This window comes from Antechinus flavipes, chromosome 2, assembly GCF_016432865.1.
Source record: "Antechinus flavipes isolate AdamAnt ecotype Samford, QLD, Australia chromosome 2, AdamAnt_v2, whole genome shotgun sequence".
In the NCBI taxonomy this organism is placed as follows: domain Eukaryota; kingdom Metazoa; phylum Chordata; class Mammalia; order Dasyuromorphia; family Dasyuridae; genus Antechinus; species Antechinus flavipes.
In genome coordinates this window covers 616,873,091-616,938,920 of record NC_067399.1, presented here as the reverse complement: position 1 = coordinate 616,938,920, position 65,830 = coordinate 616,873,091, and the positions used below count along the sequence as shown (strand labels likewise).

Genomic DNA, 65,830 nt, shown 5'->3' with positions numbered 1-65,830 from the left:
TAAAATTTTAAACAGATGTTATTAATGTGATATTTGTTGACATATTCTTTGGATGAGTCTGGGATTACCAGCAAAGGAGCTTCAATAAATCAATATTTATTTGTGCAAGAGCTTTTTAATTTAACTTAGTTAAAATTATCCATTTTGCATTTCATAATGTTCCCTAGTTTTTTAGTCATAAATTCTTTCCTTCTCCATAGATTTAACAGGCAGACTATCCCTTGTTCTACTAATTTGCTTATAGTATCACCCTTTATGTCTAAATCATGAATACATCTCAACCTTATCTTAGTATAGGGTGTTAGATGTTGGTCAATGCCTAGTTTCTGCCATACTATTTTCCAATGTTCCCAGCAGTTTTTGTCAGTGAGTTCTTATCCTAGAAACTAGAGTCTTTGAATTTATCAAACACTAGATTACTGTAGTTAACATTGTGTCTTGTTTATCTAACCTATTCCACTGATCCATTATTCTATTTCTTATCCTGTACCAAATAGTTTGATGATTGCCACTTTGTAATATAGTTTTAAGTCTGGTACACCTAGGTCACCTTCCTTTGAATTTTTCTTTCATTATTTCCCTTAATTCAATCCATCTTTATTAAGGGCCTACTATGTGTTCCAGGCACAGTGCTAAATACCTGATAATAATACACTTGATAATAGGATGCAGTTGCCAGTCAGTCATAGACTAGCACTATTTCAGAAGGATTAGGACTTAGGGAAATGAAGTAAAGAATTTTCAATGGTAAATGAATTATCTTTATAGGCTCAATCTGGAGCTAAACAATGCATTTAATCCACTCTTCATTTTACAGATGAAAAAAAAATGAGGTTCAGAGAAGTTAAGTAATTTCTCTAAGATCACATAGGCAGAGTTGTGATTTAAATTCAAATATGGCAAGCACTTTTCTCACTACCCTACATTGCAAGAGAAAATAACCCCTGTGTATGTAGTAAAAGAAGCAGAGCCTGAGTGCCAATCCCAAGAGAAATGTTTAAATATGAAAAACCCAGAGGTCTGTGAGTTGGCCTGGAGAACAGTAATGTGAGTGAGAGGGACAGGAAGAATGGGAGTAAATGAGAGTCAGTTTAGTCTGTGGAAGGGAGTGTCAGGAGCCCCAGCAATATGTGTGACTATGGAGGATGAGCAGTAAGACTGTGAATGGGAAAGGGTTTGTTATAGACCAATGTTGTTTGTTCTTTTTCTAAGAGGACCAATAACATCATGGTGTTGAGATAAAATATTGGATGATATCTTGACTCATGCATGAATTGGATTTAAGTGCGATTGAGCTCATTCTCTTCAGGAGTCATTCAAGTCAAGTGGCAAGACAAAAGTCAGGAAGATATCAATAGTCTGGGATGTATGACCCTGGTGTCTGACCAAGCACTCAATAGCACTTGTTCAGCTGCTCTCATAGCCATTGGAAGAAATTGTTCTCATTCATCCATTCTTCAGGGGAAGTCTTCATGTGCTTGGAGGAGTCATCTTCCTAACTCATCAATGGAAGTGAATTAAGATAGAAGATTTGATTCCAATGATCTTGTGATGAAGAGAGCATCTGCACCCAAAGAGAGGACTGTGAGGCCTGATTGTGGATCACAATATAGCATTTTCACTCTTTTTGTTGTTGTTTGCTTGCATTTTATTTTCTTTATCATTTTTTCCTATTTGATTTGAGTTTTCTTCTTTTTTTTTAATTTTTCATGATTTATTAATGTCTTTAGAAAATCAGGAAAATCATTCACTTTCTGTGTGATTAAATATATGTTGCTTCTAATTAATTCATATGAAAGAAAATATGTCCCATAGAAATATATCTTGTGCCCTCAAGTGCCAAATACAATAATCCCCTTGACTTTATTGTTTAAAAAGATTTTAAAACATTTTTATTATAACTTTTTATTGACAGAACCCATGCCTGGGTAATTTTTTTTACAACATTATCCCTTGCACTCACTTCTGTTCCAACTTTTCCCCTCCCTCCCTTCAGCCCCTCCCCCAGATGGCAAGCAGTCCTATACATGTTGAATATAACCTAGATACAATATATGTGTGCAGAACCGAACAGTTCTCTTGTTGCACAGGAAGAATTGGATTCAGAAGGTAAAAAATAACCTGGGAAGAAAAAACAAAAATGCAAACAGTTTAGGCTCATTTCCCAGTGTTCTTTCTTTGGATGTAGCTGCTTCTGTTCATCCTTGATCAATTGAAACTGAATTAGCTCTCTTTATCAAAGAAATCCACTTCCATCAGAATACATCGTCATACAGTATCGTTGTTAAGGTATATAATGATCTCCTGGTTCTGCTCATTTCACTTAGCATCAGTTCATGTAAGTCTCTCCAAGTCTCTCTGTATTCATCCTGCTGGTTATTTCTTACAGAACAATAATATTCCATAACATTCATATACCGCAGTTTACCCAACCGTTCTCCAGTTGATGGGCATCCATTCATTTTCCAGTTTCTAGCCACTACAAACAGGGCTGCCACAAACATTTTGGCACATACAGGTCCCTTTCCCTTCTTTAGTGATTTGATTTTTCTTGTGCAGCAAGATAATTGTATAAATATGTATGTACATATTGGATTTAAAATATATTTCTACCATGTTTGACATATATTGGACTACTTGCCATCTAGGAGAGGGAGTGGAGGAGGGGGCGGAAATTGGAACACAGGGTTTTGCAAGGGTTAATGTCAAAGAATTATCCATGCATATGTTTTGAAAAATAAAAAGCTTTAATTTAAAAAAAAAGGAAATAAGAAGATAAACGAATTGAATGAGTCGGAGAAGACACAGAATGAGCTCAAGGCAGGGGATATTAGAAGGCTAGATAGAAAAACTCATTCAAGTCTAAATTTGAAGTTTTAGTTTTGAGTTTCTTGTATTGTCCTCATGGGAACAAAATGGGACAAGGGGAGGTAGCTCACATAGTGTATTCAAGAGTAACATAAGAAGACCAGAAAGAGGTTCTAACAATCACATATAGCCATTATATTTAATACTTGTGTAACTTAAGGCAAGGTGAGTTACTTAACTAATTTTGCCTCAGTTTTCTCATCTATTAAATTGGAGTATTGGATTAGAAAATTCCTCCAAGCTCCAGACCTATTTGAATCCTATAAAGATTAATTAATTTACCATTGAAAGTGTTAATTTCAGTTCCCATCAGTACTCTCACTGCTCTCCACCTTTTTGAATAACAGCAAGAAGTTTCCCAATCCAATCAGCTTGACCAGCTGCTAGGTTTATTAAAATAGGGATTTCTTTCATGAATTGGCTAGATTTACTGCCTGCTGAGATCTCTTCCTTCGTCCCAGGGCAGATCCTTCCTGGATAAGATTATTTAATAAGTTTAATTACTTATATTAGTTACTTAGTAAGTGATGATTTCTTGCTATTTCCCCCTATGATAGTTTTAAAATCCTGTTTCTATCTTGAATTTAAGAACCACTTTCATAATGTTAGTTAATCTGGATACATACTTTTTTCTTCTTCTTCTGCAGTGTTTCTGTGTGCTGTAGTTTCCTTTCTGAAATCACCAGGATCAGACACTGACACGGAGCATCACAGGCTGGTTTCCGCCTCGGGCTCGCTCTTTGTTCTTTCCCAATCACAACAGCTGCACAGAAGGACAGCTGGAAGCTGGAACTGTGTACGAGCTACCTCGGTGACTACTGCCCTCTCGTGGCCAACATGGAATTGAAATTGAAATTGAAATGGAATGTTTATTCCCCGAAGATGATATCTATTTAATTTTTGTCTTTGCAACCTCATCTTTTTGAACACTGATTTTAGGGTGCTTAAAATGTTTGTTTAATGGAACTCAAGTTTTAAATGATTATGAGTATCACTTTCGTTCATTACACTAACGCTGAATCTCATCAGCTCCGGCGGAGTATTTTTATAATTTCCTAATTTGTTTTCAGTTTCTCCCCTCTCTAATTTATCCTCCTACAGCTGGCTGCCAGAGGCATATTTCCAAAGCACAGTTCTAGCTATAGAAGCTTAATAAGCATTAGTGGCTTCCTACTGTCCCTAAAATCAAAGATGAATAGCTCTATTTGGCATTCAAAGACCTTCAAACCTGGCTCCAACTCACCTTTCCGGGATTACTGCCCAGCACACACTCTCTGGTCCATCCAAATTGGCCTTCTTGTCATTGCTCACACATTATCTTTTCTCCCTGCTTTTGCACAGATACATCTCATGCCTGAAAAAGTCCATCAGTCAATAAGCATTTATTAAGCTATTATGTGCTAGATATCCTTAAGCACTGGGGATTCGAGAAAGACAAAACATGATCCTGGTCTCTACCCCTGAGGAATTCACAATTTAATGAGGGAGAAAACACATAAATAAATACGGACAGAAGTTATGTACAGGATAAACATGAAATAATCAACAGAGGAAAGGCACCAGAATTAAGAAGGATTAGGAAGGACTTCCTGTAGAAAGAGATTTTTAGCTAGGACTTGACAAAAGGCAGAGAAACTAGGAGGTAGAGATGAGGAGAGAGAGAATCCCAGGAATGGGGAACAGACAGAGAAAGGCCTGATGTCAAGAGGAGGGACTTGATCATGGAACAGCAAAAAGATCAGTTGTCATAGGATAAAACGTGGGGAACATAAGGTGTAAGAAGACTGGAAAGATTGGGGAAAGCTTATGGTTTCCTGGAGAGTAATAAGGAAGTTTGAAAAGGAGAGGATCTTTTGGGGAACGATGAGTTCAGTTTTGGGCATATTGAATTTAAGCTATCTATAGGACATCCAGTTCAAGATATCTACTAGTTGATGATGTTGCCTTTCTTGACATTCCCGGTGCTTAGCACAGTGCCTCCCACCTAGTAAATGCTTTTAAGATAAGTGCTTGTTAACTTAACTTCCTCTGAATGAACTTCCTCTCTTCTGAACTTTAGGACCATCAATTTTACTTAGTCTTGTGTCATTGTTTTGATTCAATAGAAGTTCTAAGGCTACCAATATAATTATAGCTATCATGAGTCTTTTAAGTATATTCTTTTACTCACTGGAAAACATTTAAAAGTGAACCACATAAATTCTAGTTCCAAAGGGAAAAGTCTATTCTTGTTGCATTTCTCAAAGTAAAGTTTATTATTCAATTAAGAATGAAAGCTTTTTATATTTTTATCACTTCCCCCCACTTTGAGGTTAAGTTTGATCTTCATATCATCTAAATGGGAAGGTATATTTAGCCAAAAAGGATGTGTGACTTTAAGGATGTAGTCATATAAATTCATATATAACTTTTAATTTAATAAGAAAGTAGATGGCATATCTAAGAACAGGTATTCTTTTTGCTTAAGTTAAGAGGTAGAGAAAAGTAATGGCCACAAATTCAGGAGAGTAAAAATAAAGCAGTAGTATCCTTCATACCCACATCCCATTATAGTAGTCAGTGATTCCACATGATTGTAACAATAACATTCATTATAAAATATAGTTCTCCTGACATGGGCAGAGAAATTTGCCATGAAATGGGATGGAAAATGGAAAAACTCCCTTGACTCTGTTTGATTTAAGGTAAAAGTCACAAATAACTTTTAGTATAATCAATCGAGAAATAGAGATCCACATTATTCAAAGGGTCACAGCCATGATTGTGATCTGCCAAGTATGAAATATTTCTGTTCAGAAAGGAGATAGCACAGTAGGGAAACTGAACCCAAGAAAACACTGTCTTTATCTTTGTAACGCCTTCTCAACCTAGTCAAATCTATCTACCTGTGTTATTTCTAAATAAAACTCCCATTTGAGCCGTTCTAGGCATTTTCCTTTGAAAAATGAGTAGTTCACCATTTTAAGAGCAATTCATTTATACCTGGATTCAAACACAGAGCAAATAAAATCACAGAGCCTCACAGAGCAACTATTTGACTAAGCAGATTTGTAATGTTTTTACCTCTGTCCACAACTGCAGGAATGAAATGCCCCACTAATGGATACTTTAGCTTTCATTCAGCCCCTTCCTAAATGTGCCCATGATCACTACTTCTTTCTAACCAAATCTAGCCCATAGCTTATAACTGTTAAAATTGGTTTATCTCTAATGTTGTAGTGGCTGCATAAAACTGATAGGGGTATCTAAATAAAAGCTAATACTTAGATAGCACTTAATATATTCCCAGCACTAGGCTAAGCATTATTATCTTGTTTAATCCTCATGACAACCCTGCAAGGTGGTGCTAGTATATTCTACCTATTTTATAGATGAGGCAAACAAAAGTTAAGTGAGCTGGCTAGGGTCACAGCTAGTAAGTGTCTGAGATCAGATCTGAAATCTGGTCTTCCTGCCTCTATGCCCAGTTCTCTATCTACTGTGCCATCTAGCTGCCTGAACCTCACTAAGAAACGTGGCATCTATTGATATTCTCCTTTCTTCCGTGGGGGAGGACTGCCTATTCGAAAGTGTAGATTCTCCTAATTTTAATTTCACTAAAGTCACCTGTATTTGATCTGTGAAGATAATACCAAGTTGTTCCTTAAAAGTATCCACTGGCCAAAAGGAAGTGGTTAATGTTTTCTTTGACAGCCTTTCAAGAGGGTCAATCAGCACACATAATAGGAGGAGGAGCAAGGTGACACTTGAAAGGAAAAACACACAAGAATTGTGCTAGAATGGGGCCACCATGTATGATATTTGAGACTAGAATGCTATTAGCTCCCTCTTGTGTTTTGGGATTGTTATCCCTTTTCCTTGTGCCTCTTTATTCTTGTGTGCTCCCCACATCCATCTTCTGCCATGTTTTGTCAGGGAAATGGGTTCTAGAGAAGTTGGAGAAACAAGGTCATTTAGTGAAAGAGGTCAGGGAAGCAATCAGGACAGGGGATTCTTGGTACCTTGGAGTCCTAAGACTACCCAAGGATGATAGAGAGGTTTTTATTTAATTAATTCATTTTGGAGGGGAATGTTTTTGTTTTTGTTTTTATCTTTACCAAATACTGCCAAAAGAGAGAAGCAGTTAGGGCCAGGGACATTAGTAATGGACTAAAAAGCCTTCTAACCATATGTTCTACCCCAAAGAAGCAGTTAAGGGACCAACACGACTGAGGAATGGGCTGCTGAGAGGATGGGGAGACACTTCAGGCAAGATGGAAGGAGAGGACAGACATCTCCATCATACTTATCCCAGATGCTTCCCCTGCCTTCTCTATCCCAGTTTTTAATTTTGGAGTTTTTAATTCTCCCAATCTTCTAGAACTTCTTGGCTGAACAAAATCCAGGATGGGGAAGAAAATGCAATTGAAATATGGTGGGAGAGAAGCCAGTGAGCAGAGATGGACTGTCTCAGGAAGCAGCCTAGAGCATTTGAGGAGTCCTTGACCCATCTATTGAAATTCCTTAAAAGGAAGGCAGGGTTTGAGAGGCCTAAGATCCTCTTATAGATGACTTCAATATAGATTGGCTAGACTAGTATTTAAGAGAGATGGCAAGACTTCAAAAAAAGAAAGGTCATTGAGTCATGGTGGCAGGGAAAATGCCTATAGAAATTAGTAGAAATTAGGTCCAAGATGATGCTGATCCCCCCTTCCTCTTACCCAGCACCTGGATGTTGGAGTGGAGAGTAGAGAGAGAACTGAAGAGTTGGGTGTTGGAGAGGGAGGCCAGGGACGCAGTGTTCTGTAGGAGGACCCAGGCTTCCTAGACCACAGAAGTCAGAGGATCAGATCTATAGCTAGGGCTGGTAGAGACGTCAGATGCCAATTACCGCAACCAATTTAACTGTTTACAGAAAATAAAGGCCCAGAAAAGTTGCTCAAAACCATACAAATAGTAAAAGTCAGAGGTGGTATTATGCCTTCAGAGTCAGTGTTATTTCCACAGAACTTCTATGGAAGATGTTTAGGGTAAAGAGAAGACTATTTTGTTGTTGTTTTGATGAGGCAATTGGGATCAATTGGTTTGCCCAGAGTCACACAGCTAGTAAGTGTTAAATATCTGAGGCCAGAACTCAGATTGTCCTGACTTCATGGCTGGTGCTCTATCCACTGCACCATCTAGCTACCCCAATGAAGAAGAGATTCTAAAGAACAGAAAAGAGTAGCATGGTGGATAGAGCACTGAGTTTGGAAACCGGAGGACTTTATCTTCCTTTATGAGTTCAAATCCAACTTCAGACACTTAGTAGTTGTATGACCCTGGACAAATCATCAATAACCCTGTTTGTCTCAGTCTCCTCAAATGTAAAATGAGCAGGCAAAGGAAATGGTAAGCCTCTCCAAACCCCAAATGGGGTCACAATTCAATAACAGCAAACATATTTTTATTAAAGCTTTTAATTTTCAAAACATATGCAAGGATAATTGTCAATACTTACCTTTGCAAAACCTTGTATTCCAGATTTTTTCCCTCTTTTCCCACCTCTCCCTCCCCTAGATGGCAAGTAATCCAATATATGTTAAACACGTGCAGTTCTTCTCTACATATTGACACAATTATCATGCTACACAAGAAAAATCATATAAAAAAGGGAAGAAATTAAAAAAAAACAAGATGTAAACAAATAACAACAAAAAGAGTGAAAATACTATGTTGTGATCCACGCCAGTTCCCACAGTCCTCTCTCTGGGTGCATATGGCTCTTTTCACCACCAGATCATTGGAACTGCCCTCAATCATCTCATTGAAAAAAAGCCACGTCCATCAGAATTGATCATTGTATAGTTTTGTTGTTGCTATGTACAATGATGTCCTGGTTCTGCTCATTTCACTCAGCATCAGTTCATGTGAGTCTTTCCAGGCTTCTCTGAAATCATCCTATTGATTGTTTCTTATAGAACAATAATATTCCATAACATTCATATACCACAATTTATTCAGCCATTCTCCAGCTGATGAGCATCCACTAAGTGTCCAGTTCCTCACCACTACAATAAGGGCTGCCGCAAACATTTTTGCACATGTGGATCCCTTTCCCTTCTTTAAGATGTTTTTGGGATATAAGCCCAATAGTAACACTGCTGGATTAAAGAATATGCACAGTTTGATAGCTCTATGGGCATAGTTCCAAATTGCTCTCCAGAATGGTTAGATCTGTTCACAACTTCACCAACAATGTATCCCAGTTTTCTCCCATCCCCTCCAACATTCATCATTATCTTTTCCTGTCAGCTTAGCCAATCTGACAAGTGTGTAGTGGTACCTCAGAATTGTCTTAATTTGCAAACAAACTTAAAAAAAAAATAAAACATAGAACAGAAAAAAAAATGAAAGGGGAGGGCAGAATAGGATAAAGTCTCAAGAGCAGTAAGTGGATCAGTCTAAGGGACTGGAAAAGGGCTGACAGGGAAAGGCAGTTTTCATTTACACACACAGTAACTGTGATATGCATGGATTCAAAGAAAGAACTTGTCCTCCAAATGGCCTTGGGTTTTCCTCATCATTCTTTCCTACCTCCTAATCTAACTGAAAGTTGCCCCTAATGCCAGAATTGTTAGTTAGGACTCTGGGTCACAATGACACAAACAAAGTCATTTGCTGTGACATAAATGGGGTTATTTGCTATGATGCAAACCTTGCAATAGTTTCCTTTGACTCACACAGAATATACAGAACTGCACCTTTATCTACTTCAACCCTAACCTCAGCAAATTTCTTTGTCCTCCCTTGAAATCAAAACAGTTTTATTTCTTAGTAAGCAAAAATCTTTCCTTTCCTCTCCCCACTCTTTCTGTACCTCTTCTCCCAGAGGAAAAGGTGGCAGAAAGAGAACAGAGATGCAAAGTAGCCTCTATAAATCAATCATAAAAAGTTTTTTCTTCACAGGAGGGAAGTATGGCTATACTATTGTTCTGTCACATTTCTAGGGGGAATTTTGCTGCTTTTATACTCCAAATTAAAGGATATTTTGTTTTTTTTAATTTTTAATTAGCTATGGGGTTTTTTTTTTTTTTTTAGGATGGTTGATTGAAAGTCAGAACTTTTATGTTACTTTCAAACCCATGAACTCGACAAATTTCTCTTAGGTCAGTCAAATTTGCAATACACAATGTTTCCATTCCCTATTCTTTTCTACATCACCCAGTTCTTTCTCATGATCTTTCAGATGTACAGTGAAGAAAACATAAAATTTTGCCTAAAATAACTCACTAAGAAATTCTCCTTTGTTCCTTCTGGGAGTTAGAGAGCAAACATAAGTCAGTGGAGGTTTTTTTAACCTCCAAATATTATGCAGTTTGAGGCATAAAGGAAGAATATAATTGAGTTATTTACCTAAAGTCAAAGTAAGAATTAGCTTTAGATTTTTTTTTAAAAACCCTATCTAGTATCATTTTTATAAAATGAACATTTAAAGTTGATTCTGTGGAGCAATTTTTAGGAAGAAATTTAACTCATTATTAATTTTTAAAATGAAAGTAGAATCAAACTGCAAGAGTAAATGTCTCCTGAGAGATAATTTTGAATCTCTGGAAAAACCATGTCTTACAATTCATGAGACATGGATCCCCTTAAGCCACGTAGTGACTGTTTATCTAAGTTTAAGGGATGGTGAAAGTGAAATCTGCAGCCATCAGGACTGATGTTGAGTTTCCCAGATGGAAATCTGAAAAATAATTAACAGTAATGATTACAGTTTCAAAACTCAAACCTTTTTTCAGAGGAGAAGGAGGAGACTATATAACAACAAAATATGAGAACATAGACCATAATACAAAAGGGAGATTTTGAATGTCCTAAAACCCTTAAGGTAACTAAGTTATGCAAAAATCTTGGAAGCATTTCTAAAATACTGGTGAACTGGATACTGCTGATAGTACTGATTGAGTAGCCTCCAATCAGTGTGACACTTTTGCTCTTAACACTCAAAGAAATATATTGGTGGCAGTGGGGGAGATGTTGTTGTGTTGCCCTTTGTTTTCAAAGATGACCAAAATGTCATCACTATCATCACTGGTGGCAGTGGGGGAGATAGGGTTGCAGTATACATATAGTATAGAGATATATATACACATGTATATATACACAATATATAGATACACACATATATGTGTATGTACAATATATAAATACAAACCTATAAGTCTATATATGTACAGTACATAAATAAACATATATGTATATATGTATATATAGTGTTTAGATATACACATATATACACATCATATAGATACAGTATATAGATACATACATCTAGATATACACAGCATGAAGATACATATATATATATATTTATTTATAGTATCTGGCCACTATAGTATCTATAGTATCAGAGACATATATGTATCTATGTATGTGTACACAGTATTTAGGTATACACATGTATTATATGCATAATATATAGATACACATGTATGTACAGTATATGGACACATATGTCTATATAAGCAGTATATAGATACACATATATGTATTTATACACAGTATAAAGTATAGATATACACATATATACACAGTATAAAGATATACATATGTATATATACAGTATAAAGATACACATAAATGTATATAAACAGTATATAAACACAAAAACACACACATATGCACATTATATAGATACACGCATACATGTACACACAAATAACATATTGGTACACTCATATATGTATGTGTGCACAGCATATAACACACATGTATGTATATACAGTATATAGGTGTACGTGTGTGTATATACAGTATAAAGATGCACTATATATATGCACAGTGTAAAGATATACAAAGACACATATATGCACAGTATTTAGACGATACATATATATACACAATATATATAGATACACATATATGTATATAGATACAAAGTATATAGATATACACACATATATACACAGTATAAAGATATACATATATGTATATATACAGTATAAAGATACACATAAATGTATATATATGTTGGAATCCTTACTAACTGCTAACTAATCAGAGTTGATCTAATCTTACAAGAAGATGTTTTGGGCAGAACCTGAAACAAGGTACTAAGTAGAACTAATTAATACAAGGCTTGTGTTCACACCTTTACTCATTAGAGTTCAATGAGTTCACACCTCCCTTGAAGCTCTTTGGGCCAGAGAACACTATGGGAGAAAACCCATAATCCCTCTCTCTGGAAGGAGCATAAATAGGCCAATGGGCCAGTCGAAGAAGTTCTTCAGAGGAAGACGCTACAAGTCGAGATTTCTCCGGAATGAGATGAAGACTGGAGCTGGCTGGAGGCTGAAGAAAGAAGAGGCAGAGGCTGAAGGACCAGACCTTTGAATTTAAAGACATTCGGAGAGAGCTCTTGGAACCAAGCAGAGAGATAGGCCTCTAAGCTAACTGGGCTATATTGGAGATAATAAAAGATCTGAACTTTTATCACCTGGCTGCGTTTTGAGAAGAAAAAGCTCACCAACATATATATAGTATATAGACACACCGAAACACACATATATGCACATTATATAGACACACACATACATTTACACACAAATAGCATATTGGTACACTCATATATGTATGTGTGCACAGTATATAACACACATGTATGTATATACAGTATATAGGTGTACACATGTGTATATATACACAGTATAAAGATGCACTATATATATGCACAGTATAAAGATATACAGAGACATATATATGCACAGTATTTAGATGATACATATGTATATACACACAATATATAGATACACATATATGTATATAGATACAACGTATATAGATATACACTTATATACACAGTATAAAGATATACATACATGTATATATACAATATATAGGCACACAGAAACATATATATGCATATTATATAGGTACACACATATATACATATATATGCACAGTATATAACACGTGCATGTATATGCAGCACACAGACACATATGTATATTGCACAGTGTATTGATACATGTGTACACATACACACGTGTGTGCATTGTGTCTATATGCACAGTATATGGGTGCCTGTATGTGTAAATGTACACTGTATAAAGATATACACATGTGTGCATATGTATGCATGCACGGTGTATAGATGCATGCATATGTGTACATATTTGTATATCTAGTGTACAATTACCCACATACACATAAAAAAAATGACATCAATTATAATTAAGGGTTTTATATTGCTTTTTAATAGTGGAAGTACATGACTTAGAGTCAAGAATATTTGAGTTTAAACCCTACCTCAGACATTGGCTCAGATTTTCCTTGGAAAAATCACTTGACCTCTCTAAAACTCAGTTTCGTTATCTGCAAAATAGGGGTGATAAAACCATCTACTTCCTAGGATTGTCAGGTAGCTAGAACGTGCAGCGGTTAGAATACTGCCCCTGAAGTCAGGAAGAACTGCACTCATCTAGTCTCAGACACTTAATAGTTGCAAGATTCTGGGCTCTAGGGCAGCTAGGTGGTGCAGTGGATAGAGCACTAGCCCTGAAATCAGGAGGACCTGAGTTCAAATTTAGTCACAGACACTGAATACTTCCTGGCTGTGTGACCCTGGGCAAGTCACTTACCCCCAATTGCCTCAGCAAAAAAAAAAAAAGATTCTGAGTGACTTACAATCTGTCTGTTTTGCTTTCTTAATTTGTTAAATGTTGCTGATGATAACACTACCTCTAAAGGTTTTTGTAAGGACAAAATGAATGAATAGTTTAAAGTACTTTGCAAAGCTTCAAATGCTATAGAAATTCTACACATTATTATTATTACACTTCACTCACATTGTGTCTCTATCCCACTTAGGTATTTCTCACACTATTTCAAACTTTTTCATTATGATTACATCTGTTATGGTGACCAGTGATCTTTGATGATACTATTGTAATTGTTTCAGGGCACCATGAATGACACCCATTTAAAAGATAGATGATGTATGTTCTGACCACTTCATCTCTTGGCCATACCCTGAGTCTCTCTCCTTCCTTGAGCCTCTCCATTCTCCAAGACCCAGAAATATAGAAGAATAAACTTAGCTAATAAGACAGTGGCAGGATTTTTGAGGATTGGCTCCAATTTTGAACGAAGTTCTATTGTGGGTAAAATGCTATCAAACAACATCTTACAGAGAAATTTTTCATGAAAGGAAGAGTTGATCAATTTGTCCAGACTTCATTGCTGTCTTATTTTAAGAAATCGCTACAGCCACACAGGCCTTCAGCAATCATTAACCTGATCACTCAGCAGCCATCAACACTGAGGCAAGATCCTTCACCAGTAAAAAGATTATAACTCACTGAAGATCCAGATGCCGGTTAGTATATATATATATATATATATATTTTTACCAATAAAGTATTTTTATATATTGGATTATCGGCCATCTAGGGGAAGGGGTGGAGAGAAGGGAGGGAAAAAATTTGGAATACAAGGTTTTGCAAGAGTGAATGTTGAAAATTAACCATGCATATGTTTTGAAAATAAAAGGCTTTTATTTAAAAAATAAAAAATAAAAAGTAAAAAATAAACAATGAAGTATTTTCAATTAAGGCATGTACATTGTCTTTTTAGACATATTATGGCATGCTTAATAGGTTACAATATTGTATAAATGTAAGTTTCCTATGCACTAGGAAACCAAGAAACTCATGTGACATTTTATTTCAATATTTGCTTTATTATAGTGGTTTGAACTGAACCTGCAATATCTCTGACTGTGCCTGTATTTAATTGCTGTAGAGATTTGTGCTATGTATGTACTATTATTGTTGTAATAATTATTGTTATCATCATTTGTCAATGGTAACTTGAGCTCCAAATCACACACACAACATACTGAAGGCATACTGAAGACAATTATGATCATTTAGCAAATATTTATTAAATACTTCCTATGTGTCAGGCATTGTGCTGGGTGATAGAAAAATAACTTCATCCTTAAGCATGCATTAGATAAAACTAGAGCTGAAATGGAGGAATCTAAAACCCAAAGATGAAAAATTTGAAGAATTTAAAATCTTTGTGCAATTAAATTTTATATAATCAAAGGTGTCCATTTTATTTCTATGATTTTCTTTTTCTCTTGCTTAATCATGAGCTCTGCACCATCCACAGGTCTGAAGGGTATTTTTTTTGTTCCTCTAATTTGTTTTGATGTGATCATTTTATCTAGATATGTGTCGATTAGGAGCTTATCTTAGTATGTGATGTAAAGTTTGGTCTAAACAAATGGTGAGTCCTTATCCCAGTAGCTGAAGTCTTTGAAATCTATTTAATATTAACAAAATACAGAATTTATTCTTAAGGCAATCATAGAAAGATTTGTACTTTCTAGTTTAAAAAAAAAGTAGTTTGATTAGCATTTTTAAAGCACATGATAAACAGAGTTAAAATTTACAAGAATACTTTTGATATAGATATCACTTCATAAAGCAATAGTTATGGCTGACAACAGATACAAGCCACTGGATTTGTCACATGTAACCGAAAATGGTTTAGATTTAGGTGGAGCCTATGAAATCACTGTGATTCAAAAATGAAATCAAAAGACTTTCGAGGAACTACATTCTCGTGAATTCAGCCATATGGGGACAGAGAAATGTTGAAACTTGAGTCCTGTGGATTTGTTTATAGAAACAAAGTACCCATAGATATGGTGGGGGAATATCTCCTACTGCATCACAATTTGTAGTGTCATGACCTTGGATGTTTCAGGTTGGGGGTGGTGGGGTATATTCAAGGTACAGGATAAGCAAAAACGCACATAATAGTGGATTGCAGTCTTCTTTGGGTTGAATCCTCAACCTTTGACCAGCTTGGTCATCTTGATGATAATGGTCTTATGCCAAGAAACAGATTAGGATATGGTCATTTATCAGGATACTCAGAGAAGACAAAGGCATGGGTGGAGGAAGGAATAGATTCAGTAAACAAGCTAATAAGTATCTATAACAAATTAAAACTGTGTTTTACTGTTGAATGTCACTTATAGAAGATTTGGTTTTAATGGGCTAATAATTGACTAATAATAGTTTCCCCTCAAAACACTGTTTATCACGTGCCCTTGTTTTTAGTTGAAACTGAGTGTTCTAGCCCACATGTAGTTAATTAACATTAACTGTACTGCCTGTTTCCTTAGATTCTCCATAAAAAAGGCTCCTTTGGAGTTAGACACTACTGCTTTTAGGATAAGGGATCTGGTTTTTACTTTTTAAATGTAAGTCTGAATCTTTGTAATTATTGAACGGTGAGAACATTTTTAAACAATTTGATTGTTAATAAAGTAGAACAGGGAAGTTTTAAAGCTGAAAAAACAACTATATCACAAATCAGAGTTACCAAATGGACTTAGGAACAGGCTAATAAACATTTAAGGATCATACAGAAATCAGTACATATTTCCACTACCCTGCATATATCTTTTTGTACATAGTTGTTTGCATCTTGTCTCCCCCATTATACTGTGAGTTTCTTGGGTGCATAGACTATTTTCCCCCTTTCTTTGTGTCCTCAAAGCTTGGCACAGTGCCTGACATAATTGGTGCTTAATGAATGCTAGTTGACCAACTAAGTGATTGGATTACTATGCCCAGAAAGGGTGTTGTATAGGGCCCATAGCAAGAGGCAAATTCTTTCTGCCTCCTAGGAAACCTTTCTCTATCTAATCCCATGCCATACATCCACTCAAGGAATGTCAGGTAGACTGATAATTTGACACCATTGTCCAGGAAGCTTCAGAAGATTTCTGAGGCATCTGAGATGTTCTCAAGTAATATAGCCAGTCAGAGGTATCCTATCCAAACATCTGGCTGTGATCAATGGTTCCCTTGGAGAATGATGATTCCTCCTGTGAATCACTATCAGCCTCCAGTGATTCCTAGTTGATTGAGGATTGCTGATCTCTTGTGCTTTCAGTTGATTAATTATCTACTAATCATACTAATCATACAGAAAGTTGGTTCTCTTTGAGACTAGGATTTTTGACTTGAGTTCCATGGATAGATTTCCCATGATCTTGGATGGGAAAAAAAAAAAGTTACATTCTTTTTTCCCCACTAATCTCCATCTGAAAACTAAGAGGATATCCAATAATTGAGGAATGATTGGGTAAATTGTGCCGAAATATTATTAAGTTATAAGAAATGAGAAAGACATGGAAAGGCATGTAGACTGATGCAGAGTAACTGAGCAGAAGCATAAAAACAATTTATACTATATTACAAAAGTGATTGATCTTGAGTACTTTTATAAATGAATGAATAGGTAGTTAGTAGCACAGTAGAGGCAAGTGGTGATACAGGACACAGTGCTTATTGCTCCTGGAATCAGGAGGATCTGAATTCAAGTCTGACCTCAGGCACTTACTAGGCTACAAGCCTGAGCAAGACATTTAACTTGTTTGCCTTCATTTTCTTAAGTGTAAAATGGGAATAATAACATCCATTTCCCAAGGTTGTTGTGAGAATGAAGTGAAATAATAATTGTAAAACTACTTAGACTAGAAAAGAACCAGTGTATTTTGTATATATAATGTATGCCTGGTACATAATAGGTATATCAGATAAATGATTATTCCCTTCCCTTCCATTCCTTAAATAAAAATGAAACAAGTACAACCAGAAAAATAATTTCTATAATAACATTATATAAACATATATTTATTTAAAATATAAATATAATGTTATAATAATCCTATATAAATATAAATAAATATAACATTATAGAAATATATAACTTGAGAAGATATAAGCAATGATCAATGCAATGAGCATCCCAGGGGACTGATAATGAAATAGATTATCCATTACAAAGATGTGATGGATTTCTGGTGCAGAATGAGACATACATACTTTTTGCTCATAGCCATTGAAGGGATTTGTTTTTATTTAATTATGCATAGCTATTATAAGAAATTTGTTATTCTCTTTACTTTTTCCTTTCTTTCTTTCTTTTTTCTTATGAGGTAAGGCTCTTTACTGACTCATCTCATCCTTACAATACATTAGATAGGTACCATTTTACAAAGAGGTACAATGGTTCTCAGAGATGACTTGTCTATGGTCATAGAACTCATGTATCAGCTCTTTACCGTGACTCCAATGCAAGTACTCTTTGCAATACCCCATCTCACCTCAGATTAATCTAAATCTCCAGAATCATTTCCAGCCCTGAGAGTTAAGGCTCCTTTGGCAGAAATCCTGCTCAGCCGGCTGTTATTGCCCAGTCTCTTCCTGTTGCCCTGAAGACACTGGGCACTGGGTAAATAGGAGTGGTTTTTCTTCCTGTTATTCCTCCAGGTTTCAGAGCATAGTGACCCCGTGCTTAGTTTCTCAGATGAGGTTAGGGCAAATTATTCTACAGGCTTCTGATCTTTTGATGCTATCTTCTCAGAATGAGATGAAATTTCCAAATAAGAGAACAAAACTAAATCTGCAACTACCCTCTTTCCCTCCAGTTATTGCCACACTTTTTCTCCTCCAGTTCCTCCATTAAACATCCCTTGGGGCAGACAGTCATGTTTTTTGCTGTGATGATTCAAATGAAAAAAGGAAAGGCAGGAAGCAAAGCTGTCAAAAGCCTATTGAAAAGTTTAAAGAAGTGAGAATGTATATATATGTCAGACCAGATAAACAATTTGATTTTGTGTTTTGTTTTGTTTTGTTTTTTTCACGAGGAAAAGGTAGTGGGAGTTGCCATTCTGGCATGACCCAGGAAAAGGATCTGATGCAAAATGTGAACTCTTTGCTACAAAAAGAACCCATTGGATTCTGGGTTGGCTTCCATTATTGCTTCCCCAAGACAGGGAAGCCAGCATAGCTTTGAGAGGGCTCCAGTAAATTGTTCTTTTTCCTTCCAATCCTAGCTCTGTTAGAAAACAGCCAAGAGCCACCTATCAGAGTTTCATTCATCTCTTTTCAACAGGACTGAAACTATAAGAAAGATTGTGTTGTATTTCTGCCCAATAGTTGAAATCTATTTCATTAGCTTTTAATTATAGAGCCTACATATGATTCCTTGGAACTTTGTTCTCTAAATTAACTTCTGCCTTAATTTCTAGCTCTCTTGGATTCATGGATCAAAGCATGTTAGAAGTACCCTCTGACATGCTTTCCCATCAAAGAAATTTCTAAATTGCTGCTCTGCTAAGTCATTTGGCAAGGGACATAGATATGTCAGTACTTTATTTCTGCAAAAATGATTTGGGACTGACACCCTCCTTGGCTCAAAATCACTGCCACCTACAATATAAAAGCAGCAAAGGCATTACTGGTTTCCCTGATTTCCTTCAAATCTAAAAATCTTCCTAAAAATCTCACCTTCTGCAAGAAGCCTTTGCTGGTCTTTCTCAGTGCTAATGCCTTCTTTCTGAGATAATCGTCGATATATTCTGTATGTATTTGGTTTGTATGTAGTTATTTGTATGTTGTATCTTCCACTGTAAACTTTCTGAGGATAGAAACTGATTTTACTTTGTATCCTCTGAATTTAGTACACTATCTAGCATATGTCAGGACATTAAGAAGTCCTTGGTTTGCCATAACTTGAATAGCAGTGCCTGTGGTCCCTGACACCCACAATTTAGAACTGCTATGAAATAATCACACTGGGATGAGAACAACAATCTTCTGACTGCTGGGCCAGTGCCCTTTCCTTTTAAGATTCCAAGAGTTCTTAATCTTTTTGTGCAATTATCAAAATATTTTTTAAAGAAAACAAGTTCACAACTCATCCAGCCATTCTGAATCTATCCTGCAGCCTTTTTTTCTTTACTGTTTCTTTACATAGCTATAGCTCAGCCATGAGAGGTAAGCATATCAAATCTCATTTATATCAATGAATTTTAATTTTAATTTTCCTCTTGCTAATTCTTCCTATTTGTAAGCCAAAGTAAGTATATTTGTAAACAGAAACCTGAGGTCACGATTTTATTGGTGGGTTTCTTCTTGGATATGATGTCCTGTAGATAGCATTCATCTCTTTGAATATTTTTCTTGGATTAATGCTATTCTGTGATATATCATGAACACAAAAATACTCATTTCTTTCTGGATTGCTGCTCAGTCCTCATTTCACTTGTCATCTGTCTTGTTGGTGGCTCTTTGAGCTAACCCTCATCCTTACTTACTCCTGAAAATTGCCATGTTGTGTGCCGCACTGACAGCTCATTTCCTGAAGTTCAATGTATTTGTGGTCAGCTTCCTGTCCCCTAACCCCGCTTTTTTTCTGATATGACACTATCTGCTCAGCTTCCTGTAACTGACAACTAGATGATTCCTACAGAATTCTACCAATGAAGCCACTTCCCAAATACTAATGCAATTATTGACAAGGTCTATCTAATTAATCTTAATTACTATCTTATTTTCTCCATTCTCTGTTGACCTCTAGATAATATTTCCCTGGTCTCATTTTCATCTTTCACAGTTAGTAGGTGAGGATTAATTTATATATGTCTAATTCCCCACCTTTTCTGAAAATAGCTTGAGATTATTTGCTCAGGTACCTTAATTTTATTTTTATTTATAACTTTTGTTTCTGTACCTTTTTAATATTTAAATTTCATCTTCTTTCTCCTCCCCTGGAGTGCCATCCTTGTAACAAAGAATAAAAAATAAAGATAGCTTAGCAAAAACAATGGAGTACATAAATCATGTCTGATAACATATATAATATTCCAAAGGTTCTTTATCTAGGAGGAAGAGAAATATATTTTTTCAATAATAAAATATAATTCTATTATGTATAAATTACATGAACATAATATAATATATTATACAATATATAATAGAAAAATAATATTCTGTCATATTGTTTCATAATTATAAAATGTCCCATCCTGGTATTTTTTTTTTTACATTTCCATGCGTTATATGAGTTTAGATTTTTTGATGGACTAGGTAAAAGAGGAGATTCTTTGCATCAATTGCTATCTACTTTAATCATTGAATGGGTGTGGCCTCAGTCAAATAGAAACTTGAAGACTTTAGCTTAAAAAGATCTCCCATGGCATCCAAGGCCATCTCCCATTGTCTTGATCTATATCTTGCTACTGGAGCCAAATGTCTCTGGAGGGGAAAATGAGGCAGGTGACCTTGTATAGCCCTCCCTCATTTAAATCCAGTTTATTTGCATGTCATAGAATCACCTCCCTGATGTCATAGTTCTCTTCAAGAATGAAGATCAAACAACAACAATTCAATTTTTCATGTTCAATGCTATTTTAGTATAGTGATAATGACAATGATAATTAGCATTTATATGGAACTTTAAGGCTTGCAAAATGCTCTACATATATCGTCTGGTTCCCTTATCTGTATGACATTTCATTTCATGAATGTTTGCTTTGTTTCCAGTTTTTTGTACCACAAAATGCTAATAAGCATCTTGGTGTATATCAAGCAATTCTTTTCATAACTTTGTAGACTATCTTCAGATTCTAAAAAGAATTACCTTAAGTACTACAAACTGTGGAAGGCTTTCCTTATTTTCTTTATCTGATAATCCTTTTCCTCCAATCTATCGTGCGTATATCTAATATATACCAATTGATGTATGTATTGTTTTCCTAGTACATGGTGAGCTCCTTGAGAGCAGAGACTGTATTTTTGCCTTTTTAAAAAAAAAATACAATGCCAGGCACATAGTAAGCATTTGATAAATTCTTTTTTGATTGATTGAGTCATGACTTCATATTGGTCTTTCCCGCCCATAATTTGATTTTCCTCCCTATTCTTTTTGATAAGTTTAGTAAAAGGTTCATCAATTTTGTTAGTATTTTCAAAGAACCCATTTTTACTTTTATAGTCTTATTTTCCACTTTGTAAATTTCTCCTTTAATTTCTAAGATTTTCTCCTTTTTGTTATTTTGATTTATTTCCTTATTTTTATGGTTTTTAAATTGCATATTTAATTTATAATTTTTAAGCTTTTTCAATATTGCTAATATATATTTTCAAAGATATGCATTTTCCTCTGCTGCTTTCTGAATACCAGAAATTTTATTATCCTGTTTCCTCATTTCCACTCTCATATGATTTGTTCTCTGAATCACTCATTTGAAACTGATGACAATGTCAAAACAAAAGGTACATATAAACATAATTAAATTAATTAATGAGTGAATTGGGCTAAAAAATAAACTAAGAAGTCAATCAACTCCTCCTCAGACTATACAAGAACAGAGTTTGAATCCCATTAGCTACTTTTGCCAGAGATAAAAAGGAGTGAGGCTCAATACAGGATTCTATTTCTAACTATTAAGGGCATGCAAATGACTGGCATGGACTAAGGAGGACTAGTTCTTACCATTTGTTCCTGAAAATACAATGTTAGTATACTCAAGAAACTGAGAGACATAGCAAGGTATCCACACTTTCTGCTTGTTTTTATAGAATAGACTAAGGTTCATTGAATATTTGAAGAGAATCTTATAGGTAATGATGCTCATCCTTACTAGATGACAGGATGAGGCACAGAAATATTAGTTGACATAATGAAATCTAGCCCAGGTTTTCATTTAAGGGTCCTCAAACAAAACCACAGCTTTGATTCATTGTTCAGAACCAAAAATAATTTAAGTTTTAGCTTTTGCTCTGCCAAGATGAATCAAAATCTCTGATACTCATGCCTTTTTTCCATTCTTTTTCCTGAACTTTATTATGCCCTTCACCTGTCCGCTCCAATCTCCAAGACAAAGCTGATCTAATCTATCTTGAAAACTCCCCGGCAGGGCCTTTCCCTTTCTATTAATAGATCTACAATCTATCTCTTCAAGCCCTCCTCCAATCCCACTTCCATTTTAAAAACTTATCCCTTGACCATGTCAGGTGACCATGGCTTCTTCTTGTGCATGATCTTGGTTATTATCTTGACAGAGCAGTATAGGGAAGACATAGCTATAATATCCTACCTTCAAATTCTGGAAGAGATTTCTCTCCCAGTATGGAAAGGGAAGTAGAAGTAGGTATAGGAACAGAGGGGAAATTGGAAAGAAAAGTTATCAATGCTGGAGACTAGTTCTACTCAAGTCACCCCAAATAATGACTAATTGATATTGTAGAATGCCCTGATAGTAATGTCCAGATTCATTTCTGCTCAACAGTTGGCTATAACCTCATTTCTATAAAGGAGTGTGTTCCTATGGAAAGTGCCATCTGCATCCAGAGAGAACTGTGGAGACTGAATGTGGATCGAAGCATAGTATAATGTTTTGTTTGTTTGTTTGCCTTGTCTTTTTCATGTTTTTTCCCTTTTGGTCTGATTTTTCTTACACAACATAACAAATATGGAAATATATTTGAAAGGATTGTACATATTTAACCTATATCAGATTGCTTGCTGTCTTATGCAGAAGGGAAGTGAGAGAGGCAGGGAGAAAAATTTGGAACATAAAAACTTACAAAAATAAATGTTGAAAACTATATTTAAATTTCACATGTTTAACATATATTAGATTACTTGCAACCTAGGGGAGGGAGTTAGGGGAAAGGGAGAAGAAAAAAATGGGAACAGCTGGGAGCAGAAGAAGGAATGCTAAAATCTATGCATGTTTTGAAAATAAAAAGCTTTTAAAAAAGAAAACCCCCATCTTTACATATATTTGAAAAAAATACTATTGAGAAGAAAAAATCAAAGAATTGTGAATTTCTATACATGCTATGTCTTCGGGAGTTAATTATGACTGGAAAATGACTTTTGGATCTCTGTTCAGTTAGTTGAAAAGTATGGCCTTGTGTATCTGGGGCTGCAGAGAGGAACTATGTTGTATGGATATGAAACAATAAAGGAAGTTCTGATTGATCAAGGAGATGAATTTGTAAAAAGAAATTCACTATCAATAGTTCAGGATATCTTCAAAGGATACAATCCTTAAAGATTTCCTAAAGTTAGCTATAATTATTTTATCATGGAGCTCTATGATAAAATTCTGTACTGTTCCAAAGTACAGAAGTGGAATGTCACTCAAAGAGCTATGGAAAGGGAAATGATAGGTATGGCTTGATTGTAATATAACTCCAACAAGAAATTAAACATGAAGATTGGGATAAACGATGTCATCAAAAATATGTGATTAAAAAGAAGATTGGCTGTTTATGTGGCAAGAGCAAGGACTGACAGCTAAAATTAGAATAAGGTTTGTCATGTGTACAGGTATTATTGATCTGTACTTTACAGATGAGGAAATTGGTACTTCAAAGAAATATCTCTCTTGTCCCGTCTCCCAGATGGATTATACTTTCTTGACATGGTTCTTAAGTACTCAGTGGGGTTGATAGGTATCCTAGTTGGGAGTCATAATTCCCCTAATAAACCACTTTGGTCTCTAGATGGATTTGGATCATAATTTAGCACAGTTTCTATACATCATCAGTCCCACTAAGTTCAGGTCCAAAAGCAGTATAACTATCATATAAGTTCTTTCATCGGATTGATGTCCTGAAAGTCACTCCTAATGTCCCTTTCTCCTTGCTCCTTGGGTTTATGATGCTGTTCTGGCTGCAAAATCTGGCCTGGATTCTGACTCCCAGAAGGCTTGTTCTCTCAGTTTACAACTTCCACAATTGATGACTTTATTCCCTATACCTGGAAAAAAAGTGCCAAAAAGGCCTCATATGGCTTCAGAGAGGGAAGGAAGAAAAGTGCTTCCTTTTTAAGTATAGCCAAACACTGTGAGTGAAGGAATCACCTTGTTGCAAATGCAACAACATGGCCATGGCTGACTCAGGCTATTTTTAAAGATGTTGACAATTGTAGCTACTCAATCAATGGAAAAAGACTTCTTGAAATCAAAGAGGAATAGTCACAGAATGTCCGTCCCTGCTCCCATCTTTCCAAAACACTTCCCTCATATGTCATCATGACTCTCTCAGAAACTCCTCTCTATAATCCTCCACAGTATAAAGCATTATCTTAGCTAGTTGTTGAGGATCTTTAAAGATATTAAACATTCTCCCATTAAACTAACATGTATGTCCTTAGGAAAAAGAATGGCATTCAAATAAATCACATTTGTTTGTTCCCATTCACTTGGTGGTTGGTAAGAAGGGCCATGATTTGAACAGTCAAATGAGGTTATCTAATGTCTCCATCACTGAGTTATATTGGAAAGTAAACATAAAGGGACAAGCAAAGGACTAAGACCTTAGATAATTCAGCTGGTTTAGTCAATTGAATAGCAACAGATAGTTCATTTGGGAAAATATAATATGGATCATTATTTAAAAGGACATAGAAAAAAAAAGTTAAAATTTAAAAAACTTATATATATATATATTTATATAAAATTAATTTTTAAAACATATATATATATATATATATATAAAATTAAATATAATAAATGACCAAATAGGATTTATATCAGGAATTCAGTGCTGGTTCAATATTAGGAAAACTATTAGCACAATTGATTATGTGAATAACCAAACTAACAGAAGTCATATGATTATCTTAATAGATGCAAAAATTAACATATTTAACATTTATGAGATTACCTGCCATCTAGGGGAGGGAGTGGAGGGAAGAAAGGGAAAAGTTAGACAGAAGTTTTTGCAAGGGTCAATGTTGAAAAATTAACCATGCATATGTTTTGTCAATAAAAAGTTATAATTAAAAAAAATAGGTGCAGAAAAAGCATTTGACAAAATCTAATACCCATTCCTATTATAAACACTAGCAAGTATAGGAATAAATGGAGTTTTCCTTAAAATAATCAATAGCATCTATTTAAAACCATCAGCAATATATGGTTTTGGAAGTGTTTTGGAGAGATGGAAGCAGGGATGGACATTCTGTGACTGTCTCTCCATGGTCTACCACATCAACATATATGTAATAAGATCCATTCCCAATAAGATACGGGTGAAACAAGGCTTTTTCTTTCTCAGGTTTTCCCTTTTTGATCTGATTTTTCTTGTGTAGCATGATGACTGTGGAAGTTTGTATAGAAGAATTTCACATGTTTAACATACATTGGATTACTTGCTGTGTAGGGAAGAGGGTGGGGGGAAGAGAGGGAAAATAAAATTGGAACACAAGGTTTTGCAAGAGTGAATGTTGAATATATAGGACTGCTTGCCATCTTGGGGGGAGGGGTGTGGGGGGAGGAAGGGGAAAAAACTAAACATAAGCGAGTGCAAGGGATAATGTTGTAAAAAAATTATCCTGGCATGGATTCTGTCAATACAAAGTTATTATTAAATAAAATAAAATTTAAATTAAAAAAAAATACAAGCAAAAAACCAAAAAACAAACAAACAAAAAGAGTGAATGTTGAAAATTATCTATGCATATGTTTTGAAAATAAAAAAAGCTTCATTAAGAAAAATTTCTTGCAAATTAAGACAACTCTGAGATACCACTTACACACCTGTCAGATTGGCTAAGATGACAGGAAAAATAATGATGAATGTTGGAGGGGATGCGGGAAAACTGGGACACTGATGCATTGTTGGTGGAGTTGTGAATGAACCCAACCATTCTGGAGAGCAATCTGGAATTATATTATGCCCAAAAAGTTATCAAATTGTGCATACCCTTTGATCCAGCAGTGTTTCTATTGGGCTTATACCCCAAAGAGATACTAAAAAAGGGAAAGGGACCTGTATGTGCCAAAATGTTTGTAGCAGCCCTGTTTGTAGTGGCTAGAAGCTGGAAAATGAATGGATGCCCATCAAGTGGAGAATGGCTGGGTAAATTGTGGTATATGAATGTTATGGAATATTATTGCTTTGTAAGGAATGACCAGCAGGATGAATACAGAGAGGCTTGGAGAGATCTACATGAACTGATGCTAAGTGAAATGAGCAGAACCAGGAGATCACTTTACACTTAGACAACGATATTGTATGAGGATGTATTCTGATGGAAGTGGATTTCTTTGACAAAGAGACGTAACTGAATTTCAATGGATAAATGATGGACAGAAACAGCTACACCCAAAGAAGGAACACTGGGAAACGAATGTGAACTATTTGCATTTTTGGTTTTCTTCCCGAGTTATTTTTGCCTTCTGAATCCAATTCTCCCTGTGCAATAGGAGAACTGTTCGGTTCTGCAAATATGTATTGTATCTAGAATATACTGCAACGTATCTAACACATATAGGACTGCTTGCCATCTTGGGGAGGGGATGGAGAGAGGGAGGGAAAAAATCGAAACATAAGCGAGTGCAAGGGATAATGTTGTAAAAAAATTACCCTGGCATGGGTTCTGTCAATATAAAGTTATTATTAAATAAAATAAAATTTAAAAAAAAAAGAAAAATTTCTTCCCTTCTTTAGGCCTCAGTTTCTTTACCTCTTAAAATGAGCAGATTGGATCAAATGACATCTCAAGTACTTTCCATCACTAGCTATATATTGATAACTTCTTTATTAGTGGAAGCTCTTAATTCTAGTCCCCAAAACATTCCCAATGCTGTCCTCCATCTTTCATGACATTAAAGGAATTTATTAACCTAGTTTGGTTTGACCTAGGGTGGGCACTTCCTGGATATGAGTAACTGCTAGATAAGAGGTAACATTATGCTTTTGTTCCCTAGAAATTTATGTGAGTGGGTATTCATATCATCAAGATTTGCTTGTACTAAAGATTGAGCTTTACTAAATCAGGGTACAAGTATAGCCAAATACTCAAAAATCTGAGGAGAAGGGGAAACTCAACTGTCCCTCAGGTTTCTCTGGCTATCTACCAGAAATCAGCATCCTGAAAAAGACAGACAAAGAAATACTAGTGAAATGACTGAATAAGTTATAGTATATGAAAGTGATAGAATAATATTGCTGTATTAAAAATGATGAATAAACTGATTTTAGAAAGCCTGGAAAGATTTAATGAACTAATGCTGAGTGAAACAAGCAGAACCAGGAATCCATTTTATACTGCAACAGGAAGATTATGGAATGATCAACTATCACAGACTTGTTTCTTCTCAGCAGTTCATTTATCCAAGGCAATCCCAATAAACTTTGAGTGGAAAACATAATCCACATTGAGAGAAAGAACTATGGAGAATGAATGCAAATCAACACTTTATGTTTACTTTTTTTTCCTTTTTCTTCTGTTTTATTTTTCCCTCATGGTTTTTCCCTTTTGTTCAGATTTTTCTCTTCCGATGTGATTCATAATGAAATATAGATATATATTAAAAATGAATATACATGTATAACTAATAAATAAATGGATAAGTGAATGAATGGTTAAATAAATAAATAAATAGGAGAAGTGCTTGTGTCAGGGAAAATGCCAATGGATCCCAATATAGCCTTGGATGGTTTTCAGATGTCATAGTGTTCCGTGGTAGCAGGCAGTCTTTTAACTACCAGAAATGAACTGGTTTTTCTCTCTCTGCCTATCATCCTGATCCTCTATCCCAGTAATAGCAAAGTAATAACTCATCTGTCAATAACTCAACAATCTCTTTGGTTTTAGGGTCGACCCAATCTGTTTTGATCCTTCTCCAGCCATGGTGATGACAATATCCTTGTCTATAGTCATTTCTTCTGATGAACTGAATTTCTTAGAATCCCTTTGATGAACTTTTGTACTCAGAGAGCTGCCAAGAACTTCTTCTTTTACAAGAGGTTCTTTGGACTTTCCACTTGGTCAAAAGTCCTCAACTTCTTTCAGCAATTCAAAACCCCCCATACTTCATATTTGTTTTGGGAGCAGAGTAAAGTTGTGAGTTCAAATCTTGCATCAGACACTTATTAGTTATGTAACCTTAGGCAAATTATATAACCCTTGTCTGTTTTAATTTCCTCCTTAAAATGATGGTAACCTCTTCTTTCTGCCAGGGTTGATATGAGGATAAAATAAAAAATTATATGTGCAGTTCTTCATAAGTCTCATGGTACAATATAAATGATAGCTATTATTATTATTGTCATGCTACAACAGCTAGATGGTACAGTGGATCGAGGTCAGACCTGGAGTCAGAATCCTCTCCCTGAGTTCAAATCTGGCCTCAGACACTAATTGAGTGACCTTGGACAAGTCATCTAACCTTGTTTGCCTGAGCTTTCTCATCTATAAAATGAACTGGAGAAAGAAATGATAAAATTCAAGGGTCTCTGTCAAGAAAACCCCCAAGGGGGTCATAAGGAGTTAGACATGATAAAAAAAAAAACAACAATGTCCCACCTTGAGAAAACTTTATTTCCCAAGGTACAGAGCTATAAACACATACATACTCTATTCAGAAATAGGGGGGTATATGGGATAATAAAATGAGTAGAAAGAGACCTGAAATGTCATCTTAGTATAATACAACTTCAAGACCTGTGCAACTGATAAATTTTGTCGTGGGCATGAGAAAGAACACTAGGGTAAGGTATGAAATATGAAAGAATAGGTGAATTTTAGAGTATCAGTAGTTCTGTCTCATAAGTTACTCACAAACATTTATTAGCTAACATCTGGCAAGGCATAAAGAGGTACTGGTCAACTTGTATATTATCCAAGTACAGTATTTTGTTTCTTTGCTGTTAATGTTGTCCTTCAAATTATCATAGTCATTGCATCTATACCTATCTTGTTTCTGTATATTACCTTTTGCATATAAATTCACATAAATCTTCTAATTTTTCTTTCTATTCTTCATGATTATTGTGTCTTATAGTGTCATAATAGTAGATTACTACTACTACTTCTTTGGCCATTCCCCAATAGATGGATATCTACTTTGCTGTCAGTTCTTCACTGAAACTCTGATTTGTGCTTCAGATCTCTATATTTGGACTGAAGTATGCTTAATATATGCATACCAGGTACAATTTGAAGGGATTGTGTGGTGTTTTTCTTCTTTAATATAATATAAGATGATGGTTCTCTCTGGGAGAAAGCAGGTTTCTCAGGGAGATTTTCTGGAGGCAGCCATAATATCAGTTCAGATCAATAATTACCCCAAATGCAAATGCAAATGGTAAAAATACAAATGTTTATTTCTCCTTCCAAGTATTGTCTCTTTCCTTGGGCCCGGATAGCTAGATTCTTAGAGGCCTATCTTTCTGCTCGGTTCTGAGAGCTCCTGCAGCTTTGTCCTTTGCCTCTGCTCCCTTCAGCCTCCAGCCAGCACAAAGATGAATCTGTCTCTCTTGCCTTCCAAAGTAATTCTCTCCTGGCTCTAGCCCAACTCCGACTCCTGGATTCTTCTGACTTGATGCTCCCCTCTCCATGTAATTTGGCTGGATTCTCCCCACTGGGCCTCTGCTTTCTTCTTATATACCAGAGAAAGGGATTATGGGTTTTCTCCCATAGTGCTCTCTGGCCCTAAGAGCTTCAAGAAGGTGTGAATTCACAAAGTTACAAAGTTTACTTTGTGAATCTCCCATACGTGTGAACTCCAATGTGTAAAGGTGTAAACACAAGCATTGTATCAATTACAATGAGTTAACACTAGGATTCTAACATCTCCCTTGAGTTATCACCTTGTTTCAAGTTAACACTAGGATTCCAACAGGATTGTGATTTATTTCCAATGGAGTAATGATGTAACAGGGAAGACTACACTTTCAAAGGTAGAGTAAAGTAAACACATATCAACTCTCTTCAAGAAAACTTTCCCACAAAAGACGTTTGATAGTAGGGTGTTATAGGTGGAATCTGACCAGGCTAATCAGGTACCTTTGCTTCAGAATTCATATGAAACAAGACACTTATAGCCCATATAACAGTTAACAAAATGAGCTTTCCTTAGTTATAAAATGGCAAGGACATTCAGAAAAAGGAAGAAAAAAGGATGTTCCCCAAGGATATAATGGATCCAAATGAGTGCAACTTTCCTTTATATCTATTGGTCATGCAGCTGGTCTGTGGTCTGAAGTTTAAGGGAAGAGCTCTGGCCCCTCATGTCTTAGCTAGGTTGTGCTCAGGTGACCAGAAGGCTCTGTCAACATCCTGACCTTTAAACTCCTTTATATAATTGTTCCACTAGAAATGATGAGCAGCTGATTTTAGAAAGACCTGAAAGTTTTACATGAACTGATGCTGAGTAAAACAAATAGAAACAGGAATACAGTCACACTAAGAATGTGTGATGATCTACTATGAAAGACTTGGTTCTTCTCAGCAATTCAGTGATCCAAGGCAATCTCAATAAATTTTGGATAGAAAACACCATCTTTATGCAGAGAGGGAACTATACAAAATGAATGTAAATCAACACATACTATGTTTACTTTTTTCTCTTTTTCTTTTGTTTTTTTTTCTCTCTTAGGGTTTTTCCCTGTTGTTCTAATTTTTCTTTCCCAACATAATTCATAAAGAAATGAGTATTTTGGGGCAGCTAGGTGGTGCAGTTGATAGAGTACTAGCCCTGACGTCAGGAGAACCCCAGTTCAAATTTGGCTTCAGACACTTAACACTTCCTAGCTGTGTAACCCTGGGCAAGTCACTTAACCCCAATTGCCCCAGCCAAAAACAAACAAACAAACAAACAAACAAACTAATGCACGTGTATAACCATGTATAACCAGAAAAAAAGAAAACAATAAAAAAATGAGAAAAATAACCAAAAAACCCAAAACACACACACACACACACACACACACACACGCCAAAAACCAGTGTAATCATTCCCTGAAGTGGAGACCAGTTATGGAAGGATAAAGACCAGAAACCCCAAGCTTCTCTTAACCTCTTTGGGTGGAATCTTGGATTTGAGCATCTGGTCCATTTGGTGGGTGATACCAAATCTTTGTAAGTTATAATAGTTCTTCTAGTACAAAGTGGTGATGATGAATAGGAACAGCACCAGAAAACATTAGGGATTCAGACCAGATAAAGACTTTCTTTACAAAATCACCTAGCCATGTCTTAGGTTAGGAAGTTTCTAAGAAGATGGCTAAGAGATCATTGCCTTCCTGGGTGCACTGTGTTACAAACTCAGAGTTGATACCAAGAATCTCCCTGTACCATTTGCCAAAATGTCTTCCTTCCTTAAAGATACATTGAAGGAATACCAAATATTTATCCTATTAGGACTCTTCTGAGGTCTCACTTCTCCCATAGAAGAAGGGTAGACAATTTCACCTCTTCCATTTTGTCAGAAATCAAGTCACCTCCCAGCAACGCCTCCCCTTGCTAAGTTTTGCCCTCCACCTGTAGGAATTGTCCAATGACAGATTCTAGTAAGCAAAAGGCTGTACTGGATCTATCTTTGTCACTTTCCTTAGCAGTGAAATAGCCATTCTTCGAAACTAGAGAATAAACCTCAATTTGTTGCTCTTGTCTTAGGAAAAGGCAAATCTCTCTCTTCTCATACACTTAAACTTACAAAAGGCATCCTGTGAAGTTTGCATAAATATAGTCATTTACCTACAGGTTAGAGAAGGGAAAGAGGCTCGGTTGTGACTAATAAATAAGCATACTCTAAAGCTAACTATTCTCATTAGATAAAGAATGGCCACAGTAGCAAAGAAACTTGTTGAAGCAGCATTTATTCTTTGTTTACACATGATGTAATCAAAAGGAACAAAGCCCAAATTCCATTTCATTCTAGGATCATTGGTTAGTCAGTCCCATCCCTTACTTGGCCATCAGTCATTGCTAATTTTGCAATTGTGGTCTGGCATTTCTTTGAATTTTCTGGCTGCCATGGATCTGTGGGATCTTACCAACTTTGTCCTTGTGGCTATTGTCTTATTCTTGTTTTTCCAGTTAGTATGCAGCAAAGGATCTAAAACAAGTGTCCCTCCTGGCCCAACTCCTCTTCCCATCCTTGGGAACATGCTACAGTTGGACTCCAAGAATTTTCTCACATCTTTAGACAAGGTAAGGGGGCTTTATCCAATGTAATATCAGAAGGGCCATCTTTGGGTAATTCCCATGACAATTAAATGTCATGTTAACAGTCTCAGATTCAACTATTTTAGTTCAATTCAATTTCAACAGGGATTCAAGTATTTTCTATATACCAGACACTACTCCTACTCTGGAAATACAAAGATAAAAAGAAGAGAGTTTCTATCCCCAGAAATCTTATATTCTATTAAAGAAACACAGCACAGAAAAGCAATTATAAGATATATGCATTTGGGGTGGAGGTTAACTCTAGCAATTAGGAGAAAGAAAAAAGTTTCTTTACTAGCTAAGAAATAGAGTAGTAGAATAGGTTAGGTACACAAGAAACAATATACAGTCAATGAGTATAGTAATCTAGTGTTTGATAAAGTTTTGATACGGAATGAAGTAACAGGACCTGAAAAAATGATATGAAAAATTGTAGTAATAGAATAAAAAGGCCACTGAAGTGAAGTCCAGTGATATGTAATTTATTATAAGGATTAATTTGGATTCTGAGAAGAGCTGAGGAAATCTACTCATTCTTTTACTTGGACAAGTGTGGAGGCATAGCCTTGAAACAAACACTATCAATCATGTTCACAATGTGTTAGAGGGATTTGCTTTGTTACAAAGAAGTCTTATGGGTGGGTAAGAGTTCTATATTTGGAACTGAAAACAATGTCAAAACAAAAGGCACCAATATATATTAATGAATTAATGAATGAACTGGGCTAAAAAATATATATGGGAAATCAATCAGCTCCTCCTTAGACTATATAAGAACAGAACCCATTGGTATAGGATATAGAGACCTCTGTATAACTGATAATTCCTAAATTCTGGAGCTGATTTATTTACCCAAAGAAAATAGGTTAAAACCTGCATGTTATCATTTTTTAAAACTACCTGGGGGAAAAAAGAAAACCTACTGAAACCTTCTAAATGATTTGAATTCAGAAAGACCTAAAGTCTGGTTGATATTAATTTGTTTGGAAAATCCTTTTGTTAATGATGAAATAAAAGGCCAACTTCAAACTTCCAAAAAGGGCATTAGGGAAAGTGAATGAGAGAGGTTTTATTGAACTTTCCAATAAAAGCAATAATGTAGTAGGAAGAGAAAGGAAAATATCTAATAAATAATGGGGCTCCTTATGGATTGTTGATTCCCTTGCTAACAGAGTTCAAATTCCATTAACAGGGAGGTATGTAAACAATAATTTCCATTAAATATAAAATCAGACCATTTAGAATTATTTCTCTTAAACAACAGGAAAACATTCACAGCACAAAATAGTCAATAAATATAACACCTTTTGGGATAAGAATTCATTATTTGACAAAAACTGCTGGGAAAATTGGAAACTAGTATGACAGAAACTAGACATTGACCCATACCTAATACCCTATACCAAGATAAGGTTGAAATGTATTAATGATTTAGATATAAAGAGTGATATTATAAGCAAATTAGAAGAACAAAGGATAGATAGTTCACTTCTTAGATCTGTGGAGAAGGAAGAAATCTGTGGCCAAAGAACTGGAGTTCATTATTGAATACAAAATAAATAATTTTTATTATAATAAGTTAAAAAGTTTTTGTAGAACAAAACTAAAGCAGACAAGATTTGAAGGGAAGTAAATAAAGTAATAAACATTTTTAAAATATATAAAGAATTGACTCAAATTTATAAGAATTCAAGTCATTCTCCTATTGTTAAATGGTCAAAGGATATAAACAGACAATTTTCAGATGAAGAGATTGAAACTATTTCTAGTCATATGAAAAGGTGTTCTAAGTCACTATTGATCAGAGAAATGCAAATTAAGACAGTTCTCAGGTACTACTGCACACCTTTCAGATTGGCTAAGATGATAGGAAAAGATAATGATGAATGTTGGAGGGAATATGGGAAAACTGGGACACTAATACATTGCTGGGGTGGTCCAAGATTGATCCTGATCTCGTGATCATCATCTAGAGCCACAGAAGTTATGGTATATAAATGTTATGGGTTATTATTGTTCTATAAGAAATGATCAGTAGACCCCAGAGGATCTACAAAAAAGCTATTGGAAATAATCCACAACTTTAGCTAAGTTGCAAGACACAAAATAAATCCACATAAATCATCAATATTTTTATACATCACCAACAAAATCCAACTGCAAGAGATACAAGGAGACATTCCATTTAAAATAACTATCGATAGTATAAAATATTTGGGAATCTATCTAGCAAGGGAAAGTCAGGAACTATATAAGCAAAACTACAAAACACTTTCCACACGAATAAAGTCAGATCTAAACAATTGGAAAAATATTAAGTGCTTGTGGACAGGTCGGGCGAATAGAATAAATTAATCTATTTATTTAGTGCTATGCCAATCAGACTCCCAAGAAGCTATTTTTACTGACCTAGAAAAAATAACAAAATTCATCTGAAAGAACAAAAGGTCAAGAATTTCAAGGGAACTAATAAAAAAAAATCAAATAAAGGTGGCCTAGCTGTTCCAGATCTAAAACTATATTATAAAGCAGAGGTCATCAAAAATCATTTGGTATTGACTAAGAAATAGACTAGTTGATCAGTGGAATAGGTTAAGTTGACAGGACAAAATAGTCGATAACTATAGTAATCTAGTGTTTGACAAACCCAAAGACCCGAGCTTTTGGGATAAGAATTCACTATTTGACAAAAAGTGTTGGGAAAATTGGAAAATAATATGGCAAAAACTAGGCTTTGACCCACACTTAATACCGTACACCAAGCAAGGTCAAAATGGGTTCATGATCTAGACATATAGAATGAGATTATAAATAAATTAGAAGAACATAGGATAGTTTCCCTCTCAGACCTGTGGAAGAGGAAGGAATTTGTGACCAAAAAACTAGAGATCCTTTATTGATCACAAAATAAAAAATTTTGATTATATTAAGTAAAAAAGTTTTTGTACAAACAAAACTAATAGAAACAAGATTAGAAGGGAAGCAATAAATTGGGAAAACATTTTTACAGTCAAAAGTTCTGATAAAGGTCTCATTTCCAAAATATCTAGAGAATTGACTCTGATTTATAAGAAATCAAGCCATTCTCCAGTTGATAAATGGTCAAAGGATATGAACAGACAATTTTTAGATGAAGAAATTGAAACTATTTCTAGTCATATGAAAAGATGCTCCAAATCATTATTGATCAGAGAAATGCAAATTAAGACAACTCTGAGGTACCATTACACACCTCTCAGATTGGCTAAGATGACAGGAAAAAATAATGACAAATGTTGGAGGGGATGTAGGAAAACTGGGACACTGATACATTGTTGATGGAGTTGTGAATGCATCCAAACATTCTGGAGAGCAATTTGGAACTATGCTCAAAAAGTTATCAAACGATGTATACTCTTTGATCCAGCAGTATTTCTACTTGGCTTATATCCCAAACACATCTCAAAGAAGGGAAAGGGACCCACCTATGCAGAAATGTTTGTGGCGGCCCTCTTTGTAGTGGCTAGAAACTGGAAACTGAATGGATGTCCATCAATTGGAGAATGGCTGGGTAAATTGTGGTATATGAATGGAATGTTATTGTTCTGTAAAAAAATGACCAGCAGGATGATTTCAGAGAGACTTGGAGAGACTTACATGAGCTGATGCTAAGTGAAATGAGCAGAACCAGGAGATCATTATACATTTCAGCAACAATAATATATGCTGATCAATTCTAATGGACGTGGCTCTCTTCAACAATGAGATGATTCAAACCAGTTCCAACTGTTCAGTAATGAAGAGAATCAGTTACACCCAGAGAGAGAACTATGGGAAATGAGTGTGGATCACAACATAGCATTTCCACTCTTTCTATTGTTGTTTGCTTGCATTTTTGTTTTCCTTCTCAGGTTTTTTTTTTTAAACTTTATTTCTAGATCCAAATTTTTTGTGCAGCAAAATAACTGAGTAAATATGTATATGTATATTGTATTTAACATATTCTTTAACATATTTAATATGTATTGGTCTACCTGCCATCTGGGAGAGGGAGAGAGGGGAAGAAGGGGAAAAGTTGGAACAGAAGGTTTTGCAAGAGACAATGTTGAAATATTACCTATGCATATATTTTGTAAATAAAAAGCTATAATAAAAAAAGAAAGAAAAAAAGAAAGAAATGATCCGCAGGATGATTTCAGAGACATCTGGAGAGACTCACATGAACTGTTAAATGAAATGAGCAGAACCAGGAGATCATTGTACATGACAACAACAAGATTATATGATCAATTCTGATGGATGGGGCTCTCTTTAACCATGAGATAATTCAGGGCAGTTCCAATGATCTTGTGATAAAGAGACCTATCTACATCCAGAGTGAGGACTGTGGGAAGTGAAGATGGATCAAACAAAAGCATTTTCACTTTTTTTGTTGTTGTTAGCTTACATTTTATTTTCTTTCTCATTTTTTCCCTTTTTGAAATGATTTTTCCTGTGCAGCAAGATAATTGTATAAATATGTATATATATATTGGATTTAACATATATTGGATTACTTAGCATCTAGGGGAGGGAGTGGGGGAAAGGGAGGAAATTTTGAAACACAAGGTTTTGCAAGGGTCAATGTTGAAAAATTATCCATGCATATGTTTTTTTTTTAATTTTTATTTATTTATTTAGTTAATAGCTTTTTATTGACAGAACCCATGCCAGAGTAATTTTTTACAGCATTATCCCTTGCACTAACTTCTGTTCCGATTTTTCCCCTCCTTCCCTCCTTCCCCTCCCCCAGATGGCAAGCAGTTCTTTACATGTTGAATAGGTTACAGTATATCCTAGATACAATATATATGTGCAGAACCGAACAGTTTTCTTGTTGCACAGGGAGAATTGGATTCAGAAGGTATAAATAACCCGGGAAGAAAAACAAAAATGCAAGCAGTTTATATTCATTTCCCAGTGTTCTTTCTTTGGGTGTAGCTGTTTCTGTCCATCTTTGATCCATTGAAACTGAATTAGCTCTCTTTATCGAAGAGATCCACTTCCATCAGAATACATCCTCAAACAGTATCATTGTTGAGGTATATAATGATCTCCTGGTTCTCCTCATTTCACTTAGCATCAGTTCATGTAACTCTCCATGCATATGTTTTGAAAATAAAAAGGTTTAATAAAAAAAAAAAAACAGGAACACAATCTGTTCCAGAAAGAATAGCTTAGACAAAGTAAAACAGCTTCACAAAGGTAATTAAATAAGTGGGTAACTCTCTAGGCCATATTTTGTAAATCAGAATATCTAGAACTGCAAACCTCACACTTCCCCCCCATGCCCAATTGAATTTTATTTTTCCACATATATGTAAAGACAGTTTTCAATATTCATTTTTGTAATATTTTGTGTTCCAAATTTTTCTCCCTCCCTCACTTACCTCCCTTTTCTCCAAGACAGCAAGCAATCTGATATAGATTAAACATGTACAATCCTTTAAAAGATATGTTCATATTTGTCATGTTGTGCAAGGAAAATCAGATCAAAAGGGAAAAAACCATGAGAAAGAAAAAATAAACAAATAAGCCTTTATTTTAAAAGGTGAAAATACTATGCTTCGATGCACATTTAGTCTCAAAAGTTTTCTTTGAAGGAGAAATGAAAAATCATAAAACAAAGTCACAAGTCCCCAGACAAATGTCTAAACAACTTGATGGAATCTTCATCTAAATTAATGCTATTGGAAAATGAGAACCTATTTTCTTCAAAATTTACTTTATAAACCAGAGGTGTTCACTTTCTTAATCACAGAAGGCAGAAAGTCTTATCTCTGCCCTTCTCCCTTCCTTCTAATTCTGGAATAAACCTGGTTCTAGAAGAGAAACATTGAGCCCTAAGTCAAGTATGACTTCTTGATTGGACATTGTAGTCTTTCCAGGATACTTAGACATGTCTGAGATACAATGATAATGATGAGAAAAAGCAACAGCAGTTAGCATTTATATAGTGCCTACTATGGGCCAGGTACTATGCTGAAACTTTTTATAAATTATTTCACTTGGATATAACAAACTTGGAAGTTAAGTACGACTATTATGCCCACTTTACAACTGAAGAAATTGAGGCATAGAGAAGTTAAGTGATTTGCCCGAAATCACAGATTTAGTAAGTTTCTGCTGTCAGATTTGAACTCAGATCTTCCAGGCTCCAAACTCGATATTCTATGTATTGTGACACCTAGCTTCTCCAGAGCTGAAGATGCATCATATGTTTATTTTTTTTTACTTGCATCTGACAGGAGACTTGATTCTATTAGACATCTTCTCCCATCTCAGGTCAAAAACCTTGGTCTTACTTCACTCCATACTTTTTAAAGATATGTAGTGCTAATCAAGTCTGTCACTGAGGTCCTACCATGAAGACTCTTACAAAACATCTGCTTCTTTCTTAGAGGCTCCCCTAATTTCTTACTTCTGATCAATCTATCCAATGGATGGTGAAGCAAATCTAAGGTTGAACCTTATTTTACCAAGAAAGACATCCTTATGCTTAAGTCTTAGGAATAACAGATTCCCAAAGGTTGAAACAAAAGAGTCCCTAATCTTCTAATTAGATTCACAGGACAACCTTCTGGCCTCCTTAATGGGAAATCCCCCCAACTTTATAAAATCAATAAATCATTTTCCTACCATACACCATCTCCAAAACTTAAAGCTATTACCCTGTTCTTCTGTGGAACAGATTTCTGTATTAATATGTAGAAGGAAGTAGACAAGAGGAAAAGAAGAAGGAGTGAGTGGTAAGCTGGGAAAATTGGAAAGAAAAGTTATCAATGTTGTAGCTTCCCCCAAGTCACTCAAAGTGATGACAGTGGTTACTAAGACTGCTTGATAATAGGATAATCTGAGAATAATGTCCAGACTGATTTTTATCCATCAACTGGTTGCAACCTCTTATCTAAAAAGGAGTGTGTTCCTAAAACAGGTGGTAGTGATTTTTAATAAATGTTTTATGAATTTCTGTCCACACTGCGTCTTCAGGGGCTTAATTATGACTGAAAAACTATTTTTGTATCTCTTTTCAGCTGGCTGAAAAGTATGGCCCTGTGTACACGATATACCTGGGGCTACAGAGAGTTATTATTTTGCATGGATATGAAGCAGTAAAAGAAGCTCTGATTGACCAAGGAGATAAGTTTATATACAGAAAATCATTACCAATATTTGAGGAAGTCTTCAAAGAGTATGGTAGGTTTCGGTCCTTAAAGGGTACCTAAAGTTAGCTATTGTCTTTTCTTCCTTCTCCTCTTCTTCTTTTCCTCCTTCTCCTATTCTTCTTCCTCCTCTTCTTCTATTCCTCTTCCTCTCTTTCTCCTTCTCTTCTTTCTTCCCTTCTCTCCTCCTCCCCTTCTTCCTTTTCTCCTTTTTTCCTTCTCTTACTCCTTTTCTTTTTCTTCCTTTTGCTTCTCTTTCTCCTCTTCCTCTTCCTTCTTCTTCCTCCTTCTCATTCACCTTCTCCCTCTTCTTTCATCACTATCACTATTACTCTCCCACACATTCACCTCTCCCACAAAACCGAAAGCAAAAAAATTCCTTTCTTGTAAGAAACAGGTGGTCAAGAAAAACAAATCTATGTAGTATCACTCATACCTGCAGAGGTATATCTCACTCTTTATCTACAGACTTTACTACTTTGACAAGAAAAGAAATATTTGCCAAGAGAATAAATAAATCAATGAAATGACCATATTTGTTTGTCTTCAAAATTGTTATCCTTTACAATCTTGCATTCAATATATGAATTGCTTTCCTGATTCTGTTCACTTTATTCTGAGTATGTTCATACAAATCTTCTCAGGTTTCTGTGAATCTATATTTTCCATCATTTTTTTCCTATTGAAGCTTTTTATTTTCAAAACATATGCCAGGATAATTTTTCACCCTTGCAAAACCTTGTGTTCCAATTCCCCCTCCCTTCCCTTACTCCCTCTTCTAGCTGGCTAGTAATCCAATATATGTTAAACATGGTAAAAAAAAAATTTCATCATTTTTATTATAAAATTATATCCCCTTTTCCAGCTAATTATTTAGCCATTCTCCAATTGATGGGTATCAACTTTATTTCCAACTCTGTGTCATAAGAAAAATAGTTGCTATTTTTTTAAAATGCCCCTTCTCTTTATCTTTGGTCACGTACAGTCATGAAAAGTCTAATGGAAGTACCTCTGAATACAGTTTATTAACTTTGGGAGCATCATCCTAAATTGCTTTCCAGAATGAATGTACTACCTCATAGGTCCAACAACAGTGTATAGGTGAGCTTTCACTACATTCCATAACACTTTTCAATTTCCTTCTTTTTCACTTTTTTGCCAAACTAGTGAGTATGGGTAGAATTATGAAACTATTTTAATTTTAATTTTTCTTATAATTGGTGATTTGGAGAATCTCCCCCATATGCTTTTAATAACTTGCATTTTTTTAAAGTGTCTATTCATATTCTTTGGTCATTTGTCAAAAAGGGATTATTCATCCAGTTTAAAAATCCTACCTATAACAATAGTAATTAAAGAAGCAAAAGTAAATAAAAGAACAGAAATGAATATAACAATAACAATGAAATTATAACATATTTAGAAAACTTCACTGATTCAAAAAGTAAAGTAATAATAGCTAGCATTTACAAAGTGCCTGAAGATTATTAGCAAAGTGCCTAAAAATGTTATCTATTTTCTTGTGCAGCATAACTGTGGAAAGATGTATAGAAGAATTGCACAAGTTTAACCTATATTGGATTGTTTGCTATCTAGGGGAATGGGGGAGGGGAAAGGGAAGGAGAAAAACTTGGAGCACAGGGTTTTGCAAGGGTGAATGTTGAAAATTATCTTTGCATATTTTTTCAAATTAAAACATATTATTAAAAAGGAAAAAAATCAAGTTAAAAAAGAAAAATTATTTAATTTAATCTTCTCAACAATTTTGTGAAGTGAGTATTATTATTATCCCTGTTTTACAAATAAGGAAATTGAATCAGACAGAAATTAATTGGCTTGTCCAGGGTTACACAGCTAGTAAGTGTGTGAGGTCAGATTTGAAGTTATGATGCTGAAGGCAAAAGATGAATTCAGAACTTCCTTCCTTAAGTATAGCATCCCAAGCACTGGACTGTCTAGCTGAGGTATCAGGAAAAAGAAAGTAGTGAAACATCATTTATAATAATGACAGAATGCCACATTTTTTAGGGGTTAATTCACCAAGACACTCATAGGGCTTTTATAAATATAATTAAGAAATAATTTTAGCAGAAGTGAAGAAATAATGACATAATTGGGCAGAGAGAGTCACTATATAATCTAACTTTTTTGTGCAGCATGATAATTATAGAAATATGTATAGAAGAATTGCACATGTTTAACATATTTTGAATTATTTGCCTTCTAGGGGAGGGAATGTAGAGAAGGGAAGCAAAAAATTTGGAACACAAAGTTTTGCAAGGATGAATGTTGAAAATTATCTATGCATATGTTTTAAAAATAAAAAGCTTTAATTTTAAAAAAAAACCTATATGATCTAAGGATGATAACAATATTGTTCAGTCACGTCAGTCATTCTGGAATCTTTATGACCTCATTTAGAGTTTTCTTAGCAAATACACAGGAGTGATTTGCCATTTTTTTTCTCCAGCTCATTTGACAGATGAAGAAACAGACAAACAGGATTAAGTAACTTGCTCAGGGTCACACAAATAGTGAGTCTCTGAGGCCAGTTGTAGGTTTTCCCCCCCAAAGGCAATTGGATTTAAATGACTTGCCCAGGGGATCATACGGCTAGAAGTGTTATATATCTGAGACTGGATTTGAACTCAGATCCTCCTGACTCCAAAGCTGGTGCTCTATCCACTGGGCTACCTAGCTGCCCTTCTGAGGTTGGCTTTGAACTCTAGGCCTGATGTTCTCTCTACTGGATCACATGCTGCATTTAATTGTAGATCTGATGCAATAGCATCAAAACGCATGGGCAAATTCTCCAATTGATAAATGGTCAAAGGATATGAACAGACAATTTTCAGATGATGAAATTGAAACTATTACCACTCGTATGAAAGAGTGTTCCAAATCAATATTGATCAGAGAAATGCAAATTAAGACAACTCTGAGATACCACTACACACCTGTCAGATTGGCTAAAATGACAGGAAAAAATAATGATGAATGTTGGAGGGGATGGGGGAAAACTGGGACACTGATGCATTGTTGGTGGAGTTGTGAACGAATCCAGAATCACTGGAGAGCAATCTGGAATTATGCCCAAAAAGTTACCAAACTGTGCATACCCTTTGATCCAGCAGTGTTTCTATTGGGCTTATATCCCAAAGAAATACTAAAGAAGGGAAAGGGACCTGTATGTGCCAAAATGTTTGTGGCAGCCTGTTTGTAGTGGCTAGAAACTGGAAATTGAATGGATGCCCATCAATTGGAGAATGGCTAGGTAAATTGTGGTATATGAATGTTATGGAATATTGTTATTCTGTAAGGAATGACCAGCAGGATGAATACAGAGAGGCTTGGAGAGACTTACAATGAACTGATGCTAAGTGAAATGAGCAGAACCAGGAGATCATTATATACTTCAATAATGATATTGTATGAGGATGTATTCTGATGGAAGTGGACTTCTTTGACAAAGAGACCTAACTGAGTTTCAATGGATAAATGATGGACAGAAGCAGCTACACCCAAAGAAAGAACACTGGGAAACAAATGTTGCATTTTTGTTTTTCTTCCCGGGTTATTTTTACCTTCTGAATCCAATTCTCCCTGTGCAACAAGAAAACTGTTCGGTTCTGCAAACATATATTGTATCTAGGATATACTGCAACATATCTAACATATATAGGACTGCTTGCCATCTAGGGGAGGGGGTGGAGGGAGGGAGGGGAAAAATCAAAACAGAAGTGAGTGCAAGGGATAATTTTGTAAAAAATTACCCTGGCATGGATTCTGTCAATATAAAGTTATTATTAAATAAAATAAAATTTAAAAAAATGCATGGGCAAAATTACAGAATTGGATAAAACAATATGTTTTATATGTAAGAACAAATGGTCAAAAATGTTAAGAGGAATCATGGGGAATTAGAGAACAAAGGCAATTACGTACAGTCAGAGTTGAAAGTTAGCCACCACTTCTCCAAACTCTTAGCTGCTGGATAAAAACTGAACAATGGAGCAGGATAGGATGCATGGAAGCAGCCCAGACGTTCTGTGCTCCACTCATTAGAGAAGAAAATTCTCATTTTCTGTCTATCTCTAGTCTCCATCTCCATCTCAAGAACACTTGCTATGGTCTCTGGGAGCAGAACTTGGACGTAATCTGGGCTCAGAACCTTTGGTGACCAGCCTATTGAAGCAAGATATCCTTTTTCAGTGGACTGGCCATGAGAGTTTCCGAGTTCACATTCCATCTCAGCACTTTATCCCCAAAGAATTTTAAGGCACATGAAGTGCAATATCTATTCTAGCCACCAGAGAGCAGATTAAGATCTGAATAACCATCTTATTACCCACAAAGAATGAGCAGAAGTTGGTTCTGAGGCCCTTTCTAGGCCCTTTGCACATAGGACAGGAGAGGCTTTTCCTTTCAGTGTTTTTGCTAGGGCTTCTTTCTTTCTTTCTTTCTTTTGTAAAAGTTTTTTATTTTCAAAATATATACATAGATAGTTTTCAACATTGTAAAACCTTATGTTCCAAATTTTTTTTCTCCTTCCCTCCCTCCCTTCAGTAGATGGCAAGTAATACAAAATATATTAAACATGAGAAGTTTTTCTATATATATTTCCACAGTTATCGTGCTGCATGAGAAAAATTAGATCAAAAAGGAAAAAAATGAAAAAGAAAACAAATTGCAAGTAAACAACTACAAAAAGAAGTAAAAATACTATGTTGTGATCCACACTCATTCACTCAGTCCAATATCGGGATGCAGATGGCTCTCTCCATCACAAGACTGTTGGAATTGGCTTGAATAGCTATTGAAAAGAGTCACGACTGACAGAATTAATTATTGTGTAATCTTGTTGTTTCTATGTACAATGTTTTCTTAGTTCTACTCATTGATTGAGTTTCTTTCAAAAATAAGGGTGCAATTTAATCCCATAAAAATTCGTGATTTATTTGGGTCATGCTCCCAACACACATAGAATTTCTCTCTCTTCTTCTATCACATGACAGTTGTAGGCTCTCTGGCATTTAAGTTACTATAATCCTCTGGGGCTAATCCCTTTCTCTTTGGTGCTCAAAGACTAGACAGAGCAAAGGTTGAACAAGGGCCCCTGTGGCTTATGAGAGACTTGACAGAAGGCAATATAAATGGCTGGCAGTGGCTTACCTAAATAGTCTGGAAGAAATGTTGTCAGAGTCTATTAGTCCAATTAGAATTGTGGCTCCAGGCCTTATACAACAGAAAAATGCTCCTTGGTTTGCTATATTTTAATGAATCATGTAGACTTGACATAATGAAGTTTATCCCAAGCATGGATTAAATATATAGTTTTTACAAATGACCAAAGAAGTAGAAAGATTAGAATCAAAATTCATTTTTTTAAATAATAGGTTTTTTCATTTTAAAAATATATGCAAAGATAGTTTTCAACATTTACTTCTGCAAAATCGTGTGTTCTAAATTTTTCTCCCTCCCTTTCCTCCATCCCTCCCCTAGATAGCAAATATCCAATATATGTTCAACATATATAATTCTCCTCTATATATTTCCACATTTATCATGCTGCACAAGAAAATTCAGATCAAAAAAGAAAAAAATGAGAGAGAAAACAAAAAACAAGCAATCAAACAACAAAAAAAGATGAAAATACCATGTTGTGATTCACATTCAGTCCCACCAATCCTCTTTCTGGATACAGATGGTTTTCTCCATCACAAATCTATTGGAATTGGCCTGAATCACTTCAAAATATTTTTTTTAAATCACCCCCACATTTACAACTTTTCCCAGAATCACTCTGTTCACACTCAATCTACACTCAAATTGATTATTATCAACACAGCTCAGATGCCTAGAACTACCAAGGAAAGTTGTAATTCCCAAGCTGAATTTGATGAATATCTTCAGCACTTTTCCATTCACAACTTGCTATCTCCCTGTATATTCCTACTCTTGGCAAATTAAATTATTCATTTGGATGGCTTGCTGGCAGTAACATCTGGTTCAAGGCTGCTAATTATAAAGACTCTAAATTACTTTTTTATGTGTGTGGTTTTTTTTTTTTAATCACTAGTGGAGTGGGTCAGTATACTCAAGCCAACAATAGAGAAAAACCCCTGTTACCTTCTTGTTCTTCCCTTTGAGATGCTACCCTTCAAAAGTTCCTAATAACTTACATCTCTCATTATTTCCATTTCTGACTCCTCTAGCCTTGAGCTTTTGTCCTCTTCTCTCAGATTTATAGGTAGGACTGGCCTGTAGTATAGGGGCCAAACATGGAAAGCTTATCAAATGGGAGAAGAGTAGGTATTACTCCACTAAATTCCCCCAAAACCTAATTTACCATCCAGGAAGGAAGTACACAGATAGACTGTCATATATCTACTAAGAGAGAGAGACATGATTTAAATCTAATTCTTTCCTTACTCTAGACCTCGCACTCTTTTCATTACATTGTATTGCCTCTTGAAGTCCATATCCCAAATGAGCACGGTTCTGAATGGGCATTTTATTGATAGAAGAATTCTGATGGCTCTCTGATGCTAGATTTACATTGGTCTTGTATCAAGGGAGCTTATTTTTACCATGAGATCAGCCGATTGATGACTTAGTCCCTACATCCCTTTTCCTGGCATTATCATAAATGATAACAGGGAGAACAACTGATATTTACATAGCTCTTCAAAAAGCTCTATGTGCATTATTTCATTTGAGTTCCGGGATAGCACTGAGAAATCGGTATATGGATATTATTATCTCCCTTTTGTGAGTGAGGAAACTGAGGGTTTTAGAGGTAAAATAATTTGTCTAACATCATACGGCTAGGAAGTATCTGAAGCAAGATTTGAATTCAGGTCTCTTTGACTCAATTCAAGCATCTTACCTACTTTACTTACTGTCTAATGAGATGATTACCTACCTCCTTCCACCTGTCTCATCCCCTACTCTCATCCACAAAAACTTTCCAAACACATGTACTTTGTCCTTCCTTAGGCTTCTCATCCTCTGAGATGTCACACCTTGAAATTACTTCCTCTCTTCTGCTGATTCTTTCCCCAGGTATTCTTTCAAGCAATGGTGAAAGGTGGAAGCAGATCCGACGTTTCTCACTCATGACCATGAAGAATTTTGGGATGGGGAAGAGAACTATTGAGGAGAGAGTCCAAGAGGAAGCCCAGTGTCTGGTGAAAGAGCTGCAAAACACAAAAGGTTAGTTTATACTGTTCATCTCCTGGGAATATGGTGTCTTCCCCGAGCACCCCAATTTCCAACTCCTGTGTCTAGCTGACCCCACTGACTGATAATATTCATTCGTGCAGTTATTCAATTTAGAAAGCATTTAATAATGCAATGCAAATAATGCAAGATAAATGTCGATCGAACAATTACCCAACATAAGACAGCTCTACCTTCAAAGAGATTACAATATATTCAGCCAATAGAACATATACAGAAATAAGCAAATACTACATGCAAATATATATACATATATATATGCATACACACATTTATCTGTTTATATGTGTCTGTAATAAGGTAATAAAAAAGTAATTTCAAAATGAAACTGGGATGCTAGCAACTGAAAGAATCCAAAAGCTTCTGTGTAGAAGATAACAGCTTAAAGGAAGCTAGAAATAACAAGAGACAGAAGAAAAGAGAAATTGAATTCCAGACATGATAGTCAGCCTATACTAAGGCACAGAGAGGTTAGAGATATAGGTGATGAAATGTTGTATATCAGGAATAGCAATTATTATCAAATACTTATGTCATAATTAGGATTAAAGGAAAGAGTCCAGGGAAAATATTAAGCCAATCTTTTTTTTTTTTCCCTGAGGCAATTGGGGTTAAGTGACCTGCCCAGGATCACACAGCTAGGCAGTGTTAAGTGTCTGAAATCACATTTGAACTCAGGTCTTCCTGACTTCAGGGCTAGTGCTCTATCCACTGCATCAACTAGCCACTCCATATTAGGCCAATCTTAAGAAATCTATAATCAATATTTATAACTGAAGTGGAGAGAAATCGAGTCACTGCCCTCTTAATGACAAATGACTATAAAGCTGTTTTTTCCTTGCTGGCTTCCTGGTGCATTAGCTCAAGCCTTGGACCCCACCTTCATCCTCAGTTGTGCTCCCTGCAATGTGATCTGCTCTATCCTCTTTAACCATCGTTTCAACTATGATGATGAGAAATTTCTGCACTTGATGAAAATGTTAAATGAAAATTTTAGGCTCTTAAACACACCATGGATCAAGGTAAGATGTGATTAGTCATTGAATTCCTGAAACTATTTGAATTGTGGGCAGGGGAGACATCAGCTCTCTGAGAAGTGCAGTCATAACCAAATCTGGAATAGGTCATACCATTATGGAATAAGAGTGGAGAAGTGACTATATGAATTTACTTTGCCCCATAGAAGAGTATTCTGTTTCCTTTTAATTTATATGAGGAGCTGACAAGGGTATTATGTGAAAGAAATTGAATTTGGGATTATTGACACAACCTCAGTTTCCAAAAGTCTCTGAGGTCCCACTCTATTTCTATAATTCTATGAATTTAGTACCATCCCAAATGGAAGCAATCCCAAAATCTCCAAAGGGAATCAAGTTGTGAGGAGAGAGCCACAGAATCCCAGGATCTCAAAGCTCTAAGAGATTAGACAGTCCATCCACCAACCCCGTCTTGGAAGTGCTGACTAGCCTCCCTCTCTTGGCATGGAATACCCTGTAGGACACTTTCAGAATGCCCAGGAGAGCCATTTCCTTACATGGTGACTGAGGATATATATTCAGCTATGAGATAGATCCTCCACCTCTAATCTGAAACAAAGAAATGGGATGGAGACAATTTCTGCCATAATGGAAAGCAACTAATGGTAAACATTATTTTTTCTTTATTAAATATTTTTCTGGGGTCATGGGGTGGGTTTATGTTTTCTGTCCTTTTAGCTCTACAATGTTTATCCTTCGCTCATAAAGCACTTTCCTGGAAGTCATAGGACCATCCATAAAAATATTATTGAAATTAGGGGTTTCATAATGAATCAGGTGAAGGAGCATGAAGAAATTCTGGATCCAAACAACCCTCAGGACTATATCGACTGTTTCCTCATCAGAATGCAACAGGTACAGTAGAAGCAAGAGTGCAACCTTTTGGCTGGAGCTGGAATGGACAATTCTGGGGCGTGGATAAGCCTTCATGTGAAACCATAATTTTCTTTTTTTTTTTTAAATTATTAAAGCTTTTTATTTTCAAAACATATGCAAGATTAATTTTTCAACATTGATCCTTGCATACCCTTGTGTTCCAAATTGAAACCATAATTTTCATTGAAGTCCTTTTAGGACAAGGAAGAGATGCTTGGAAACCACAATCCAGGCAAGAGGCAGAGTCCCTGGTGCTCCAAGAAGACCTGCTACTGGTATTAGGATAGTCCAAAGAGAGGATATTACTAGGCCAGGTCATTTCAAGAAAACAAGGCAATTAGGTGTTATAGTAGAGTTCTTGAGTGAGGATTATGAAAATCTGAGTTCAAATACCATCTCATATAAATAAAAGTGTATGTGTGTACATATATGTGTATATTATATATATATACATATACATGTACATATATATGTGTGTATATACATTATATAAATATACATACATACATATATATATATATATATACATACACACACACACACACATTCCATTCACACACATATTCAAATAAATATGCTTGTTAGATGACCCTACGCAACCTAATATCTCTGAGTCTTAGTTCCCTCCAATATGCAAAAATGTTTTTAAAAAATGAAATAATGTTAATACCTAATTAAGAGAGTTATTATGGAAATCAAGTGAAATGATACAGATAAAATAATTTGTCAACCTTAAAAGAACTCTATAGATATTAAGTTTTATTATCAGAGAAAATAATAATTCTAAATACTCCATTCCAGTAAAGGAAAGAAATGCAGATGAAAATCTGCAGACCTAAAACTATCTTCCCTAGTAATTTTGGCCTTTTCTTCCCTTAGATAAAAATCAATTATCTATATATTGATTTGACAGTTTTAAATATACAATTGCACACACTTTAGAAAATTTTAGTACATGAGGTTATACTATTTATATACACATATGCACTTATATACACATATCCTAATTTTGTTACCAAGTGTTCTTGTAAAGTTCCTTCATGAGGTATATCATTGTAACTTCCATTCATTCCCAAATCCCTACCTGGGCTCAATGTTGTAGCTGGAAATCGTCTCCCTGCCAAATATTCAGGATTCCATAAATTAGATCATTTTCTGTAAAAATTATACTTAAAGCCCTTTAAAAGGGGCAGTAATGTATTATATATATTGATTATACAAGGAACCCCAGTTTATATCCAAAGAAGAAAAAAAATTATGTCATAATAAAAAAATGAGATTTAAAACTTTCATACATTAATTATAATTAATAAAGACCACTTCATTAACAATTTGTCATCTTAGACTTCAGAAGAATTGTTGACAAATAATGTAGATGTTCCAAGTCCTTGGATAGACTTTCTTTTCCCCATATGTATGTACGTATATGTGTATTTATAGATAGAGATAAATGAACATGTGGATAGAGATGGATGGGTAGGGGGCATATAGATAAATGGATAGATATAAAGAGAGACAACTTTGTCCTCCAAGCTTACTTTTAAATATTAGAAGGGGAGAGAACCTCATAGCATAAAGGTTCAATCTATTTCCTCCCCACAGTCATCAGGTCTTCTCTACTTGAAATCATTATATCTATATAACCATTATTTAAATATATTCATAAAGGTCTCATTTAATCATATTACATGTAAAGGGGCCCCAAACTAGGAGATCTTTGGAATTTTACATGTTTGTTTCTTCTTTGATTCATCTAATAGTGCTATTGTTTTCAGGAGAAAATGAATCCAGAGTCAGATTTCAGCTATCAGGAATTGCTGTCTACTGCGTCTAATTTATTTGCTGCCGGTACAGAAACAACAGCCACCACTCTAAGATACGGGCTTTTACTGCTCATGAAATACCCAGAAATACAAGGTAAGAGAAACAATTAGCTGTGATCTACACAATTGAGAAGACATCAAGATGGGAGACCTCATGCTAAGCCCTGGCCTTGGTCCTGATTCCTTATTGTGAGCAGCAATATTACATCTGGTAAGGCCTTAAAATAGCAGCTGCTTAGCACAGCTTAGCACATGCTTGTTGGTGTCACAGGGGAAATTTAACCAATAAGTAAAACGAGACCATTTCTCTGAGTATAATATCACTTATTAATAAGGACATGTAATCTACTAAGAAAGGACACATCAATGACATGTCTCCATTTGTGCCAAAGACCCTGAATGAGAGTAGTGGGGTCTTTTATACCTGGTTCTTTCTTTGTTTTGATTGACCAAACAGCATATCATTGGGACCTCCCCCTGGCAATCCTAATTGGTGAACATTTTAATGAGGAGGTTGGACAAGAGTTCTCTTTATTGTTGTTTAGTCTTTTTTTTTCTTCAATTCTGTCTGACTCTTCTTCACCCCATATAGGATTTTTTTTTTTTTTTGAGAAAGGTATTGGATTGGTTTGGCATTTCTTTTTCCATTCATTTTAAAGATAAAGAAAACTGGGGCAAACAAGAGTAAATGATTTGCCCAGGATTCACATTACTAAAAACTGTCTAAAGTCAGATTTTAACTCAGGAAAATAAGTCTTCCTGACTCTATATCCAGCATTCTTATCCACTGCATGATGTAGATGTCCTAAGAGTTTTCAGCAACTCCCTATCTTTGGAAGGGGAAAGGCAGTGGGTTGGCCCTCAGATGTGGCTAATTGTACCCCCTTCTAACTCCTAAGGAATTTGAATTATCGGTTGATTGTTAATTGGTTGTTGTTCTTCATTCTTGAAGAGAACCAAATTGTCATCACTGTGTCAAAGTCAACTTACAGTTGATCAAACGAGCTTCTGATGCTCTGTCACAGATGAGGCATGAATAGTCCATATGAACCTTTGGAGTTCATTTTCTAACTTTGTGCATCTTGTGTTTCTTTTGAGATACTTCAATTCTGCTTTTCTCATAGAGCACAGCATCTTCTCTGGTGACAGCACGCCATAGTGGGCAGTCCTAAGCCAGTGTCTCCATGTCACACAATGAATTTCAAAACTCTTAAGAGAGACTTTGAGAGTGTCCTTGTAACAAATTTTTTCTATCCATCATGTAAAAACTTACCCTATGTGAGATCTCTATAAAATACTCTTTTTGGTAAGCATACATTTGGCATTCAAACAATGTACCCACCCCAACAGAGTTGAGTTCTCTGCAGTAGATCTTGAATGCTTGGCAGTTTAGTTCGAGAAAGGACCTCATTGTCTGATATCTTGTCTTGCCAGGTGATCTTCAGAATCTCCCTAAGACAATTCAAATGGAAGAGATTCAGTTTCCTAACATGATGCTGTCCAGTTTCACAGGCACATAACAGTGAGGTCAACACAATAGTTTCAGCTTCCCTCATGGCTATTTTGGAACAAAATCCATCTATTTCACTGGGGGAAATTTTCATATGCTTAGGGCAGACACCACTCTAGTTCATTATAGAGTTTGAAACCCGTTGGTTACCCTTAACCTGGTTGACTTACCTGAGGTGTAGCTGCTGTGCATACTATGACTTCTTGAAGCCACAGGTGAGAGTTAAATGGATCAGGTAGACACTAAAATGGAAAACGGCCCTCAAAAGGACTCAGCAGGAAGTACTAACTTCCCTGAACACACCCTACACCCCAAATTGCTAGTAATCTTACCTAGAAAAACATAAGCCATCTCAATCAGATTTTCACTGACTTGTTCTCCCCTTTGGAGACCAGGTCACCTCAAACTTCAATGAAGCAAGGAAAAGTTCATACTTGTAGAGGGTAGGAAACCAGGGTTCTATTTAGAGAGAAAACAGAAGACAAAGTCCCCTTTGATTGGGGCCCAGACCAAACTAGTTAATCATATCACTCAGTCATGCCCTTCAGAGACTGCTAGCCTTTTCAGGAGTGAAGTCTTGACAAAAATAAGAGGAAAAAAGATAGATCATAAATTAATAATTCATTACTAATATAATAGTTGAATATTAATTCCTTTTATTGTTGAACTACATGCAACTCATAATTAAGGATTTTGTTACTATTATTTTTTATTGTTGATCATGGTAATGATGAGGATGAGGATTCTTTCAGAACTGAAAGTAGCTGAGTCCCAAAGTTAGTTAGCAACAGTTTAGAGTCACCAATTTTATAAATTTTTTCAAAGCATTTTTATTTAAGGATTTGAGTTTCTTATTCTATCTCTTTCTCTTATCTTCCTCCCCTCTCCCTAAGATGATAAGTAATCAGATACATGTGCAATTATATAAAATATTTTGGTATTAGTCAAGAAAAAGTAAAATGCAAAAAAAAAAAAAAGAAAGTGAAAAATGGCATGTCTCATACTGTATTTAAGCAATATCAATTTTTTTTCTATGGAGATAGATAGTATAATTCATTATTAGTTCTTTTCAATTGTCTTGGATCATTGTATTGCTAGAAATAGGTAAATTATTCACAGTTCTTCACCAAATAATATTGCTGTTTCAGTGTTCAGTGGTCTCCTGGTTCTGCTTATTGTTTACTTCATGGAGGTCTTTTTTTTTTTCTGAGACAATTGGGGTTAATATTGCTAGGAAGTATTAAGCATCTGAGACCAGATTTGAACTCAGGAACTCCTGACTTCAGGGCTATCTATACTACGCTATCTAGCTGTCCCTTCAAGTAAGTCTTTTCAGATTTTTATAGCACAATAATATTCCAATGCAGTCATATACCACAGTTCATCAAACCAATTATTCCTAAACACATTATAACAAAAGGTGATCAAGACTGAGAACCATGAGATCCCAGTTATAATCTTTGCTCTGACAATATCTTGGCGATAAAGCCTTAATTTTTCTTAGTCTCACTATTCTCATCTATAAAATAAGCTAAATGCTGAGGATTTTCCAAGATTTAATTTCCTAAAAATTAATATTACGAAAATAGAAGCAGCAAGATAGTCTAAGGAAAACAGGAATTCTTAACTTTTTTGGGTCATGGATATTTTGGAAGACTGTTGAATCTTGAAATAGCACAGTGGACAGAGCATGGTCCTGAAGTCAGGGGCATCTGAATTAAAATCCTAGAGAACATTATATTTTAGAGAAGAACATTATATTTTGGCACCCAAACATGGGACAGACACAATCCTGATTCCAGTGGAAAAGCCTCCAATTCTGATCTCAGTGGAAAAGCCTCTGATCCTGATTTCAGTGGAAAAGTCTCCTTGACCCAGAAATTAGAGTGAGAACAAAAATAAACAAGGAAATTTTGTTAAAGGGATAAAATAGTATTTCAGCTAAAATGGGACAGATATTTAGCAAATAGCCTTCTTGTCCAATTCAAGGAAAATGTGTAGAGAGCATTGTCAGACTTATGAAAAGTCAAGGTTTGATTATAATTTGGAAGCAGATCACTGAACTTTTAGAAACTATACAGTACACATCTCCTTAGTTCTCTATGGGAAAAGAATTGGATCCAGAAGAGTGGAAATTAGCAACTTTGTCAATTTTACAGTAAAAATGGACCTGACTCAATTTCCAAAGACACACTTAATACATATAATTTTATACAACTGGCTTTAGGAAATTATATAAGTTATAGAATAAGGAAAAAGAAGAAAGAGCAGGAGGGGAAGGTGCCAACTAAACTAGATGAAAAGGATGAAGAATCAGCTAAGAATGGAGTTAAGTACAATTCTGAGTGTGGCACTTCACAACAGGAGCATTTCCCAGCCCCTGACCCACCTCCCTCAATTAATCCTTCATGGGTGGAGGGAGAAGGAGGAAAGGAAGAGGCAGAAACACAATCAGCATCTCCCATGAAGCAGCCTTTGACAAGATTACAAAAGGCATTGGTTAAGGCAGAAAATGAAGGACAGGATGTATCTGATTTTATAAATGCATACCCTGTGATTGAAGAGCTTGACTCTTCAGGTCAAAAAAGGAGAAGATACACTCCTTTTGATCTGGAAAAAATTAAGGATTTGAAAAAGGGCTGCACTTTTTAAGTTACTAGATAATTTGTCTTATGAAATCTTAGTGACTGGAAATCTAGAGCAAGGACATGTTTAGAACCTGGACAAAACTTATTGTGGCTTTTGGAGTATCATGGATTATGTAGGATTCAAGCCCAATGAAATAGGCAAACTGGAGTTAACATACAAATCAATTTTGACCAATTAGCAGGTGAAGGTCAATATGCAGAGAATTCAGCACAGATTAATTACCCCATAACAGTTTATGAGCAGATCACTGCTACAGCAACAAAAGCTTGGCATTCTCTCCCACAGAAATATGGAGGTAAAGCCTTCACAAAAATAGAGCAAGGTCCCAATGAACCCTTTGTGGATTTTGTGAGACGTTTGCAGAGAGCTGTCACAAGAACTATTGGAGAAAATGCAGCTGCAAGAATTATGATAAGACAACTGGCTAAGGAAAATGCTAATGAGGTTTGCAGAAGAATTATATGGGGACTACAAAAAAGATGATCCTTTAGAGGAGATCATAAGACACTGTGCTACAGTGGGCACAAATGCTTATTATACCCAGATTATGATGAACATGGGAAGACAGGGTCCCTCTTGGCAAGGAACTTCTAGAGAAACTCATGGATGTTTTCAGTGTGGAAAGATAGGATATCTGACAGCTCATTGTATGTAGGGAATAGAGTGAGAAGACAGGGTGAGAGAATAAAACCCAAAACCCCATGTCCAAAATGTAACTGAGGCTTCCACTGGGCCTCAGAATGTAGATTGACCCAGGGAAATGAGAGGCAGGGCCCAGCTCAATATATCATACAAAAGTAAGGTGGGGCATGATGGCAGCTGAGTTTATACCCAGAGAGTCTTTAGAAGTTCAGATTCTGATGTGATCAATCCACTGAAAAGCATTCAGATAGCAGAAAGGGATTACAATTGGGGAGAATACAGGCTTTTTAAAACAACAGGGCATTGTCCAGTGCAAACAGCTCCAATGCAATTGACAGGTGATGAGGAGAGATTTAGAAAGTAGTAAATAGAAGGGACTAGATAGGTTAACTGCCTAGGAGAGAGGGTTTACTTGTATTCCTACAGATGGAGAAGGAAACAGATGGGTGGCAATGAGCACCTGGAGAGAGATGGAAAAGGAGAAAAACCTTAAAACAAAGGAGAGGATCTAAGAACAAAATCTGCAGGAATCATTGGATTCCCTAATACAAAATGAAACTGTTGCAGGACTTGAAAACCAGCAGGAATCATTGGATTCCTTGAGATGAAAAATTGTTGATAAGACTATTGCAGGACTTCAAAACTTGCAGGAATTATTGGATTCCCGACACATGAAGTAATGGACAATAAATTCCTTTTGAACTATTTCTAGGACTTATGAACATGTATAATTCCTCATTTTGATTCATGTTATTTGTTACATCACTACTAGCCTGTGTTACTATGTGCTTATGTAATTTATGTAATTATGTGTAATACCTCCCATATTGATGGATTTATGTATACCTGTTTCAAGTGAGCCCCCTCAGAAATCTGCTAATCTGATTTGATTTCCCATTTCCTTTGGTGTTTTCATCTCCCTTCCTGAGACATCAGGGAAGGCATGATCACCTTCTTTTATGGTGTTTTCACTTCCTTTTTGAGCAGTCAGAGAAGGCGTGATCACCTTCTTTTGAGGGGTTCTCACCTCCTTGAGAAGTCAGGGAGGTCATGACCACCTATGTTCAAAATCAAAAGAAAGCAGGAGATGTTATGGGCCAGAACTTGAAACAAGGGGCTAAGTCAGTGGAATTGATAGAGACAATAGTTATCTAATTTAGCATGATTCAATATGATTGATCTGATTCTATAAGGAGATGTTATAGGACAGAACTTGAAACAGGGTACTGAATGGAATTGAGGAGATAATAATTGAATCTAGTTTAGAAATGATTTAATCCTATAACCAATAATGATTTCCTAGTGATATAATGATTGGAGTATACTCAGTGTACAGCATATAAGCAAGAAGCTCTCAGGGCCAGACCCACAAGCCCACTCTCAGAAGTGGAGTCAGATTCATCCCAACTTCTACCTTTGTTCTGGCTGGAGATATTTGGAGGAAGAGAGGCTGAAGCTGGCAGAGGCAAAGGACTAGTGGCAAGAGCTCTCAGAACCAAGGAGAGAGATAGGCCTGTAAGAAAGTAACCAGGTCCAAGGAAGGACTTAAAAGGAGACAATAAAGGTTTTAGACTTCAACTCCTGGATGCATTTGGGGTGATTATTACACTGAATTAAAATGAAGGCTGCCTGTAGAAGCCCCCCAAGAAATCTGCTCCCAGAGAACATTATGTTTTAGAGAAGAACATTATACTTAATAGCTGTGTGACTTGGGACAAGTCACTTAACCCCAATTGCCTAGCAAAAAAAAAAAAATTAAATTAATATATATTTTAAAACAAGTTTATGCACCTTAGGTTAAGAAATGCTACTCTAGAAAAATAGATCATGCACAGAAGTATGAATAAGAATGGGTAATAATTTCATCTCATTGTAATGTGTGTTGATCATCTACATTGGACATTGATACTTTGCAAACAATTTCATAAAAATTAGGAAAAACAACAAGGAGGTGATTCAAGGAAATTCCAATAAACTTGTGATAGAAAAAGCCATCCGCATTTAGAGAGAAGGATATGGAGATTGTGTGAATCACAGCATGGTATTTTCACTTTTGTTGTTGTTTGTTTGCTTGCTTGCTTGTTTTTTTTTCCTTCCCTTTTTTTCCCCTTTTGATCTAATTTTTCTTGTACAGCATGATAAATGTGAAAATAAATTGTTTAAAATTGCACATGTTTAATCTATATTGAATTGCTTGTTGTCTGGGAGAGTGGAAAGATGAGGAGGTAGGGAGAAAAATTTTGAACATAAGGTTTTGCAAAGGTGAATGTTGAGAACTCTCTTTGCATTAATATCTGCATTGTACTTTGCATGTATTGCATATGATATAATAAATTGCATAATAATATAAAAAGCTATTATAAAATTGAAAAAAGTTAGGAAAAAAGATCCAGTCTTTGATAAATACATATATACATACATACATACTTATATACATATTTACACATATAGATACATATGCACACATATATACCTTTTGAGATGGCATTTATAAAAATACAAATCAATAAAAGCATAACAACCTATACTTTGGAGATTCATAAAACACCACTACTTATTAGTTAATCAAGAGACTAATGTGTGTAGGGTACAGTGTTGTTCCAGGCTTGAGGGAGATGCTAAATTTGAGTAAGACATAGTATTTCTTCCTGAGGAGATTAATCGCTACTATCCTTTGACAACATCAGCTGGTTGTTAAGTAAATGGAGTGCCAGTCTGCAATCAGGAACTTAGGAGTTTAAATCTGTTCTTGAGTAGTTACTAGCTATATTATTTCATACAGATCACTTAAATTCTGTTGCTTCAATTTCCTCATCTGCAAAATGAGCATAATAACAACACATATCTTGCAGTTATCAAATAAGATAATAATTATAAAGCATTTAGTACAGTTCTGGCACATAGTAAGCATTCCATGCATATTAGTTGTTATGACTCTTCATTAACACTAATTTTGTTGCTGTGAAGCTCACTCCTAAAATCTCTAGCATCTTTTCTTCTCCTGCATTACTACTACTTCAAAATAGGTCTACATCACCTCATTTCCAGGCTATCACAACAGCTTGCCAATAGTATCCCTACTTCAAATCTCTTCTCACTCCCACCCCTTCTCCAATCAGCTATCAAATTAGTCTTCCTAAAGCACAGATCTATCTTAACCCTCCCAACTCAATACATATGAGTGGCTTCTATTTTACCTTCACAATCAAACACAAAATCCTCTACAGGAATTTTAAAGCCTAAGGTTGCATTAAGACTTCTGAATTATGCTGTATCTTATTTGTATTATAAAATTGTAAGATTTGTATTTTGTCTATTTCATCAGACTGAGCGCCATCAGAGAGCAAACTATCTTCTTCCTTTCTGTGTGTTTTCACCATCTAAAACAATGCCTTTTATGCTTAATAAATAAATATGTATAATATATACTATAAATTAAAATATTTTAAAATACAAAATAAATATATACAACATATAGTGTAATATGTAATATATAATAAATATATGATAATTAATATATAATGTATAAATATATGTAATATAAAATATGAATAAGTGGACACTTAATAAATACTGTTGATTGACTAACCAATAAACATGCTCATTAGACTTTGCAACCATCTGAGTTATTCACTATTATTCATCTCAATATAGCCAAAGTTCATGAAGAAATAGACCGAGTGGTTGGCTCAAGCAGGAGACCCTCCATGCAGGACAGAATCAAGATGCCCTATGTGGAAGCTGTTGTTCATGAGATACAGAGATATATTAGTCTTCTCCCCTTCAGCATTCCACGAACAACAACTCAGGACATCCACTTCAGAAACCATGTGATTCCCAAGGTCAGATATGTTTATTTTCATTATGATTTTCACAAGGCACAAAAACACCTTGCAGTGGGCATAAAATGTCAGCTCTATCTGCTTATTATGTCACATACAGGTGCTTAGAGAAGCATGAAAAAGAGAGCTGGCCTCTCAAGGCAAGGGGAGCTATGTTCATGTCCTGCTTTTAACCACTCTGGCTATGGTAACACATCTTGGGCAACTACCTTATCTCTCAGGGCCCCAGGCATCTAAAACTCTAAATTGTAGAGTATATATCTACATGGGCAGAAGGAATTTCTTCAACAATCTCAACTCTGATTCCCTGTAGTGATAAGATGACAGGTCCACTTCCTTGCCAAATGAGGAAAGAAGAAAAGCAGTATGTTATATTGGCTCTGCCCCAAATCTGAAAGTTAGGGATCTAGGAAGTAATTTTGGTTTTATCACCCAGTAGAAGTATAACTAAGGATGTCACATCTTCCTTCTGGGTCTTGATTTCATCTATGTGAAGAATGGGTTGTATAGGTGGTCTCTAGTTTCCAATACTGGATAGTATTCATAATCTGGATGGACTTCCATCTCATTAAGTAGAGTTAAAGTAAATCATTTTTAGCAAGAATGATATAGGAGCTGAGATCTGTTGTTTTCTTGTGGTAAGAGTAGGAAAAGAGACTAGAAAACCTGCTACCAATTCCTATGGGTAAGGAGTGATGAGGTGAGCTATGGATGGCCTGGACATGGTCATAACAGTTTCATCACAAAAGAATTGACAGGAAGGGTCTATTGTATGATGACTATTTCATGCTGGAAAAATATGAAACATTAATTAGCATTTAATTAACTTTAATATGTTAGCATATTTTATGTTAAAAAAATTTTGGGGGGGATAAGCCAGTATCCTAATATTGAAAGCAGAGTCTTTAAAAACATCAAAGGTATGTACAAAACTTCTCTCCATCTTCCATGAATTTCATAGGTCAATATTGTATTTAAACTATCAGCTTCTGCATGTTCTATCAAAATCACTTTTTGAAGAGTGGAGATATCACCAGATAGAATGCTGGCAAATGAAAAGTCTTTATTTAAGCCATTTACTCTCAAAAACATGTTTGGAATTTACTCATATTTCATCTACCTTAAATGTATATACCTTAAACAGTTCATGTTAGACATTTTATGATACATTTATACATGACAGTATCCCAGTTACAACCTTAATTTTTTGATTCCAGGACACGATTGTATTCCCAGTGCTTCACTCCATCCTGTATGATAAAAAAGTTTTTCCCAACCCATACCAGTTTGACCCAGAGAACTTCTTGACCAAATCTGGTGACTTTCAGAAGAATGACCACTTCACACCTTTCTCTTTGGGTAAAAATAATGCATGCTTCTGTCCATTTGTCAATTTCATTGATTACACCATAGTAAAGTTTTTGATAATCAAACTCCAAAGGGGATTGATGTAATTGTTGGAAACATGGAAGTATTCAGACAGATTGGATACAATACAGGTTAGTATTTAGTACATTTAGACTCAGAAGATCATGGTTTAAATCTCAGCTTTGATTCTTCTAATGATGTGACTATGGTCAAATAACTTAACCTCTAAGCCTCAGTTCCTTCACATGTAAATATAAAGATGCTAATACCTAAATCTTATAGTTGTTACGGGAAAAGTGCTTGGGAAACATTAGTGCCCCACATAAAGTGAATTATTATTATTTATTATTATTATCATTAATTTATACAATTAATTGATTGATTAAATTAATAAATTGAATTAAAATAAATCGGATCAGATGAACTATTCAGGGATTAAGATATTGTTTAGTGATAACAATTGTACTAATTTAAAGGTAGGTATAGGAGTTTAGTACTTGCTGATTGATTGATAGTTAAGAATGCTGAATTTGAAATCAGAAGAAACTGGAATTTTAATCCTATTTCATACATATATTAATTATGTAGCTATGTGTAAGTCATTTAATCTGAACCTCAGTTTTCAACTCTAAAGAATGGGAATAATAATTCCATTGGTACTTGCTTTACAAAGTTACTGTGAGGATAATACTGTCAACTATTCTAGAACATTAATTCCTATATAAATGTCAAATTTTGTTCTTTAAATGACTCAGCCATTCTCAACATCCATATTCAAAGAGAAGCCACATGTGAGGCATAACAAACAGAAGCCTGATCTTGGTGTCTGAAAGTCCTAGGATAAAGTTATGCTTCAGAAACATAGTCATTTTGTATCTCTCTGTGTGTCTATGGAGAAGGTCACTTAACTTTTCAGGTCCACAGGAACTTTTTTTTTTTTTAAATTCTCACTTATCAAGGATTTGCTCACCTGTATCTGTGAAGGGAATCATGAAGTCATGGGTCCAGTCACAGGTCTCCCCCACCCTGTACATGACCTGTTTCTCAAGATCACAAAGGTTTTTACCCATCTACCTCCTTTTCCCTCAAACGTTGCTTTTTAACTATTGTTTATTCTCAAAAAAAATCACAGATTTTCAATTATCTTGAAAATACTATATAAGAATGTCATTTATGACTTGAAATACATGTCAAAAGCACCTCAGCCCCCTGAATTAGCACGTACTTCCTTCCCTGCTTATTTGACAATAGGATCATTAGTTATACTTGGCCTCTCTAGAATAAGATGGTTCACTGTGATCTCCACTGATCATCAGTGAGAATGTAACTTAACATAACTCGCCACATCTCTCCAATTATTTTTAAACAAAATGTTTTAAGTCTCGCTCTTTTAAAAAAAAATGTTTATTATAGCTTTTATTTACAAAATATATGCATGGGTAATTTTTTAGCACTGATCCTTGCAAAATCTTCTGTTCCAAATTTTCCCCTTCTTCCCCCCACCCTCTCCCCTAGATGGCAAATATTCCACTACATGTTAAAATATATATTAAATCCAATATATGTATACATATTTATACAGTTATCTTGCTGCACAAGAAATATCAGATCAAGAAAGAAAAAAAACCTGAGAAGGAAAACAAAAATGCAAGCAAACAACAACAGAAAGGGTGAAAATGTTAAATCTCTCTTGATGATACCATTGAATTAAATGGCTATTATGAAGCAGATCCTTTGGTTCTTTTAGGAAAACGCAACTGTCTTGGAGAGAGTCTGGCTCGGATGGAGGTGTTTCTGTTTCTGACCACTATTCTACAGAACTTCACCTTGAAGCCTTTGGTGGATCCAAAGGAAGTTAACATCACCCCTCTCATGAGTGGACTTCTCAATCTCCCACCAATTTATAAATTATCTCTTCTTCCTAGATAATTGATATCTTTTTGGCTGCAATTTCATTACTTTGTTCCCACAGCACAGTCAATTTCTGTTTCATATGATATTCTTGATATTTAGTCTTAGAATGAAGCTGCTATCCTCTTCAAGGTAAGAATAGTGTGTAGAGAGGCCCTGCAAGAGTATATCTATACAAGACAAAAGAACAATGGAATCACCACAGCCTAACATTTAGCCTAATATTCTTCTTTGGCAGCAGCAAAGAACTGCATCAAAGGGAAGTTATATGCTCAGTTTAAGATTTCATCTCCAATTTAAAGTTTTGGAAAATTTGCAAATTGTCCTTCATGACCTGGTCATTGTTTCTAAATTTTGTTATGTACTATATACAGAGAAATAAAGGAATCATATCTTAGAATTATTTTTATCCCAAAAGCCTTATTTTCCACAAAACTGTAAATATGTGTATGTGTATATGTATATATGTGAGTATGTATACACATAAATATTTTTATATACATGTATATATAATACATATAAAAAATATACACATCTGTCTATCTCAGTGGTTCTCAAAGTAGGTCTAGAGAATCCTGGGGAACCCTTTTAGAGAGTCTACAAATTCAAAAATAGTTTTTATTTCCAATATGGTAAATGTCTAAATATAATCCAGATAAACAAAAAACGCTTTGGAGAGATCCTCAATAATTTTTAATAGGATAAAGAAACTGAAACTGAAAACAAAAGTTTGAGAACCACTGGTCTATCTTATCTATCTATCATAGTCTACCATCTCAGAATCAGGCTTCTATATCTGCTTATCAGTGTTCTAGATTACTCATTGATTTGTAATGGAGTATCTCTATTACCTTCATCTCAAGCCCTGACATACTGGATTCCCTCTCTTCCCATTATTATTAGCAGCATTAAGGTATAGTCCCTGGCACAAAACAAGCACTTAATCGATGTTTTTTGACTACTTGTTTTGTGCTAGTGAGTAGCCCCAGTTCTATTTAATCACATTAAATTAATTTTCTAGAAAGGGAATTAGCTTCAAAGATACAGCAAGATTAAAATATAAACTTTACCTCAATATACCAGGACATAGATTTTTTTTCTACACTACCTTGGTCCCTAAGTAAAATAGACTTATTCTTAAAACAGTTTTTGTATTTGTGTACTTTGTATTTTGTATTTGTGTATATATCTCAATCTACATACATATTTGCATGTGTGAGTATACGTGTATATATTCACATATATGTACATAACAAACATATGTGTGTATCAATGTACAGGTATATTATATTATGTGTATATGAATTCACCATCTATAAATTCACATTTATTACTCTAGAAGAAATCTCGTGAAAAGATGGAGAGATGTGTGATATAAAACAACATATTTAAGTGGATTCAAAACTAGTTGAATAGTGGGAACCAAAGCATAGAAGTTAGTTTTTCCACTTCACTTTAGGAAAAAAAGCAATTAGGGGCAATTAGGTGGTGCAGTAGATAGAGCACCAGCCCCAAAATCATGAGGATCTGAGTTCAAATGTGATCTCAGACACTCAACACTTCCTAGCTGTGTGACCTTTGGCAAGTCACTTAACCCCAATTGTCTTAGCAAAAAAAAAAATTAATAAAGAGCCTCACATTACCATTTCCTTGACCATGATACATGTAAGTTATCGACAAAAGTGTTAATGACACATGTATCATGTACATGTGTCATTAACACTTTTGTCGATAACTTACATAATATCCAAGAAGGAATACTTACAACTTTTGCACAAGACAGGAAATGGAGAGGGATACTTAGTGAACACTTAGGATTCAAAACAATCTTGCTACTTTATGTCAACTTTAATCAAAATTCCATTTAAGAAAGACAGACTTAGGAAGTATCCATGGGTTTATTTTTCCTTAGGCAGATATGTATATATGGGAGGACAGTTGGAACTGAGCTTGGAGCAGGCATAGGCAGCAGGGGTTATAAAGATAAAAACCACAAGTGACAGGATGTAATCGCACAGTGCTCTTATCGAGTTATCTCTGGGTTGGGCTGTCTTTTGGAAGGCATATCTTGGCCTGTATCTGGTGTGGCCACTGGGCTGGGGCTCCTCAAGAGCCAGTCTGAGTTGATTCTGCAGCATAGCAGGGGGAATTCCAGGTTCAGCGTGAGAATATTGCAAGGAATTTCTGATGTGTCTAATTTAAGGAATGTTCAGTTTCTCTCCTGTTTCTGATTTCCAGATCATTCTGGGTTCCTTTGCAATAGCAGGAAGCTTGAGCTAATCAAGATGGTTAGTAAACCACAACTCTGACAAGAGAATCTCCAATGAGGTCCAGAAGAATCAGATATGACTGAATATCTATTGAACATGCAACTGTTTCAGTTTCACAGTCAGAACACTGGGTTGTATCTCACAAGATGCAGCGTATTAGAAATGAATATAAAATATTATAACTCAATTTAAAAGAATCCAGCTCCCCAAGGATAAGATGAAGAGCACATAACTGGACAGCAGTTTGTCTGGAAAAGGTTTTAGAGCATTTAGTTCCATGAGAATCAATAGTATATATATATATATATATATATAAAACCATTTAATTCAATTTTAGGCTTCATTAGGAAAAGCCTAGTGTCCAGAACTGAGATGATAGCCCAGTTGTATTCATCACACCAGGACAGAACTGTTAAGTCCTAGGCTCCTTCCCATTGAGGAAAATCCTTGATAAGGAGGAGTACTAGAGAGGACCACCAATGAAAGCTCTTTATATCACACAATGGGAGGAATCTATTAAAGGAACTGAGGATGTTTAGCCTAGAAAAAGATAATGATGTAGAGAGGGCAATGCTGGCCATCTTCCAGCATCTGAGAGGTTTTGCCAGCAATGAAAGAAAGGATTGATTTGTTCTGTGTGGCTCCAGAGGCAGAATTGGAGGCAAGCCCCAGACTTGTTCCTAAGAATTAGAGGTGTCCCAAAGCAGAAGGGGCTGTCTCTGTAGAGAGTGGGATCCCCCTCAATAGAGGCCTTTGAACCAAAGGCTAGAAATCCATTTGGCAGCTTCTTAAGGGGATTC

General features: G+C 35.4%; 1 protein-coding gene across 1 annotated transcript; it reads left to right on the top strand.

Annotated features, from left to right (window-relative positions):
* The first annotated feature begins 32,466 nt into the window (after nt 1-32,466).
* LOC127551783 (cytochrome P450 2C23-like) lies at nt 32,467-63,905 on the top strand. The gene is made up of 9 exons (XM_051981856.1): nt 32,467-32,661; nt 39,732-39,894; nt 46,926-47,075; nt 47,964-48,124; nt 48,818-48,994; nt 50,791-50,932; nt 59,294-59,481; nt 60,699-60,840; nt 62,597-63,905. The coding sequence occupies exons 1-9, from the start codon at nt 32,485-32,487 to the stop codon at nt 62,776-62,778; spliced, it is 1,482 nt and encodes a 493-aa protein (XP_051837816.1). The 5' UTR covers nt 32,467-32,484; the 3' UTR covers nt 62,779-63,905.
* Nucleotides 63,906-65,830: the final 1,925 nt, after the last annotated feature.

Excerpts from the sequence above, each read along its gene's own strand:
- LOC127551783 (XM_051981856.1), top strand. The coding sequence starts at position 32,485 with ATGGATCTGTGGGATCTTACCAACTTTGTCCTTGTGGCTATTGTCTTA. Across the intron at positions 39,895-46,925 it reads GGAAGTCTTCAAAGAGTATG|GTATTCTTTCAAGCAATGGT; the intron begins GTAGGTTTCGGT and ends TTCTTTCCCCAG. Across the intron at positions 59,482-60,698 it reads GAAACCATGTGATTCCCAAG|GACACGATTGTATTCCCAGT; the intron begins GTCAGATATGTT and ends TTTTGATTCCAG.